The sequence below is a fragment of the Bidens hawaiensis genome, unplaced genomic scaffold (assembly GCF_021521415.1).
Source record: "Bidens hawaiensis isolate Kalapana, Puna unplaced genomic scaffold, B.hawaiensis_p1.1 tig00018600_1, whole genome shotgun sequence".
In the NCBI taxonomy this organism is placed as follows: domain Eukaryota; kingdom Viridiplantae; phylum Streptophyta; class Magnoliopsida; order Asterales; family Asteraceae; genus Bidens; species Bidens hawaiensis.
The window spans coordinates 62,091-134,179 of record NW_027492818.1 but is presented as its reverse complement, the minus strand read 5'-3'; the positions used below and the strand labels follow the sequence as shown (position 1 = coordinate 134,179).

General features: G+C 37.5%; 2 protein-coding genes and 2 pseudogenes across 3 annotated transcripts; 3 read left to right on the top strand and 1 right to left on the bottom strand.

The window, feature by feature from the left end:
• Window positions 1-5,638: 5,638 nt before the first annotated feature.
• LOC143556510 (plasma membrane ATPase 1-like) lies at window positions 5,639-13,660 on the top strand. The gene is made up of 21 exons (XM_077045807.1): window positions 5,639-5,823; window positions 5,919-6,038; window positions 6,117-6,215; window positions 6,297-6,434; window positions 6,519-6,647; window positions 6,722-6,901; window positions 7,103-7,309; window positions 7,512-7,631; window positions 7,721-7,840; window positions 8,585-8,707; window positions 8,797-8,901; window positions 8,985-9,129; window positions 10,041-10,205; window positions 10,287-10,525; window positions 11,478-11,510; window positions 11,603-11,684; window positions 11,780-11,940; window positions 12,581-12,766; window positions 12,854-13,036; window positions 13,111-13,289; window positions 13,364-13,660. The coding sequence occupies exons 1-21, from the start codon at window positions 5,767-5,769 to the stop codon at window positions 13,458-13,460; spliced, it is 2,868 nt and encodes a 955-aa protein (XP_076901922.1). The 5' UTR covers window positions 5,639-5,766; the 3' UTR covers window positions 13,461-13,660.
• Window positions 13,661-19,527: 5,867 nt separating this feature from the next.
• On the bottom strand, window positions 19,528-21,424 carry LOC143556516 (sucrose transport protein SUC8 pseudogene; annotated as a pseudogene).
• A 17,593-nt stretch (window positions 21,425-39,017) lies between these two features.
• Window positions 39,018-53,793, top strand: LOC143556509 (hypersensitive-induced reaction 1 protein-like). The gene is made up of 6 exons (XM_077045806.1): window positions 39,018-39,077; window positions 39,280-39,483; window positions 52,321-52,441; window positions 52,536-52,627; window positions 52,719-52,815; window positions 53,208-53,793. The coding sequence occupies exons 2-6, from the start codon at window positions 39,295-39,297 to the stop codon at window positions 53,270-53,272; spliced, it is 564 nt and encodes a 187-aa protein (XP_076901921.1). The 5' UTR covers window positions 39,018-39,077; window positions 39,280-39,294; the 3' UTR covers window positions 53,273-53,793.
• An 11,649-nt stretch (window positions 53,794-65,442) lies between these two features.
• Window positions 65,443-68,072, top strand: LOC143556515 (hypersensitive-induced reaction 1 protein-like; annotated as a pseudogene). The gene is made up of 7 exons (XR_013139383.1): window positions 65,443-65,563; window positions 66,441-66,590; window positions 66,712-66,833; window positions 66,912-67,003; window positions 67,097-67,193; window positions 67,625-67,978; window positions 68,061-68,072. The product of XR_013139383.1 is annotated as a hypersensitive-induced reaction 1 protein-like (transcript).
• The last annotated feature ends 4,017 nt before the right edge of the window (window positions 68,073-72,089 follow it).

Below are 72,089 nucleotides of genomic sequence, written 5' to 3'. Positions count from 1 at the left end.
ATCCATGTCATTATCCAATATCAACATAAAAATAAGGATAAAAATATTTTCTTTTATTGAAACAAAAGAAAAACAAGCTAATTAAACATGTTAAAACTTCTTATATATAAACTAAGTGTTAAGTTATTCTACTAAGGGGAATAAAAATGATAAGGATAAGAAAGATTTGTAGGCATAAAAAAAAGCTCCTAAAAAAATTTAAAAAATCATAACTCAAAATTTAATAAGAAAACAAAAAAAGTAAAAACACAAAAATGTTTCCACCGTCTTTTTTCTCGTTCTCATAAAACAAAAACACAATGGTAAGTGAAAAAAGTCGTTGTGTCTTTTTGTTTATCATTGTGTTTATTTTCGTCATTAATTGTGTCTTTTGTTTTCTTTATGTTGCGTTATATTTTGCGATCTATTATGTCTTTTGTTCATTTTCGTCATTGTGTCTTTGATCTTGGCATTGTGTCTTTTCGTCAATTTTTTTTATTTTTTTGTATTTTGTTTTTATTTTTTTTAACGGGAATGATGGCGGAAACATTTTAATTTTTTAATTTTTTTTCATTTTTTATTTATATTTTGAGTTATGATTTTTTTTTATTATTTTTTTTTGAATTTATTTTTAATGGGGTTTTATGTGGTCACAAATCCTTCTCACAATTCTCATTTTTGTCTCCCTTTGTATTTTAATTTTATCTTATAAATTAAAGAGATTTTTACATATATCCCTTACTAACACCTATAAATTACATATTTCCCTGGTTAAAAAAATTAATTACATATTTTCCCCTTTTATATCAAATTACTCAATTACCCTTATTTAATTAAAAAAGAAAACAAAGTTAAATCCACATCACCATATCATCTTCTTCGGCCTACTTCCAGCAAGCTCGAATCTCCGACAAGTTTCTGGTCACCTCAATAATTATAGAATTAAATGCACGGCATTCACCTCCAAACAAAAAAAACGATTTGTATATTCAAAAAGTTGTTTGATGGGTGTCACACCCCAACTTAAGGCCTAGGCGTGTGACCAATAGTTGGTACATGTTTTGTGAATATATCAGAGTTTGCGGGTTATTTAGCGGAAGTCTTTATTTTATAATAAAATATTAGTATATTTTAATTTATTTATAATATAATATTAATTTATTTGAAAGGCTTCTCGGATAATAAATACCCGAGTTTTTTATTTTATAAACCTTGTTTGATTTTACAAATCATAATTAAATATTGTTTACAATATTTTAATGATTTAAAACTGAGCCATCTCTAACCGTCTATCTTCATGAATGGCTTTGATTCCTTGCTACCTCTACTAATATGTTTCCCTGAAATAATTTTTTTTTTGGGGGGGGGGTTACGTCAGCGATATGCTGGTGAATCGTTGACTCTAAAAATATTTAATAAATATTTTTTTGACCGACAATATAGTTTTCTTGAACAATCTTAGCAGAAACGCCTCTATTTCTGGGATTTGTACTAGGGGTGTTCTTTGGGTTATTTATTCGGATTTCGGGTTATTCGGGCCGGGTTGTTCGGGTTTAAGCTCAAAAAAATTAACCCAAGAACCAACCCAAATAAGTTTGGTATGTTCGGGTTTCGGGTTAAACAGGTCGGGTAATTTCAGGTCAGGTTTAACAAATAAAAAAATGTATCCACCCTTAACAATATCATGAATTAAAAAAAAAACTATATTCCAAGCCGTTATAAAACCATAATGTATAGCCATATTCAACAATAACATATATTATTTAGCAAAACATGAAATTTATCATACAAGCATGCATTAGACGGGGTGGAGTGTTGTAGTCTGTGAATCAATACTTGTGTAGATTGAAGAATATGCTCAATACATATTGGTTTAAATATTATATTATTTAAATTTTTTGAATTGAAGATACATTCTCAATATTCTTTATGGTAATTAATACATTGGCATCCAATGTGATAGATCCAATATTAATTGGAGTCTTGAGAACAACCGAAGAAGAATACATAAGGTCACTATGTTACTTCACCGCTAAACTACCATATAAAAATTAGGGATACAAGCATCGATGTATTATACTTCGGGTTATTCGGGTCAACCCGAATTTGGGTATTTCAACCCAAATACTGACCGAATATTTTATCTCAGGGGATCGGGTTAGGAGTTTAATCTATTCGGGTGAGTTTGGGTCGGGTTATTCGGGTCTCGGGTCGCTTCGGTTCGGGTGAGTTATTCAGGTACGGATAAAGAAAACACCCCTAATTTGTACCACCGCCGTTACTTATTTTTAAGAATAATTTTGATCCTTCAACTTTAATAAGTTGTCAAATCTGGATCGAAATTTTAGGGATGTTACAATGGGGTTTCACTTCAGATCAAAAATCCATGACGGTGGAGGTGCTCGCCGGAGTTGTGATAGAGCAACCCAGTAAAACAAGCTGGTGGTGGTTGGGGGGGCTGTGTGTGGTGGTTCGGCTTGCGACTGAGAATTTTGAGATCGAAAATTTGACTAGCCGAAAGTTGTACAGGTTATTGGCCAGACAAAAGATTACTATGTGCTGTTTGTTTTTGAAGACAGAAAATGCCTGTGATCTGATTTCATGTCTGTAGCTGAAGATGTGGTCTGAAGGTCTGCAATATGAAAATATAATATTGTTTGTCTTATAAACTGGATATTGTCTGCATAAGCTGAAAAATAGTTACCTATCTTACATATCACAGTAGATAAAAGTCATTTAACGTATGTAGACCGCTAAAATAATTGGTGGTGGTGTATGAACTATAGAAGTGGGTGGTGGTTGACGATTGGTGGTAGATGATTGTGGTATGCGGTGAATGGTGGCGGTGTTGATGGACGGTTATGGTGGGTGGCGGACGGTGGGTGGTGATGGTGATGGACGGTGGGTGGTGGTGGTGGACGATGGTTGTGGCCGACGGTGGGTGGTGGTGGTGATGAACGGTGGAGGTAGTGGTGGCGGCGGATGGTTGGTGGTGATGGTGGATGGTGGTGTCGGGTGGTGGTGGTGGCGGACGGTGGGTGGTGCATGGTGGTGGTGGCAGACAGTGGATGGTGGGTGGTGGTAGTGGTCGACAATGGGCGGGTGGGTGGTGGTGGAAGGTGGTTGTGGCCGACGATGGGTGGTGGTGGTGATGGACGATGGTGGTTGACGGTGGTGGCGGCAGGCGGTGGGTGATGGTGGTGTTGGACATCGGGTGTTGGTAGAATGTTAAGAAGTGTGAAGATAGTGGATATTAACTTATTTTTGAAGACTATAAAAGCAGTTTTAAAATCTTTTTATTTTTTAAGATAAACTGTCTTCAGAGGCTTATGTCTGAGCCCCCAACAAAAACCTTTTGTAGACATTTGAAGCAAAAACAAACACAACCTTAGTAATAGTCTATAAATTTGATGTTTATAGGTATATTAATAGCTACAATTTAAAGCTTTATTGGTATGAAGTTACATAAACTGAGAATTTTGAGTTGTGAGAAACAAAACGATGAGTTTAAAAGAAAAGGAGGAAGAAGAAGAAGAAACATTGGTTAAAAACATTGTATGCAACAATTATATGTCTATATTTTTATTGTTTTTTAAATAAGGGGTAAAATAGTCAATTAATTAGTTAGTTTTAATAAAAAGGATATATATGTTTTAGGAATGGGAAATATGTAATAAACTTTTATGGGTTGAGGAAATATGTAATTAAAGATCCTAGGGAAGAGAAATATGTAAATGACCTTAAATTAAAATATGAAAGTTAATAACTTGATTGAAACACTTTTTAAACTAAAATGGCTTAATTGAGATACTTTTAAAACTTGATTACTATTCTAAATAAAATGAAAAAGTCAAGTGAGCAAAAATATAACAATAATTGTGAAAATTATGAGTTCTTGAGTTGCAAGTTATTTACTAAGTTTTAATTAAAATAATAATAATATTTGAAGAGTAAAAATCGTTCTACACCATATCTAATATGTTGAGTTGCATATATTTAAAGATTTAGTCGTGATCTTATAGTTGAATAACTTTTATACCGATGATAGTGTTTCTAATCAAATGACAAATCCAATCTTTATAGTTGAGCAATCCAACATTAATTTAATGGTCAATGAGTTTTTTAACAACGAAATCAAACAAACATGTAACGTGATGAGAGTTACAACCCTATGGACTTTGGACTTGTAACAAAATTTATCATTTAGCCATCTCTTTATTTTAATTATTTATTTACTTTTAACTTTCTTTATAAAAAGTTATTTCAATGAATATAGATTTTTATTATTATATTAAAACAATTAGGTTTCACACTTTTATTCATATTTTCCCAACAATTTTTTATGGAAGACAGATTATTGAAAAGCTATGTAAAATAAACTCCACTATTCACAAGAAGATAAAATCCCACATATTGTGCATTTTTATGCCATCGAGTTCGGGACCACACTCCATAGGTACAACTTCCTATTTATAATGTACAACTTTTAACTGACAATACTATTTTTATATATTGCAAAGTTAAATTACACAAGAATAAATAACAATAATACATTTTCAAAAAGTAGATATTTAGAGTATATTCTGTCTGGCAAATAAAATACCTGAACACTTGCTATAAACATTTTATATAATTTTGTTTATATACAAAAAAAAAAAAAGAAATTATAAACCATATATAAGGGTGTGTTTGATTACTTACTAAAACTATTAATTTATTCATTATTTATTTTGTTTGATCAATTGTAATAAAAAAAAGCCAAACACTCCAAATTTTCTGACATATAAACTTAAAACTTAGATTAAATAGTTAACTGAAGGAGTTGTCTTTTGGACCTAACCTAAGAAAAAACTTATAAACCTCAATGCATTATAACCTAACATTTTTACATAACTTATGGACTAAAAAACTTCTTTAGTTATAAGATTTCAGTTTTATTTATTTACTTATTCATTTTGCTTTTCATAAATGGTTATAGGGATCTATCCTAGTGTTAGACAACATTCTTGTGACTTAAAATTTTTTTCATGATTAATCTGTATTTAACATTTAAAAACTTGTGATCTAACTCAAGCTAGTTATCTTATATATGCTTTCAGCTAAAAAGTAGACCAATTGAATAACTTTTTATCCTTATTATATTTACAGTTTGAATAAAAACAACAGAATTTGAAAAAAGTAAGCCAATTATCAAACTATTAGTTATCTAAAGTAAAAATACGAACTCAATTTTCAACTTAATAAAAGATTACAAAGCACAACCTTGAAAATAAAAAAGAAAAGAAAAGGAAGAATCACCTCCTACATGAATTTTACTTGTAATTTAGCTCGAGCTAATTATTTCAAACTCATTTTCAACCTCGATTTTCTTGCATATTAATAGTTTATAATACTATAAATATGAGATTATAATATAGCTTCATACTTTTAACTTGTTATTATAAATCATATATTTATTTACAACAAGTAAAAACCTCAACAAATATACAAAACTAACAACCTTTGTCCCTCTCACCTCTGATCAATATATATGCTAAAACCACAACTATTATTCAATTATTACAAAAAGGATTAATTTTGTGTTTTTTTAGGGGAGTGTAACTGTTCATGGGTACTTGTACTTCTCTTATCATCGGTTCCACTACTCCTTCCTTGTAGATTTGGTATAGGTGGGAACCCTCTTTCTGTTTCTATTTTCCAAACCACAAATCTTTAATAATAAATATTCTCATTTCATAATCTTCTTGTTGTTGATCTGCCATTAGTTTTCAAGAAACTTAAAACAAAATGGGTGATGAGAAGCCTGAAGTTCTTGAAGCTGTCTTGAAGGAAACTGTAGATTTGGTAACATATTATGGATCTATGCTTCCAACCCATTATTATTTTTATAATTTTTTTTTACTGTTTTAACTTTTTCTTGATTTTTTTCTTTTTTGCAGGAAAGTATTCCCATTGAAGAGGTTTTTGAGAATCTGAGATGTAGCAAAGAGGGTCTCACAACTTTTGCTGCTGAAGAAAGATTGACCATTTTTGGTCATAATAAGCTTGAAGAAAAAAAGGTTCTTTTTTGTTTTTGTTTACAAATCTTGTAAAAATTTTGAATCTTTTTTTATAAAATGTGATGTGGGTATTTTCAGGAAAGCAAATTCTTGAAGTTTTTAGGTTTTATGTGGAACCCATTGTCATGGGTTATGGAAGCTGCTGCTATCATGGCTATTGCCCTTGCTAATGGAGGAGTAATAAAAATCCTATTTTTACTAATATTTTCTTGAAATTATGTTTAAAAATAAACTCTAATTGGATTCAAAACTTTGCAGGGAAAGCCTCCGGATTGGCAAGATTTTGTGGGAATTATCACTTTGCTCATAATTAATTCCACCATTAGTTTCATTGAAGAAAATAATGCTGGTAATGCTGCAGCTGCTCTTATGGCAAGACTTGCCCCAAAAGCAAAGGTATGATTCATTCTTCTTATTATTTTTAAATAATTCGACGGTTTGAATCTTGATTGATTATTTATTGATTTAAATTATTAAAAGATTCTACGGAAATGGAACGAGGAAGATGCTTCCATGTTAGTCCCCGGGGATATAATTAGTATAAAGTTAGGTGATATTATTCCGGCCGATGCGCGTTTGCTCGATGGTGATCCGTTAAAGATTGACCAGGTGAGCGGTCAAACGTTTATCTTGATCATGTGTTAGTATATCTTGTACTGAACCGGTGTACCCTTTATTTGTAGTCGGCTCTAACCGGTGAGTCCCTCCCGGTCACAAAAGGTCCTGGTGACGGTGTATATTCTGGCTCGACTTGCAAACAAGGTGAAATTGAGGCGGTTGTAATTGCCACCGGGGTTCACACGTTCTTTGGGAAAGCCGCTCATCTTGTTGATAGCACAACTCAAGTTGGTCATTTTCAAAAAGTAAGCATGAAAAATATTCGAACTTTACATCTGGGCACGAAAAATATTTAATCTTTGTATCCATGCACGAAAAAGATTCAAATTTTACCGTGAAAAATATTTAATCTTTGTATCTGAGCACAAAAAGGATTCAAACTTTACATCTGGGCTAGTGTGTTAATTCAAGAGTTTGATTATTTTTGTGATCTTTTAACCTTTTAGGTTTTGACTGCAATTGGGAATTTTTGTATTTGTTCGATTGCGGTTGGAATGGTGATTGAGATAATTGTAATGTTCCCCATTCAAGACAGACAATACAGGCCCGGGGTTGATAATCTTCTCGTTCTTTTAATCGGAGGAATCCCGATTGCTATGCCGACTGTTCTTTCCGTAACTATGGCTATCGGGTCCCACCGATTGGCGCAACAGGTTTCTTTTATAAAGTATATATTTTTATGACTCAACAAATTTTTTGAATTCTTACATCATCTTTCTTAAATAAAGTTTATGTTTTTATATGGTTCAACAGCTGTCTTAAATTCTTACATCATCTTTCTTTGATAAAGTTTTTATTTTTATATCAAAATTTTGAATTTAATGGTGTATTTGACAGTCTTTATGATTAATATAGGGCGCAATTACAAAAAGAATGACTGCTATAGAAGAAATGGCGGGAATGGATGTTCTTTGCAGTGACAAAACCGGAACTTTGACTTTGAACAAGCTTACGGTTGACAAGAATCTTATCGAGGTCGGTATTGTAGATGGTTTTTCTTTATATTACAAATTCAGGATTTTTTACATTTAGTTTGAGTTTTTTGAGTTGACTTAATTTGTTAGGTGTTTGCGAAAGGAGTAGACCCGGATACCGTTGTTTTGATGGCGGCTCGGGCCTCAAGAACTGAAAATCAAGATGCCATTGATGCTGCAATAGTCGGTATGCTGGCGGATCCAAAAGAGGTAATATTTGATTATTACTTAAGAAAAAGCATATGTTAGTTCTACCGAACTTTTTGAGGAAAGAAAATGCAAAAGATTGGTTTGTTAATGTTTCTTTACAAGTTGAAAAATACCCAAAAAAATATCAGGTTTTAGGACAGCCATAAAAACTTATTTGATTTGGAAGGTAATTGACCTTTTGTTTTCCTTTTTTCATAAACTAATTTCTAGAGATGGCAATCTTGACCCCTTTACTTATTCATGGGTCAATTTTGTTTCTGGTGGCGTATACGAGCCAAGCCAAGGCCGGGCTTGGCTCGTGAGTAGTTTTCAAGCTCGAGCTTGGCTCGTTTTATTTATCAAGTAATTTATATACATTTATAGTTCTATCATGATTTTGTATTTAACACAGAGTAAATAAAAATTATATAAATAATAGTCTTGCGAGCCAGCTCTAGCTCAATAAGTGAAGCTCAGGATCGTTTATTAAAAACGCTTATTTTTAGGCTTGATGTCGTTTAAGCTCGACCCGATTTGAACTTTTAGCGACGAATGGCTCACGAGCAGCTTGGCTCGTTTACACCTTTTGGTTTATCCCTTAGCACTCTAGTCAAAATATTTAGCAAAAATGAAAACGAGCCATATGGGTCAAACAGACTGAAAACGGGTCAAGCGGCCTTTTTATGTTATATATGATACCTTTATTATATTTGTAATCTTGTTGCTATTTTCTTATATAAGTTCACTTATTTTGTACCTTAATAGGCACGTGCTGATATTCAAGAGCTTCACTTTCTGCCATTTAATCCTACTGATAAACGCACAGCATTAACGTATTTGGACAATCAGGGTAAGATGCATAGAGTCAGCAAAGGTGCCCCTGAGCAGGTACATACGCGTGAAAATAAATTATAAATATATAAATAAGTTTCCATGCACTTTCTGTTTTACATGGGCTTTTTTTTATATGATCTTAGATTTTGAATCTTGCACACAACAAATCAGACATTGAACGTAGAGTTCACGCTGTCATCGACAAATTTGCGGACCGTGGGTTAAGATCACTTGCGGTTGCATACCAGGTGATTCATGATATTATATATAACCTAAAAATATATTATTATTATTTTAGGATTTTGTTTATATACCCATTTATATAAAAGAGGAAGTTCCTGAGGGACGGAAAGAGAGTCCAGGTGGCCCGTGGCAGTTTATCGGTCTAATGCCGCTTTTTGACCCGCCACGCCATGATAGTGCCGAAACGATACGAAGGGCTTTAAATCTTGGCGTGAATGTTAAAATGATTACAGGTTGGTTTTGACTTTTTGAGGTCAAATCTATTACTTTGAATAAAATGCAAGTCCTTGAGTTTTTTTTTGAAAAATATGACAAGAGCAAGGGTACATACAAAATTGCTTTTGCTTGAAAATTGGTTTTCAATCGTACTAGGTTTGACTTCAAATTCTATTTTTTATAAGAGAGCTAGAAACGGTTCTTTCTTTTCATTTATGTTGTTTAAAATTTTAAATTTTTATCTATTAATGGGTTGATTTGGGTTATTTTTATCTAACATGCCAATAAAAAATCAACTAAAAGTCAAACGGACCAATCAGGTTGAAGATGCCCAAAACGAGCTTTTTATGTGTATAATCTAACTATTACTATTATTATTATTATTATTATTATTATTATTATTATATAGTTTTGTAATCACGGTTGACAAGTGAGCTGTCCCAAGGTTGACAAGTGAGCTGTCCCAAAAGGATATTAAAAAAGTGATTTGGGTCGATTTATTATTTTTATCTCAAACAGGTCAAATAAAAGTCAACTTAAAGTCAATCGGGTCAACGTTGTCGAACACGACTCTTTATGTTTACAAACTCCTGATAATAATAATAATAATAATAATAATATAGTTTTGTTATCATAGTTGACAGGTGACTTGTCTATAAAAGAATTAAAAAAGTGTTTTGGGTTCTTTTAGGTTATTTTTATCTCAAAACGGGTCAAAGAACAGTAAACTAAAAGTCAAACGGGTCAAATAAAAGTCAACTAACAATCAAACGGGTCAAAGCTGCCCAAATCTATCTTTTTGTGTGTACCACATGCTAACTATTATTGTTATTACAATAATATGGTTTTGTAGTCATAGTTGACATGTAAATTATCTATAGACGATTTAAAATAAGTGCTTCGGATTGACCTGACCCGTTTCAAACAGGTGATCAACTGGCAATCGGGAAAGAAACCGGAAGACGTCTCGGAATGGGAACCAACATGTATCCGTCCTCCGCTTTACTTGGTCAAAACAAAGATGAGTCAATCGCTGCGTTACCCATTGATGAACTTATAGAAAAAGCCGATGGTTTTGCGGGTGTTTTCCCGGGTACGTTTATCCCCATCTAAACTGACCCGAACCGTACCTACATTAGTAAATCTAATTCTCTACACACCTTTTTAATTTCAGAACACAAATATGAAATTGTAAAACGGTTACAAGCCCTAAAACACATATGTGGAATGACTGGAGATGGAGTAAATGACGCTCCTGCCCTCAAAAAAGCAGATATTGGGATTGCAGTGGCGGATGCAACCGATGCAGCCCGTAGTGCGTCTGATATTGTTCTCACCGAGCCTGGGCTCAGCGTTATTATAAGTGCGGTTTTGACCAGCCGGGCCATCTTCCAACGGATGAAAAATTACACCGTAATTTCCCATTATTTTTTTTATATGCGTTTTGTTGAGCCGCCGGTTTGTTTTTTTTAATACACGTTTTGCATGAAACTGAAATTTTCAAAATGAAACGATAACCAACGGTTTGGTTTAATGTTTTTGTAAAAGTTGAATCTTCAATTCGGTTTTGGTCTAGCATGTAATTAAAACTAAAAAAAGCGGAATCGACTTTATGGATTTGCGTGCTTATTTTTGAATGTTATGTAATTTATAAGAATATTGTGACCCAAATATTTTATAGCTCAAATGTATAATTATAATATAATAATTAACTAAAAAGATTTGGGCTGAAAGTCGTTATTTTGGGCCAAAAATGTTTTCAGCCCAAAGGCTCAAGCCCCAATGGTAAAAACCAAAAAAAAAAAAAACTGAAACTGAACTGTTTTCAGTTAAAGCATAAGGATTGGTTATTTCAACAAAAGTTAGTGTTAGACCGCATACCTGTTTATTGATAGCCATAGATAACAAACCTGAAACATGTTAGAGCATTCTTAATGGGTTCTTCATCCCCATCTTTAAAATTTAACCAAAAACCCCAATTTCTCAAATTTATACACATTTTTTAAAAACCTCCCCAACCCATTCTCCATTTATATCTTCATATTCTTTTTTTTTTATTATTTATTTCTCTTTCTTCCATTTATATCTTAACTACTAAGGAGGGAGTTGAAAATGGAGTGCTTTGACATTGCTCTAAATTTGGAGATAGAGTTTGGAGATGGGGAATGGACTGGAGCCATTTTTTTTTAGATGTTTTCTTTAAATTTTAGAGATGGAGATAGAAATAGGGAACCTAATGGGAATGCTCTTACTTTTCAAAATCTTGTTATTTTTGCCAAACCACAGGGACCATTTTTGTAATAAACTCTTTTTATACTCTTTTAGATACATTTTGTTGAGCCTAATTGTATTCGGTCCTTTACAGATTTACGCGGTTTCAATCACCATTCGTATTGTGGTAAGTTACTCATGTCCATCTTCAATACGTATTTTGGCCCGTCTCGACTCTCGCCTTGTAATCTTTTTTAATATTATTTGCTTTCTGGCCAGCTCGGTTTTATGCTGCTGGCTTTGATATGGAGGTTTGACTTCCCGCCTTTTATGGTGCTTATTATCGCAATACTTAATGATGGTTCGGACCTTTTTCTCTCTTTGTTAGAACAAATTTATTATTATTAATATTATAACGTATAATAAAATAATTTTGGCTATTAAATTTAATTTCAGGAACCATTATGACCATATCAAAGGACAGAGTGAAGCCGTCTCCTCTTCCCGATAGCTGGAAACTAGCCGAGATTTTCACCACGGGTGTCATTCTCTGTAGTTACTTAGCCATGATGACAGTTATATTTTTCTGGGCAGCTTATAAAACAGACTTCTTTCCGGTACGTGCACATTTGAATTATTAGGGCTGCCGGGTTGGGCCAGTTCGCTAACAATCAAATGAGTCGAGACGATTGGGTATAGTCATATCGGGTTGGACCGGTTGGGTAAAAGTCAAAACAGGACGGCCTGGTTGGGTAAAAAGCACTAATGAGTTGGGTAACAGTCAAAACGGGTTGAGCCGGTTGGGTAAAAAGCAAAATGGGTTGGAAAAAGGTCAAAACTGTTTGAGCGGGTTGGGTTGGGTAAAATGAAAAACGAGTTGTGGGCTCGGTTGGGTAAATGGGGCCGGTTGGGTACAGGTTAAAAGGGGTCGGGCCAGTTGGGTACAGGTTAAAATGGGTTGGACCGGCTGTCTAACGGTCAAAATGGGTCGGACTGGTCGGGTAACGATAAAAACAGGTCCTGATTGAATAAAAATGTAAACGGGTCGGGCCGGTTGGGTAAAAATCAAAATGGGTCGAACCGGTTTGGTCGAAAAATGGGTCTGGCTGGTTGTGTAAAAAGCAAAACAAGCTGGGTAACGATCAAAGCGGGTCGGGCTGTTTGGCTCAAATCACTTCTAATAACTTGTGTTTCTAGCAACCTTAGACCTACATACACGATATTTTTTATTTAAGTTTTTTACAAACAAACCCGCAGCGTACATTTGGCGTTCCGACCCTTGAGAAAACAGCTCACGATGATTTCCGGAAGCTGGCTTCCGCAATCTACCTCCAAGTCAGCACAATCAGTCAAGCCCTTATTTTTGTAACAAGATCCCGCAGCTGGTCATTTGTTGAACGCCCCGGTTGGCTCCTTGTTATTGCCTTTGCAATTGCCCAATTGGTATGCTGCTAGCCTGCTATATGTAATAGTAAATTAATTATTATAATAAAAATGATATTAATAATAACTGTTTCCGGTTTATGCCAGATTGCGACATTAATTGCGGTTTATGCGAATTGGAGTTTTGCTGCGGTCGAAGGAATCGGGTGGGGATGGGCGGGTGTTATCTGGCTTTACAATATCGTGTTCTATTTCCCGCTTGATCTTATTAAGTTCTTTATTCGATATGCACTTAGCGGGCGGGCCTGGGACCTCGTTATCGAGAGGAGGGTACGTGCTGACTTTTTTATGGTCTAAATTTGGGCGGGAATGACGTTTTATTGATATTTCTTTTGTTTTTTTAGATTGCATTCACACGACAAAAGGATTTTGGGAAGGAGCAACGTGAGCTACAATGGGCCCACGCGCAACGAACCCTTCATGGGCTTGAAGTTCCCGACACCAAAATGTTTGGTGACCGAAATAATGTCACGGAACTTAACCAGATGGCGGAAGAAGCCAAACGGAGAGCTGAAATCGCAAGGTATGTAACACACGTTATGTAACATAATTACATGTATAATAATATTATTATGTTTGTGTTGGGGTTTATTATAGGTTGAGAGAATTGCACACGTTGAAGGGTCATGTTGAATCGGTGGTTAGACTCAAGGGGCTCGACATAGAGACGATTCAACAATCATATACCGTGTGAGACAAATGACGGGTAGTTTGTGTTTGGAACAACTGTCTTTTTGTAAGGTTAATTTCTCCTTTTTATTTTTTTTGTTTTATCTTGGATGGTTGCCCCAAGTATACTAGTGAACTGGGAATAGAGAGAGAACCTTTTATGATGTAATTTGTTGTGTATATGATGAAAAGCTTTTGGTTACATAGTTTTTGGACTTTGTCACTGGGTGCAGTTCGAGTTTGTACTTACGTGTCGTTCTAATGATCCCCAAAGCGTTGAACGTAACATGTCAAAAGGGTTGAAATCTTTGGTGTTTTATTAGTGACGGTTTTTAAACACGAGTGATATTGTATTAACGCTGTCAACTATAACTAAGATGCTCGATAATGCAACTAGTGCCACGTTGTATAAAGGTGGTGTTACTAACAATATAATGAAAATGGTAAACTAGAGAGCTTATTTTAATACATTATTATATAGAGGCGTTGATAGGGAAGGAAGGCTATATATGATAGACTGATACAAACACGTATTAAAGTACTACCGGTCATCTTCTACCAGCATCTATTTCTTTAGATAAAATATGCATTTCATGCTACCAAGATTGTATTATTTTGGTAAACCATACATTATTTTAGTAAAGATTAAACAACTTGTAAACGTTATCAAGTTGATAAAACTAGAATAGTTGACCGTATTCATGTACATAAAACTAGAATATTTAACTTTCACTAGTTGTACTCCATTTTTTTAGCAAAAATACGTCATTTGATACAAGACATACGTCATTTGGTAACTAGTCAGGTACCCGCGTGATGCAGCAGAATACGCACGACCGTGATCGGTGCCAGTACGTTCCTCGCCACAGTACGTACATATCCCGATGATGGTATGTGCTTAATGATACATCAGTCGCGTAACGGGGTCGGTGAATGCGTCACATAACGCCTACACACGAGTAATCTGGCACGCATAAATAAGGTCATCCACGTAACTAATGTCTGAACGCGCGTAACTTGTGACGAAAATCAAGAAGCAAAGATGAAATCTACAATAATTTCAAAACCACTTTTTAAACCAACCCGTTTTGACGCGAAACCCATTCTAACCCAACATCGTTTTAACCCAAGCTCGTTCTGACCTGACCTCTTTCAACCTGAACCCATTGAGAACCGAACCAAATTAACCATTTTTTTGTATCGACATGTTCTGACCTTAATTTGTTATGACCCATGAGCCGAACATGTCTGACCTTTTTCCGGTACTAATTGATAATAACGTAACCTGTTAATTTTTTTTAAAATTAATAAACTATAGCAATATGTACTTAAATTAAAGATAATAAAATGCTCATTTTTATGGTGTAATGTTTTTAAAAAAAATATCAACGTTTGAAAAATGTATGACAGTTTAAAAGTCATGGGGTAGTTTGTTTAGAATAAGGGCATATGTGTAAGTATTATACAAATTAACAAAAACTCATTGAAGTTGAAGGACTAAAATTGTAATTTATTTTTATTAAATTTAAAGTTAACCGATGTGCACGGTTCTGTTCGGTTATTAGCATTAACCCAACCTAACCGATCGATTATTGGTTCAGTTTTCGGTTAATAACCAATAACAAACTTAGGCTAAAATTTTGCTTAAATAATACATGAAATGAATGTTTAAATACATGAAATGAATGCATAACTATATGAAATGAAGGTTTAAATATATGAAATTGAGAGATTAATACATGAAATGGAGATATAAATACATAAAAATGATAGTATTAAACTATTAATGCATATAATACATGAAATAGAAGGAAAAATGCTTGAAAATATTAAAAAATGAAGAGTTCGGTTCGGTTAATTTTGGTTAATTCGGTTTTCGGTTATATCGTTCGGTTTCAGTTAACGATTCAGTTATTGCTCACCCCTATCGATCATTGATATGGTTAAAGAAAAAAGTGTCTTTAAAATCTTATAATTTGATGCATTATATGTTGTATTTAAGAGGTCATTTAGATACAACTTTTTCTTTATTTATTAAAGTAAATTAATAAACAAAAACTATAATACTAGTTAGAGAATACGTCTTTTTACAATGTTTTTGTTATTTGATTAAAAGAAGTGCTCATTTTAATTTTTTTTATATTATTTTTCTTAAAAGTAGCATCGCGTCGTATTTTTTTGTCTGTTTACCTTTGGTCTTGATGTAAACATTAGATTTCATTAAAATAATAATGAACTACTATATTTTGAAAAAAAATATAAAAGATCAAAATAACATTATATATTTTAGATTTAACATAATAAAACCATTATCATTAAAACATAGTAAGACTAGTGTGTGATGCTCGCGCTACATAAAGAGTATGTATTTGTTACATGATATATCGATAAGTTAATATAGATTGTATAGACTTTAACCTAAACGAGGGTAGAAGTAAACCATACGACTAGATAAACATGTGCAAATTTTAGAGTTAGCTTCAATTATCACAACTTAACTAAAAAAAATTACATTTTAATAAAGATTACAAAAATATATTTTAAGAAACAAGTTATAACTTTAGGGGGTGTTTGGGATTCCTTATTTTACCTCTTAATAATTTTTCATTAAGTTAATAAGTTGTAATATTGTAACTTATAAAACTTTTCCTCTCACAATATAATTAATCACAAACACCATATTACTTTTCAAAAAGTTAATAAGTTATAAGTTGATAAAAATAAGTAATCTCAGACACCCCTAAAAAGTTAAAACTGACATTAAGGGAGTATTAACAACAAATTAGAACGTTGATGGACTATCAATGAAAAGACAGCAGGAAAGTGGAGTGAGAGAATGAGGCAAAAAACACCTGGCTGGCAATTCCTTTAACCAGATCAACCATTACTAGATCCAGGGGAATGACGCTAAAAAACTTGTACATTGTGCGTTATAAGATATACACGAGTGATACTTTAGCTTTAACTCTGTTAAAATTGTTCGATGATAAGTTATGGAATAGAGAGAGATTCATTTAACTCGTAGAGATTGAATTTTGAGTGTCAAATCTTCACACTCGTAGATCTAATCTAAGAGAATGGAGAAGGCATTGACTAAGGCTGGAAGCATCAAAGCAGGCAGTTTCTGGGTCTCCAACAAGGCCAAAAGTTAAAAAGACAAAAGTAGCATTTAAAAAGAAATCTCTTCATCCACGACAGAGTATTATTATTATTATTATCGATCGGTACGGTCCAACCCGTCTAGAGTTTACTTCATTCATTCATCCACCCACCCATCCTTTACGGGAAAGTAACTTTTTATTGTTGTCGCAATCAAAATAAAATACTTCACCATGTGAACTAACATCAACTCAATAATTGTAGTAATATCAATTTGTTTTGAATCAAGTTCAAGCTATCTCAACCAACTTTTCACCATGGGAACAACCCTTCAGTTCAGGTATAGGTATGACTCTGTTTTTGTATAAAGTTTGAATCTTTGAGTGTTTCAATGGTTAGTTTGTAATGTTGTTAATCTGGTTAGAGGGGTTTTGGGTACTCAATTTGTTGAATTCTTTTATGTTTGTTTCGCTGAATTAGGGTTCATATTTTGGTCCACTTTATTTTAATTATAAAAACTACAGGAGATATTTACATCCTATAAAATTACGAGTGAGAAGAGAATAACGAGGTTTTCAAATATCACCTAATTTAATAAATAATTTTAAAATCATCCATTTTGATAAATAGTTTTTTCTTGCAATCCATTTTAAGAAAAAACTCTCATATTTGGTTTTGATGTAATTTGTTAGGATTGTTATAAACAGGTTTTGTATAGTCTAAAACTCGTTATCTAAACAAGAATTGGAAACATTTGATTTAGTTGATATACATGGACTAATCTTTAATTTTTGTATGTTTATATATATATATATATACATACATATATATATACTAACAAAAGAAAAGGAGAAAGGTAACGTACAAATAAAATTAACGTGCTAAACGTGAGAATCAAGTAGAGTAATTACATATACAGGTAGAGTAATTATGTAATTACACCATAGAGTAATTACATAATTACTCTATGGTGTAATTACATAATTACTCTACCTGTATATGTAATTACTCTACTTGATTCTCACGTTTAGCATGTTAATTTCAATTGTATTTGATCCAAACCCTATATATATATATATATATATATATATATATATATATCTACCTATACTAATAAAAGAAAATAATTCTGACACATGGCATTTTGAGATTAACTCTCACTATCAAATTCCCGTCAAATCACTTCTCTTCTATTGATGGAAAAGAAAAAAAATCTTGGTTTTAAATATATTTTATTGATTATAAATTCAACATACCGTATTAATTGGTCAATCTCCATTGATTGAATTATTAATGCCATAAATTATATTCTAAACATACTTAATATAAAAAAAAGTATTAATATAATAATTACGTGTCTAAATATATTTTCATTAAAATTGAAATGTATATATAAAAGAGTTCATGTTTAAAGAGTACACTAACATTCAATTTTTTGAGACAACTTCATATTAAAGAAAACTATAATAAATTTTTTTAACAAATATTTAGTCTTAAATATCATAGACAAATTTTCCATTATTTATATTTATTATAATACTATTTTGATAATGTGATAGTTGAATAATAGTGTGTTTATAAGAACAACATGAAATTGGTTAAAAAAACCTATTGTCGTTTTTGTCTATGACCGGATATGAAATGTATAATAGTTTTGTGAAAAACTTTAGCTACATCTTTCATATCGAAAGGTCTTATTATTTTAATTGTTGCTTCTAGTGGCATTACTTCATTATTGTATACCGATGGTAGAACAAACCATTTACAATTAATATTCAAATATATTCGATGATATAAAACGACTATATTTGTAATACATTTTTTTTACATAATATAAAGAGACTTATTATCTTTTTTTATTTGTATTAAATTATTCATTATAATTTATATATTAATTTATCCCGTGTAATACACGGGTTTCTAAAGCTTGTATATATATATGTTTAAGTTCAAGAAAGAAATCGAATTATTGCAAGAAATGAAAGAAATGAATATGGGCCGCTAGTTTTATTTTAGGTTTTAAATATTTAAAAATAATTAAAAAGATGTAAATGCAACAATAAATGCACACTCTCTCTCCAATAATACAACTAATATAATCATAATAAATCTCTCTTTAACTAATATATCTAACTAATTTAACTATAACAATTAAAAAGATAAAAACACTACTTTAGTTCTATTTTTTATTTACGCATTCTTCATTTTATTCAACATAAATACAATTTATTCATATAATAATACTCTTTATATTAAAAAAATAATTTCCACTCAATTTATTAGCATGTTTTTTAGCACTAAATATCAAAACATAATATATATTTTTTTCAATTGTAATGTCTATAAAAATTATTGTCATAAATAATAATAAAAAAATATCATACAAATGTATCCATTAAATGTAAACAATAAATATACAACCTACACAAAGTTATATAACATACACTTGTTTTGAGTGATAAAAACGTGCAACATACAAAAATCATACAACTTACATATGTAATTCGACATCAACAATTATATAAATTACACAAAGTACACATATCCTACACATGCGTAAGTTATATGTTTTTTGTATGTAGGTTATATGTTTTTTTATTCTTAGAACAAGTGTAAGTTATATGATTTTGTGTAGGTTGTATATTTTTTATTGACATTTAATGCAAACAAGTGTAAGATAGTTTTTTGTATTATTCATTACAATGTAACTACGTATTAATGGATATTGATATGTTGAGTTTGAAGAAATTGGTTTTGAATAAAAAGAAATTAATGTATGAATAAATTGTATTTGTGTAAGATAAAATTTTTCGTGTGCAGGTTATATGTTTTTCGTGTGTAGGTTATATGTTTTCGTGTACGTGTGTATTTCATTGATGATAAATTTTGTGTGTAGGTTATATGTATTTCGTGTGTAGGTTATATGTTGTCTTATTCTTAGAACAAGTGTAGATTATATGTTTTTATGTAGGTTGTATGTTTTTTGTTGATTTTTAATGCAAACACAAATGTTCTATCGGTAGTGACACAAATCCGGCAACTACCAAGTTAACGAGTAATCCTACAACGCCTATCTGCACCCCTCTGTTATACAACTCCACCATTCCATGATCACCCACCTATCCCCCGTATATATCACTCCCCATCCAGTCTGTGGTGTATAACAAAAAAGGGAACCATGCCAATGTGAAGAATGTCACCAACATCAACACCCAAATCGGCCGTTGTAATGCTGTGAACATACTGGGCTCGACCAGCGGCACAAACGGGACCTCAGGCACGGCCCAAAGGACCACTGCAGCTATCAACACCATGAGAAGTACGGCGATCAGAAAACATGTCTTCAGGTTGGCACAATAGTGTCATCACATGCCAATGTTTTGGTAAATGGGGATATGATGTGGAGGTGCTTGTACGACCCCAACACATTCCCTAACCCCATGAAGAAGTCAAAGAATGTGTTCCCGGTGCGGATCCGGTTGGAGTGTGAATTTGCAAGGTCCGCCAACAACGCTCTACAAGGTCCCTATTGAGTGTTGTTGGCAACGTCTAGGATCCAAAATCCTAAGACGAACACCCCTAGAACGCGATGTTTGATATGGCCACGTAAGCTATCACCCGCGATTACTCCTATATCGGTCGCGTAGCCGATGAGGAGCACCGTCACAAGTGCCACTGCCGGCGGCGGCGGCCAAACCACGATGTACATCGGTCGGAATAGTATCCAACGACCGGTTATACGATCATGCCGGAGACAGGGCCACAAAGCCATATAAAGGAGGAATAACGGTGAGGAACGCCAATGAGTTGAAGAGCCCAGCCGAACTGGACCCCGGTGGCGATCGCAACCACCATGATAGTTTGCCACAATGGTCGTTGTGGCGGTGGCTGGTGGTGTTGCGGCTGGTGCGATGGCTGTGTTTGTGTTTCCATTGATGCTAGTTTTAGTTAACTGGGTGGGTATGATGGCCGGAAGATGGTATACTTATTGAGTTATTGTAAATGGAGATGGTAATTGAGGAAGGTGGTATACTTTATGTAAATGGAGATATGATGATGTAATTTGTGTTTTACTTCTTACCATTTTTTGTGTTACGTTTTAAATTTATCTTGGTATCCACACTTAACACAAGAAGAAGGATTACTCCAATAATGCATTGTTTAAACTTACAAGTTACATGTTACAGCATGTTTTTTAAATATATTTAGAAATTTTATTGCGTATAAGCCATCTCCAGTAAAAATTTTCAAAAATCAGACTAATAAAATAATAAAACAAGTATTCCATCAACCTAAACAAAATAATAATAGACAACTTTCTAATTATGTTTTATCTATTGTACTCTTTGCTTTTTAGTATTATACAACCTTGTTATGTTTTACAAGACAATATTTTTGTGCTTTATTTATTGTTCTCTTAGCTTATTTTGCTGTACAACATTAGTACCATATGCATAAGAAGTTTTACTATACGCTTTCATTTACAAACTTTTCATTCAACGTTTCAGTCTAATTTTACAAGTTGCAACGCGCGCGTGTGGTTCAACGTTTTTACATCTATTTTTTCATGCTGACAACCCGTATCAACACAGGATATCTAAGTCGACTTAGTTTTATCTTTTATATTATTTACACGTTTCGTTTTAACATTTGCGCGTCAACAACTCCGCAATGGACGTGCGTGATTTAACATTTTACATTTGATTTTCGTTAGGTGTGACAGTCTTGATGCAAAGTGAGGTTTCGCCCCCTTCACCACATGACTTGAATAAAACGTTTCGCCATTAATTTTTTCATAGTTTTACGCCCCTCTCCGCAACCAGGGGAGAGGAGGCTTAATACTAGTTAAAGTTTAAGCACAAACTTAAAATTTATCGCGGATGGATTTACTCATAATACATATTCACCACATGACTTGAATAAAACGTTTCGCCATTAATTTTTTCATAGTTTTACGCCCCTCTCCGCAACCAGGGGAGAGGAGGCTTAATACTAGTTAAAGTTTAAGCACAAACTTAAAATTTATCGCGGATGGATTTACTCATAATACATACTTCATAAACTTAAAATTTCACTCAATGTAGCAGCAGAAAAGTACTTAATAACATTCTTGGCTGATGCCTGCGGATCTAAAGGTGTTAGTCAAGGAATATAATTGTTATGCTTTTTATATTTATAATCTTATTACCTATTATCATTTTTAATTTTGTATTACGTATACTACGTGCATATTGTTGGATCGTATTATGAATATCTTAGTTGCTTGACATTGTATAATCTCTGCCCGTAGGACTGTGGTATAAAAATACGTGCATATTGTTGGTCTCTGACCTAGTTACAACTAAATTAAATCAATGGCAATAGATTGGGTTTGGGTCAGGTTTAGGTATTCCAAAACTCAAATCCGGTTATTAAAGTGTAACATTACGGAAATTATGAGCCAAAAATGTCAAGTTTTTAAAGTCTAGGGATCAATTCTATCAAATTCCAAACTTCAAGGTTAAAAATGAAAATTCTGATTTTCTAACCTATCGCCCTACGCGATGGATCATCAGAGAAACCCATCGCGATATGCGATGAGGTGTCTGACACGTTTTGACACGTGTGCCACGTGGCACACGGTGGCATTATCTGCTGCCACGTGGCAACACCGCCGCCACGTGGCAGACCTACTTGGTGACTCATAGGCTAGTCCAAGGACCCATCGCGTATCGCGATGGGGTCCAAAATCTTGTCTATAAATAGCAAGGTCCGGGTCTTCATAATCCACACCAGATTTCACACACTTGTTTCTCTCTCTAACATCTCTCTACAATACCATATTCGTATATTCGATCCGCCTCGATAAACGTGTCCCGATCCTCGATTTCAGTGTCGACATTTCCTCAAAGTTCGTGCCACCCTCCACCCACATACAACCAAGAAGGTGTTTGTTTTCATGGCAATGAGTCTCGAAAAGCGTGCCAACAAGTATTGAAGAATTCGTGATATCATTTGGCGACAAGGAAATACGTTGTTCAAGACAACGAAGAAAAACGACATTGGAGTGTTGCTCGAGTTCCTAGGGTTTCTAAAACGCCAACAAGGTTAGGCGTAACGACAAATAAATATAATATAATATTATATTAAAGGCTTAAGCCTTAAGCCTTAAGTCGAGATTATACTCGATACCTCGATAAAAGAAAAATAAACATAACAAAGAAAAGAGTAAAAGATTGAATTGTATATATATATATACACGTATGTGTGTGTGTGTAAGTATATATATATATATATATACTATTTGTTATGAAAATATTATTTAAGTGATAATGAGTATTCTTAAATAATAAAAGAAAGAGAATACGTTTTTTAGAGAAGAAGAAACGTCGGGTTTTATATAAACTAAAGGTTTATAATTACTTTTAAACTAAAGGTTTTCAAGTAAATGAGATATATGAACTAAATGTTCATTGAGGTATAGAAAAGACTAAAGGTCTTAAGCCAGATTGTATATCCAACTAACAAATATTTATACTCGTACTATAGGTGCGAGATAAAAAGGGAAAGACCCTCGGACGGTGAGTGAAGCCGATCCCAAAGCGAAAAGGTGAATACGCCCTCAAACTTTTACAAACTTGTTTTCAAACGAGTCAAACATGTTATGTGAAAATTGTTTACAAGGAACTACGTGTTCCTAAAACCATTATAAATGAAAGTATAAACCTATCCCTCAGGCTGTGGTATACGTATGTCTGGATCATTACATAGGTGGTACTACGCGATGGGCACATCGCACCACCCTGATCGTAGGACGCTTTCCCGCGGGAAGTACGATCATTGTGTATATTTATGAGTACTTAACTAAGTCGAACGCTGCGGTGTTTGCTGAGGTGACCTAGTGTAGAGGCTCGAGCTTATAATATGTTATTTAACTTTGTTATTCCTAAGCCACGATGGGCCGAGGCAGGTGTAGCCTCGAGGGGTAATTAAGTAAAAGAAATTATTTTAGCGTCAGCGTGTTCACCAGCATTCTTTGCTGGCGTATTTCATTTATATTTTGCAGGTGAACAAAGTTAGCGCTTGGAATGACGAAGTGCTTTGAATATCCGATGGCTCGGATTTGTTTTGTATAAACTTAACATATTAAATGGTGGTTTGTAATTATAAACAAGTAATGTTTTGTTGACAACTTAAACGGGTATTTAATAATACCGTCTTTTGAATATATATATAAATGTTACATTTTGATCCTTAAAGTGTTATAAAGTCTTCCGCAAATTAACGCAACTCTGATTTATTTACAAATGTGGTACCAACTGTTGGCCGCACTCATAGGCCCTAAGATGAGGGTGTGACATAAAGCTCGTCCCAAACCCGCTAGGTATTTGTCGCGTAAATATCCATCAGGTATCGGGTATACTCGTTAGTTAATTTAAAATACTCATCAGGTGTAGCCGGCTAAAAACCCATCGGGTTACTATTTGGTTTCGACATATTATAATTAACTAATTATGAAAAATATATCATAAAACAAAAACTTAATTTAAAATATCCATCAGGTATCGGGTATACTCGTTAGTTAATTTAAAATACTCATCAGGTGTAGCCGGCTAAAAACCCATCGGGTTACTATTTGGTTTCGACATATTATAATTAACTAATTATGAAAAATATATCATAAAACAAAAACTTCTTTATTTGATAACCTTTTGACGTCTACGATTAACTTTTTTATAGATTACCGTTAATGATAGAAAGTATGAACTAGTTTGAATACAATTAAAAGAACACACTAACTTAATTGATATTAGATGAGTGTCCGCGCGATGCAGCGGGGTGCTCGCGCAACTTGACATTGAGCGCATATTCATTTTTGGTACATACGTCATTTGATGATTGTGCGCACGCAGACCGAAATTGGACACGTAGCTCATGCAAAGCCAGCGCGTGTAACCGAGGATTGAACACGCGTAACCGGACCATAATGCACGTTACTGACATTAAAACATGCTTAACCAACACAAGGCGTGTAATTCATGTCGATTACCGGTGCGGGGCGTTGGGTTTAGCTCTTACCAGGAATGGACTATGTGTGTTACGTGGTGCTGGGCACGCGTTTATATGCCCTGGTACATGTAAACTACGGCGTTTGCAAAACCAGTAACAAAAATCAAGAAGCAAAGCTAAAATATAAAATAATTTCAAATAAATAATTTTTTAAATCAACCTGTTTTGGCCCCATACCCATTCTGACTTGTCACCTTTCTACTCGAACTCATACCAACCCGAACCTAATTAATTTTATTTTTTGTATCAACTCATTTCGACCCTAATCTAGTTTTATAAATGACCCAAGCTCGCCCACTCGATATGTTGCCGGTTCTAAATGGTTATCACGTAACATGTTAATTTTTTTAAACTAAAAAACTATAGCAATATCATTCAAATTAAATCATTTTTTAAACCAACCCGTTTTGGCCCAAACCTGTCGTGACTCGACATCATTCGGACATGTCCCCTTTCTACTCGAACTTGTACCGACTCGAACCCAATTAACTATTTTTTTTTGTATCGACTCGTTTCGACCTAATCCAGTTTTACAGATGACCCGAGCTCGCATGTCTCGACATGTTGCCGGTTCTAAATGGTCATCACATACAATGATATTATTTAAAAACTAAAAAAACTATAGCAATATCATACTCAAATTAAAGAGAATAAAATGCTCGTTTTTATGGTGTAATGCATTCGAAAAAATATTAACGTATGAAAAAGCAATGAGCGTTAAAAATATGAGGGGGTAGTTGGTTTTGAATTAGGGGTATATGTGTAATTAATATTTAAATTGACAAAAAAAATAGTGAAGTTCAAGAACCAAAGTTGTAATTGTATTTTAAAAGAAAGGAAGTTACCTGTGATTAAATAATTAGCCCTACTAACCATATTTTGTATGCATTATATGTTGTAAATAAAACAATGAGTTTGATATCTCTTAAAATTTAAGAGGTCCTTAACTCATGCTTTATATATAGTATAAATATACTGTCATTATTTATTTTGACAAAAACTAAATATATTTGGTAACCTTTTGACGTCTATGATTAACTTTTGTATATCATGAAACAAAAACTTCTATATTTGGTAACCTTTTGACGTCTACGATTAATTTTTGTATAGATTACATTAATGATAGAAAATTATATGAACTAGTCTGAAATACAATTAAAAGAACACACTTAATTGAACTTTGTGCTAAAAGAAACCCCTTTTGTGAATTATGAATTACCTTAGCCAAACTTGTATAACTCCCAAAATCGTATACAATGAATTTAAATTAAATAACTCTTAATCTTTTACACTTCGAAAAAATATAACTTAAAAACTTATTACAAACTCGTCTAACCATAATCACAACTTTGATTAGGTTATATATACCATGATTCAATACAATTAGAGATATTAATTAACAACTTTGGTTCCCACACTGTTATATAATGCTTATAACTTCACAAAGATGCGAATGATAAATTTGATTTTCATTTTATTCATGAGTTCTATAAGCTTCATACATTTTATTGGAAACAATAAATATATACTTAAGAAAAATTTACAATTTTTGTCCTTTTGAATTAGCTATTTTATGGAATAAGTCCTTTTTAAAAATGAGTTTCACTCTTTATCCTTTATATGGATTTTTGGCTCGCTTTAGTCCTTTACACTAACGAATGTTAGATTTTCCAGTTAGATCACCTCATGTGTTGTGCACATGAGGGCATTTTAGTCTTTTTATCATTGAAGGGCCATTTATGCAAATAACTAATTTTAGAAATACTAGTTCATAGATCGGGTCAGGAACTCGGGTAAAAAACCGATTACCAATTTGTAAATATATTTAACAATTATAACCACTTTATCAGCTGCATTCTTATAATTCTAAAACCCATAATAAGCATATTAAAGTTTTAATGTACACAATTTGACAATCAAACTGGCAATGTAACTGAAAAAGATCAAAACTTTATAATATTAACAATCCAATAGCAATTAAAGCAAACCCATTTAACAATTTGAACTTTAATCAGATTTGAAACCCTAGTTTTTTCTTGATAACAATTGGAGCAGAAAAGATTTAATATTTTGTAACAAATGATTGATGTTTTACATTCCGCGAAAAGTTTTAATAAACTCTGATTTGCAGAACTGTGTTTATGAGTAAATCCGACGCTAAAGTAGGGCCACCGGGTTCGGGGCCTTACATTTCCATTTGGCGGTTTGGGCAGCAATACGATGCTCCTCAGCCTCCTTCTTGGCAACCTCAGTCGCCTGACGAGCCTCTCCCACCTTCCCGCTCAAAGTACGCCATTCGCTTAACACTTCCTGGCTACCAGCCAGAGCATTAGCTAAATGATAAGCCACATCGTGTGAAGATCATGGCGGGAAAGATCGCGTTGATATGCCATCTCAGCAGGTGGTGTATAAATCTCAACGAAATCCATACAAGTTCTAGCTTGGGAGAACCGGGATCCGTTAGTAATGCCCCATGGAGGAACAAACAACTCATGTTTGTCTCCCAAGCCTGTATCACCGTAATAACGGGAGCCTGAAGGTTTAAGGCGAGCTGGGAAAGAAAAAGGTTGTTGCGGAGGAGAAGACTCCACATTTCTAACATTTTCTTCGTTTACAGCAGGATTGTCCTGCTGATCACCAGTGCCACCCCCACCCTGAAACAAGTAATCAAAACAGGTATCACGACCAGGCTGATTGTCTGGACCTTCTGTTGAAACACCAGTTGGAGGAGATGGCATCCTCTCATCTACAGTAACGTCAACCAAAGGGGAGGTTGGCCGGTCCTCCATACTAGTAACATTAGGCGGAGTAGAAGGTCTATCCTCCGCCTCTCCCCTTGAATAAGGGGATGATGGCTTGTCAACATGTGGAGTTGGTGTGGATAGCTTCTCTGATATTTCCTCACTGAAGATTAACGGATCTACATAACTAAGTTACACTTAGCCAAACACATAAAAAAGAACACAATAAAAGATGACACACACCTTCAACAGTGTCAAGACGGTCAGCAAGGCTATACTGTGGCTTCTTGGGACGGTGAATTTTTCGTTTTTTCTTTGATGGTCCCGCCTCAGTATCCGCAGCTTCTACATTTGTATGACCCGTCTGAGAAGCTACAAAAGCTCTTTTTCTCTCCAATTCTACTAACAAAGACGAGATAGAGGAAAATTCAGAAGTACCCTCATCAGCGTCTTCTTCTTCTTCCGAAGTGGAAAGCTGAGAAACATCTCCATCATCATCGCTTGATGATAAGATGGAAATCGCTCCATCGGAAGTAACGACAGTAAGGGGAGGAGGGTCCAGAACATACGCACCTGTTTCGAAGGTGGTATTTGAAATTAGAGATGGTCAAAAAAACCGGTCCGGGAACCGGTTTGCCGGTTTAAACCGGAAACCGGTTTTTACGAAAACCGGTTTTTTAAAAACCGGTTTTACCGGTTTACAAACCGCCGGTTCGTATTTCGGTTACACGTTTTAGAGCCAAAACCGGTTAACGAACCGGTTATTAAAAAAACCGGTTTTTTTTAATAACCGGTTATGGAAAAACCGGTTAACCGGTTTTTTTATAAACCGGTTTTTGACCGTTGTGGAAAAACCGGTTAACCGGTTTTTCCATAACCGGTTAACCGGTTAAAAACCGGTTTTTTTCCGTTGTATAACGGCTATATAGCCGTTTTTTTTTTGACCGTTTTTTTTTTACCATTTTACCCCCACACACATATATATATAGTTTAGGTTGGGTATTGGTTAGATCACACTCGATTATACAACTCCAAACGCTCTAAACGTTTATTTCATACGCGATTATTTTGTTATCTCACGCTCAATTATACCACATTACCACTCCATACGCTCTTATTTCGTAGTCGATTATCATGGCCTCCCAAAGTGCTGCTTCATCCGTCAACATGGGTGCCTCGAACACGGGAGAAACGGTCGTTCGGGTCATCCCCACGAAACGAAACCAAGATGTTTGGCAACATTTCGACCTATGCGAAATGTCCAACGGTAGCCAAAAAGCTCGATGCAAACATTGTTTGAAGTTTTATGGCAAAGATGCAAACTCCACTTTAAAAGCGCATGTACAAAGGCCCTTTTGCAAGGCCTTGAAGGACGAATCGGGAAGTAGTTCGCAGCCGGAGATGACGAATCAAGGAACGGTGTTTACGTACGACCTTGAAGCGGTACGTCAAAAGTTTTCAAACTTTGTGATTCAACAAACACTTCCTTTCAACCACTTCGACAACCCTCAATTCACGGAGATGATGCAAAAGTATGTTCAACCACGCTACCAACACGTAAGTCGTTCGACCCTTAGAAGAGATTGTCTTAAAGCATGGAAAAACGCTAAATCCGAACTAATTTCATACTTTTCAAACTTACAAACTGGTGTAAACTTAACAACGGATGTGTGGTCGGTACCTAATGGTTCGCCCGACTCATACATTTGTGTGACGGCTCATTGGGTTGACCCCGAGTCGTGGCAAATGATGAAACGAACCGTTGCGTTTCAATTGTTTGATTACCCGCACACGGGTAGAAATATTTTTAAACTCTTGGATAAAGTCATTCGACAATACAAGATTGAACATAAAATCTTTTCAATTTCGTTTGATAACGCGTCCAACAATACGGCCGCGGTTGGCCATTTAAAATTAAAGTATAAACCTATTTGTGATGGAACGTTTTTTCATAGCCGATGCATTGCACATATTATCAACTTGGCCGTGCAAGATGGGTTAAACGTGATCGAAACGCAAAGAAACAATTTTAAAAGAATGTTACGAGATGTTTTCAGCAACAATAAAACATTTTCAAGATACAAAAAATTTTGTGTAGAAGCTAATTGTCAATGGTTGGGGCCAAATTGGGATTGTCCAACAAGATGGAACTCGACTTGTGATATGTTTGAGAAAGCCATCCAACAAAAAGAATCATTAATTGCGTTTCATCAAATTTTGTCAAGTAGGGGTAAATGTGCACCGTACGATCCTAGAAACTGGTTATTGATTGAGATCGTTACAGAGGTCCTTCAAATTTTTAAATCTTGCACAACTAGTTTATCCGGGGTTTACTATCCAACAAGCCCCATTGCTTTACCAAAAATTGCTGTCATGTGCACAAAGTTGAGTGAACTTCATTGTAGGGGTGCACCTTATTTTGATATGGGTGTAAAAATGAAAGAAAAATTTAGAAAATATTTTCAAGAACTACCCGCTGTTTTGACATGTGCTGCTGCGTTAAACCCTTGCATCAATGTTGGTGGTGTTGAAGCTTTAATAGAAAAAATTTGTGATGAGCTAGAGTTAAACGACGATCAAAACCCCTATTATAGCCAAACTTTAAAGAATGCTTTCAACACCACCTTGTCAAACATGTATGATGTTTACCTTACAAAATACGGGTCGTCTTCCCAAATTCATGACTCGTTAAGAGCTGTTGCCCAATCCCAATCCCAAACCGACCTTGAAATGGGGATGTACTACATGATTTGGGAAGACGCCGGTAAACGTCAAAAGGTAAACACCCCAAGCAGTGAACTTGGAAGGTATGGTGGTACCAACTTTGTGAAACACATGACTCCGGATGAATTTAGAAGTCTTGATTTGCTGGCTTGGTGGAGAGGTAAGGAGGATGAGTTTCCGATCCTCGCCGCCATGGCCAAAGATTTACTAACGGTCCAAGCTTCCACGGTAGCTTCGGAGTCTGCTTTTTCTGTTTCTGGCAGGGTTATATCGATTAGGAGGACTCGACTCACTCCACCAGCTGTAGAGATGTCGATTTGCTACAAGGATTACTTGGACTCTTTAGATAGGGCACAACATCAACGCTCACTCGAGGGGGAAATGGAGTATGAGGCGGGCTTGTATGAAGACGAGGTAAATCAAGGACACACTCAACCAATGACCGATGAAGAAGCCGCGTACGACGATTACCTAAGGAATAGCTCGGGATCGGGTAGCGAAGAAAATTAGTTAAAGAAACAGCAAACATGGAGGCAAATAATGAGTAAGAAACAGCAAGTTGTTCATGTAATCGTGTCTAAGCATTCTTTAATGTTTGTATTTTTGAGTTACGAATATGCGATAACGATTTAATGTTTGTATTTTTAATATAAAAACTATAAATGAAAGTTATGTGTTTTTAATCTTCCAAGCAAAGAACCCTAACAACGAAAGCAAAGAATGGCTTCGGTCTTCCAAACTAAACCCTAAACCCTAAACCAAAAAAAAAAAAAAAACAAAAAAAAAACCGGTTAACCTAAAAACCGGTTATTAAAAAACCGGTTAATAAAAAACCGGTTCTAACCGGTTTCTAAACCGGTCCTAACCGGTTAGACCGGTTAGGGTTTTGACATACAAAAACCGGTTATTAACCGGTCCGGTTATTAACCGAACCGGTTTTTTTCCGGGCAAAAAAAAAACCGGTCCGGTTAATAACCGAACCGGTTTTTTTAAAAAAACCGATTTGTGCACCTCTACTTGAAATTACAGGTTCAGCCCGAACCTTCTTCGGGAACAGAAAATGGAACTTAGTTTTGTCAAGTATGGGTTGGTCCTCCGCCTCGCGGATACTTTTTCGGACACACCCTCTGTCCTCAAAAAGAGCATTAATCATAGAACTCCGACCTGAAAAAGATAGGAGCTTAATCATAAAAATATTCAAGCAAGCAAAGAGACAGTAAAAGGAAACTTACGCTCATTCAAGTTGACGAAAATGGGCTCCATAAATTCTGTTGGCTACAAACGGCTCATGCCCGCCCACACTAGATCTTTTTCCGGCAAGGCTCGCATGGGTGTCAGTTCCATTGTGAGTACACGATACCATTCTTGGCCCTCATGAGCAGCGGTAACAACGTCAGGAAGGGCGGAATTTACTGGGCAGCGAACCATATCTAACGGTACCACGTTCTCAGAAATCCAAAAAAACTTGTTCCGCCAGTCCTTGGACCCTTTTTCAACTTCATATCCGATACTCCGATCGGAAAACTCTTGACACGTGTACCAACCATTACGAATAGCAAGACGATAAAACACTGGAAATCGGTCAATGTGTGGCACCATGTCACGTGCTATGCATACAAATTCATAGTGACGAATCCACATCATAGCACTAGGATGCAATTGGGATAAGTGGATCTCATACGCAGTTATCAATCTCTGCAAAAATTTTGTTATAGGAAGACGAAAATTTCCATAAACAAAGTAATCGGCATACAAAGCCATTTTCCCATGCGGTGGGAAACTGGCTATAGAACCAATAAAAGGGAACTCTGGTTCCTACTCGGGTGGAATACCATAAGTTTTCAACAATTTTTCATACTCTGCATAGTCCCAGACGACTTCTGTCTCGTCAATCTCAGTTTGAACATTCGACATTATAGAAAGATCTGATGAGAGAATATAAGAAAGTTCAATGCTTTATCAGAGAGAAAATTAAGAAGATAATCAGAAGAAAAGAGCGATAAAACCTCAAAATGATGGAGTTTCTCCTTATTTATACCCATCGCAATCAATGCGATGGGATACGAACAGTGGAGAGAGAAGTTCATCACCCAATTAGTGATTGCCACGTCACGCGGGAAATTCGAAAAAGAGAAAAAGTTGTACAGTCGGGTACAGTGACAGCTGTAAAAAACGTTTCATCACCTATTCACGCGCCTGCGAGTGGTCAACTTGTCCTTTTTCATGATTATCTATACCAACAGAAGATATTTTCTACCTAACTTCCGAACAACAAAAATCCCCAGCACACATTAAGTCCAGAATTTCACCGGCATAAAGACTTCACACGGAAGAAACACTGGACTGGGGGAACTTATAGAGGTAAGGTACCAAAAAGACCCAAATACCCTTAAGTACCACCCGCGGATCACAGAGAATCCTCTTATAAGCCACCCACGGGACACATGGGTCACCCGCATATCACGATAGAGGAGGAACGTCCTCGCGCGGAAGCATCCGGGCGTTCTCAGAAGTCGTCCGCAGGACAAGACATCTGTCAGCATAGAAACTGGAGGACAGTGCCTGCGGGCCAGCTGTCACCATTCAAGTACTCTCTAGAAGAAGACTCATGATTCTTACTTAGGGAATACGTGCACTAACCAATGAACAAAGGACACCTAGCCAGGTTGTTATAACCGTGCACATGGTCAAAGTGCGATCCATCCTATCAGCTGGTGACACGTGTCCAGGTTGTTATACCCATGCACATGGGACGTATAACCCAACCTATCACAAGAAGACACGTGTCCAGGCGGTTATCAAAGATCTTCTAGAAGAGGACAGCTGTCTCAATCATCTTCCATCATCCTTCGGCTATAAACACCTTGTCAAACGGTATGAGGTATTCATTCACTCACCCACATTCTGACTACACTTAGTCTTTACATTTCAGTACTTTCTCCATTTACGAACGTTACTGATTCTCACTCCGGATGGTGGTTACAGGAAGACCCCCCCTCTTGTCCTTCCTGTAACAAGACTCACAGTGTCTGTTTTGCAGGTTCCGGTCATTGGACTTTAGGAAGCCTTACTGATATCGTAGTAGTAGTTATTGTATTGTACCCTGTGGACTCATTGGATCCAGGACCCATACCCGAGGAGTGGATCCGTGTTTCTTCAAAGGTACAAGTGGTCCTTGGTTTATCCAATAACAAAAGTGGGTGCAATGTGAAATTGTGACGAACTGGCACAAGAAATTGCCACGGAAAACGACATTGTTGATTCAATCTTATTTGTGACATAATTATCTATTAAAGTCAACATTCGTATCCATATATTTACTATAGTTTATTGCTACATGATATGACTGAAAATAATACTCTTTTTAAACACAAATTTTATCCAATAAAACACCGAAACTTAAACGAAGCTTACAATTTTTAAGCAGAATATTAGTATATGAACAATTGTTCTTTTTACATATATAAATGTTTTAGTTGACCGAATACCCCACATAATTGTGGTACATAATTCATTGATAAAAATTGAAATTCTTTAATAGCTTTACGAGTTCTTTTCTAGGTCGTCTTTTCTTTAAAATGGGTAGATGAGTGCTGAGAAAAAAAAGTTTTGTTTGAGGTTATGTGCGTCTTTTAAGAGGATTTGTCTGTTTTTTCTTTTTATTATGTTGATACGTTTTTTAAAAAATCCGTGTTGATTAATGGTCCATATTTTGGCTACTAGCTATTGCCGGTTTATCATCTTATTGATTTTTGGAGGGTTTTTGTGTGATTTGACAAATATAATTAGTAAGAATATTCTTAATATGACTTGATAAAAATATCTTATCTATATAAAGTCTAAATCTTATAAGATTACGTCACATTTGAATTATTCTATTAATATTTATGAAATAGGAGCTATCGACCAAGATATTATCGCTCCTCCGCATGGGCTCTTGTTTGAATTGATCTTAACAATGTTTGATGACGATTGAAACACCTAATAATCTAATTTATATTTATTCATTATAAGAAATTAAGCATCACTATCAAAGAATATCTTAATTTTAGAATGATAAAAAGGTAAAATTATTTTAACTTCTTTTAAATACGTAAGATGCTCGAGGAAGATATCAGACCTAAGATGAAAAATTCTTAGTCGTTTATGTGGATGTGCGGCCATTACTGACATATCACGTCAACCTTTCCCTCTCATTGGTTAAAAGTTTTTTTTTACTTATATATCACTTCAACACTTGACATATACTGACGAATAATCTACATGATAAGTGTATCGGTTCATATTTTTATAGGTGTTTGGATACACAAGGTTGCAATTCCAAAGTTAACCCAACTACTAAACTAGTACGTGCAAACATTATATCAACATAATACCTCTTGTAAAACTCAATTGTTAAGATTTAAAAAAAAAAACTAGATCAATGTAAAATCAACAAAGATCTCTCAGTTTTAAATTCATGTTAAGAAAGGTGAAAATATCATCAAACCCCCTCCGTGTGATGCCTCCTTAATCTAATCAAAGATAAATACGGGGATATCAAACGTGGAAAGTAGAACCAGCAAAGAAAGATTTAGAGTACATGTGAAGTTAAAGACAAAGATGAAGAATCTACAGATAAATGTATTTGCTTAAGTTCATATTTGTAATCACATATGTAAATGCTTGTATGATTATATTTGCTCTAAGTTAGGAAATAATGATTTGGCAAATGCAAACAAGTTTAATAACCTTTTCTTCTTGAATGGTGATTTTGTTTACATATTTTTACATTCACTAATTTGAACCATTGCTCTTTTATAAACATAAAAAATCCATCTAACTCTTTGATACTATTAGACTAAAAAGTTTGGTAAACAACATTAATAACTAAGGTGTTATTTGGTAACGTATGAACCAATAAGTGCTTAGTACACCAATATAGTGGTGTGTATGATTCAGTAAGATATATGTATGATAAAGAGACCCTGAGTTTGTAATTGCTGAATACACCAATACAATGGTAATTGGTGGTGGTGTGTTAAGGAGGTTGTGCGTGAATGGCATAATGAGGGTTATGAACACATGTGAATGGAGGAATGAGTAAAATTTTCATTCAACATCATTTTGAAGCTTATTGTGTAAAATATTTTCCGATTGATTCAGAAGTGTTATATTATGGTGAACCAAATAGCCGTTGATGATTATGTTGCTTTTGAATTATTTATAACTCAATATAATAATAAATAAATATAAAGTAAACTGATCAGCAAAATAAGGTAAACAAGTTTTAGAAGATGATATAAATAAAAAAATTAAGAGAATAAAAAAAAGAGAAATGAATAAAACTTGTGATTGGGGGATAGAGGAGTGACCCCCTAAAATTACTTGGGACCGTCCATCCTCTACTAATCTTCACATGTTGCCAATCCTCCCCAAAATGGAGTGTTCCTACCTAGTGAAGGGTTTATAAAATAAGCTTCCGTATTGTTTCATGTCATGTCGTTGTGCAAAGAACCTTATCCAACAAAGACATCAAATTTTGGTGGAGCATAATTTGTTTTTTTTTGTCTATTCAATAGTATTTATTTAAATGTTTATTTATTTTAGAACGCCGTTAACCCTCTTCATTACATCATAGTTAAGCTATAGTTTAACTGGATACCAATTAATTATGTAATTACTAATTTTTTTAAGGCATACTTCTTTTATTTTTCGAAATTCAAACACAAAAACTTTAGGTGTCCTTTTAATCCCAATACTATTGTGCATTTGTGCACAACTTACACATAGATTTAAGTTTTTTTTTTCTTTTTCTCTTTTGAATGGCTTTCTGAGCACAAGTGTTTACAAATAAGCTCCCGTACTACCTGATGTCGTTATCCAACAAAGACATCAAAATTTGGTGGAGCATAATTTCTTTTTTGTTTTTTTAATAGTATATTTTTATATATTTGTTTATTTTTGCAAGCCTTTAACCCTATTTATTACACCAAACTTAAGCTCTAGTTTAATAGGATACCGATTAATTTGTGTAATTGTTATTTTTTTTTGAAAAACAAACTTCTTTTGCTTTTTGGGACTCAAATCAATAACATTTCGGTGTTTAAGAAAATGTCTTTGTCACCGGGCCACTAACCACATGACATGTTTTCTTTAACAACCATTTAGATAAGTGACTTGACCCACTAATATTCATTTCCATTTCGATTTAAAACCCCCTATTTTCTTTTATTAACTTGAAACCAAGACCTTTCACTTCTTATATTTTTTTTCTAAGCTTCTCATATCCATCATTTAAATTAGAGATTATTGAGAACCACAGGACATCTAATTCATAAATGCTTAACCTAAAATGAGAAACTATTTAAAAGAAACACAAATGGTATTACAACTATATGTAATGATAAGTAAAAAAAAAATAGCATGAACGCAAAAGTTTGAAGTGAATTATATTTTATGCTAAGTATTTAACTAAATATAGTTATTTGTTCAAAATGTTTTTAACATTTTATTAAATGACCAATTTGCATTACTGATGGGGTTATTGATCCTCTCGATCATCTTCATTTCGCCCTCTAAAGAACCCAACAATAGGTGAGAAAACCTCATGACTCAACTTGAGCTTCCTATTTTTTGTCTCAACTCTTAAATGGGACTTGAACAAAGACTAATTACTTTGCTAAACAGATTTACGACACATAAACACCAAAAATTTGGCTTTGTAATAATTGTTTTATTTATAATCTTACTTGATTTATCTTTTTAAGCAATACTTTTCATTAAAATATTTGATATTTTGGTTTCCATATAAAATAATTTGATGTTCTTCATACCTAATTTACAAAAAGGTTTATATTACATACAATAATTAAAAACCGTAAGTCTAATTCTAGGGGAATTTCCGGGAAATAGCTAACAGTTACACGTCTCTATCTCGAATAAATATTCGCACGTCTCTGTCACTAATATACACAAAATATGAAACAAACAAAATAAGCAAATTCACTATAAGAGGCAATTTTTTCTATTCCTCTGAAAAATGGTTTTTCATATAATTTTAAATAATTAAAAATATCATATTGGGTTTCTCAAAACATCAAACGTATCATTACCAGAGCAAAATAGATATAAGAAAAGAATATGTCAATACCTATTAAATTAAAGTTAGTAATAATATATATGATCCGTGTAGTAGTGTAATTAGATTAGGTTTTTGTTTTAAAGTTTTCAAACATTACACTTAATGACTTAAAGCTTAGTTTACTTCTTAATTATGTAGTAGTTTTTAATTAAACTTACGTATATAACAAAAAAAAACCCAATATATAACATAAAATCAATTAATCAAAGATTCAAAGGAAACAAGAAAATAATCAGTTTTAAATATATTCTTACGTCACTTAACCATTTTTTGGTACTTAACGTAATTACAGTTTGGATGTATATTCACTACCTATTAATATTTTACTGATCTACGTTTTCTCATGTCTGCTTTTTAATTCTTTTTTGTTAAACCGCATTTGGAACTACTTTAAATGTCTAAGCGAGTTTTGAGGCGGAACGCGAACCATCCATACTAATTTTGAAGCTCCATGGTCTAACTTACCCATGAACACTATCAATGATGAAACTCAATACTAACCCCTTTGACTCAGATTTTAGACCTGAGACATCAAGAATATCAAGCCTTAACCATAATTTGCATGCCCAATTTTTTTTTTTTGGAACGACCAACTAAGTAACGCCGGGTACTCTCCATTGGCTAAAGGTGGCCTGAGCAGGCCACAAGTCCGGACGGACGGAGCCCCTAGCAGTCCACCTATTGAGGGATTCCCCGGATAAAACCCGACCCCCACGCCCGCCAAACGGCACGACAACGAGAAACCAGTAAAACCGAGTGAGATCAGGACTCGAACCCTGGCAAACCAGGGTCATCCCTCATATCTCCAATATAAATTGATTATAGTGAGGTTTGAACTCGTAACCTCTCACTAGTAAAGTAAATGCTTTACCATTGAGCTGCATCGCATGCGCAATTACATTGGACCAGAAAACCAATTTAATTCTTTTATTATATTTTAAAAGGTTTTTGACAATGGACGGAAATAGCACACACGCAGGATAACTTTTCAATAAATTTCTACAACATAAATCCTTATTATAAACTTGATTGTAAACAAATAAATCTTTTGTTTATTTACAAAGTTCAATGAAGAACCTGATTGTAAACAGAGAAGCACAACAAAGTTAAAACGTGAATGGAATATATGATTTAATAATTTGACGTAAAAAAAAAGCTAATGACATAAAGTAAGAGAAACGTAAGAAAGAGAAATATCAATAACCTATTAAAATAATAGAATGAATGGCTCGTTGCCATCGATATGGTAAAGTTAGACGTGGGTCTTGATTCTTAGTTTTTAAATGTTACTTTACCATTTAGTGTTCATTTAGTCGTAAATTGTAACATTTTTTTTCATCGAATTTGTACCGTAGTTTTTTTCAAAACTTAACATATATAACATAAAATCAAAGGAAAACAAGAACATATTAAATTATTTTAAAATATACTTTTACATCTAGTAAATTTTCGTTCTTACCTTCAATCTAATTATGTTTTGAGTGTCTCCTTATTTCACTTATTTTCTTTTCTCATATCCAACTTTTATCATCATGTATTCATTTAATCTTAAAAATATGACATGTGTATACTTTAAATCCTTTTTTGTTAACTTTAAATTTTTATAAACAAAGCAACCGAAACAACGGAACCCTCTTCACAATGTAAACAAAGCATGTACGAAAATTAAATTAAACACAGATAAAATCTTGTAAGATACAAAAGTAATAAATATGGACCCACATGATAGCAACTACTAAAATATATTTCTACAAAATAAATGGTGAAATGTCCCCATAATTACGAAGGACAACTTTACCAATGATAATTATGATATTGATATTATGCACCTCCTATATAGATAATATCTTCTACACCAAGCTATTGCTACTCTGTTCTGCTGCACCATCCATCCACCCTTCATTCGGTAAACCATCTTTCTCTCAATTTCAATTTGGGTTTTAGGGTTTTCATGATTACAAATTACAACACTGTAAACTTCAATTATATGCTTTGAAATTAAGTTTTCTTTTCAAGAATGTTAATTTGGTCAATTTTATACTCAAATCATGTAGACAAGGTGTTTGATGAAATGCCTCTGTGAACTAACTGATGTTTTTGATTTAAAGGTTTCAGTTAACATCATGGGAAACCTACTCTGTTTGGAACAGGTTGATCAATCCACTGTTGCTATTAAGGAAACTTTTGGCAAGTTTGATGATGTTCTTGAGCCTGGTTGTCACTGTGTGCCTTGGATTTTCGGAAGCCGCCTTGTCGGACATCTTACGCTCCGGGTTCAGCAGCTGGATGTCAAGTTTGAGACCAAAACTAAGGTCATTTCTTTCCCTTCTGAAGAGGTATGTACCCGCCTTAACATCGAGCGGGGCGGGTCAACCCACAAGATATAGACAAGAGGCTTGAAATCAAGATATCATGAAGGCACAAAGCCAAAACCTATGCGCACGGCGCATATCACATATGCTCACGCATCACATATGCTCACGCATATCATATATGCTCACGCATCACATATGCTCACGCGTATCACATGCTCGCGCACCATATATGCTCACGCATATCACATCTGCGCGTGGCGCATCTGCGCGTGGCGCATATCGCATGCTCACGCATCATATATGCTCACGCATCACATCTGCGCGTGGCGCATATTACATATGCTTGCGCATATCACATCTGCGCATGAAACATCTGCGCGTGAGAATAAAGAGAAGACTTCGCGCATCCTCGGGATAGGCGCATATCACACGTGCACATAATCAACCTCGTCCTTATTCAAATCAGGATAAGGACAACCTTGATTGTGCTCGTCAGACAACCTTCCAGAAGGTATCCTTTAAGGAATAAGAATATGCTGATGTTGACAGCTGCCAATGAACGGTGGACAACTCAGCAAAACCCATGTGCTACCACGTGATTGCACATGGGTCAGGTAAAATGCCTGGGTCAGAGAATAATCAATGAAAAAGCACCAGGTGTCCTAAGGACACGTGGCGCAAAGCAATAGGAGGAGGCCAAAAAGGCCCTAATGGGATCTGAGCCCAATCATTGGAAACCCTAACTCTATAAATACCACACCACCTCCACAAGGGGAGGTAAGCAAGAAAATACATTCCAATTCCTTACTCACTCTCAGATTATTATTATCTTCTCCTACAATCTCTTATTCTCACACCGGAGGGTTACCCCAAAGAGGACCCCTCTGTCCCTTTCTGAGGGGTAAGTTCACGGTGCTGCTCGTTTTGTAGGTGGAAGAACTCATACTCCGGAGAACCATCGGTGAAATAGCATACTCATACCCGAGGAAAGTTGATCGTCTACCAGTGAGCCGATCCACGTTTCTTCATTGGCGCCATCACCTGTTACAACGGCAACAAAATCTCATCAGTTCTCTCTGAAAAACTTCACCATGGTTTCTGGTGTTCGAAACAGCGATCAAGTTCTGGAGGATATTGAGCGTGAGGATGTTAATGAGGGACAGTAGTTTCTGAGGGTGCCGCGTGATTCTGCGCGCACCACCAGTAACCATCCCTTTATCACAACTCCTCATAGCCAGACTGAAACTCCTCCAGACGATCTCACCTTCCAAAATTTGACCGGCGCGAAACAAAAAGGACCAATGGGTCCAGAAGATGAAACAAATGACCCTAAAGAATGGCTCATAAACGAACAACGGCGTTTAATGGACAAATACAATGAGCTGGTCAAACACAAAAAGTTAGCCGACCTAACACAAAGGCTCGCGTTTGATAGGCAAACCAAATGGTCACTCTGTTCACACTAAACACGCTGATTTTAGTGATGAAGTGCACAGCAGGAGGAAGACGCGAGATACTCATGCAGGAGGCTCACAGCTCCGCGCGCACATGAACATGGCGCCTGGAGCCAAAGCCGATCTGGATCTGTACACACCGTACAACCCACCAGCGAGAGGGCAAGTGGACGTAACCACACCGTACAGGCCAGCCATCTTGGTGAAGCATTCAAAATTCACTGAGCGCATCGCGAAGGCTCCCATTCAACACAAAACCAAGATGCCAAGTGGGTTGGGCAAGTACGATGGCACAACAGATCCAGACGATTTCTTACTAGGTTTTTATAACACTGGAAACCTAGAAAGCTGGACGATGCCAACATGGTGTCACATGTTTGCTCGCTGCCTCACGGGCGCGGCGCGTGTCTGGTTCGAAAGCTTGCCGACTGGGCAAATCGATGGGTTCGAAGAGCTATTGGAGAAGTTCCAAGCTCATTTCGTACAGCAGCGCAGACACACGCGCGACCCTGATGACATCATGCACTGCGTGCGCAGGAATGATGAAACGATTGAAGACTACATAACTCGTTTCAATCAGGAATCTCTTGCAATTGGAGGTATCACTGAGCAACTCTTGCGCGTGGCCTTTATACAAGGTGCGCGCAGTGATCAACTCCGCAGAGCTCTCGTGAGCAGAGATGGCATGCCAACCACTTGGGCCAAGCTAATGGAAGCATCGCGAGTCTTCGCGCGAAATGAAAAACAAATTGCCCAAGATAGAGCAAGAGAAAGAGGGCACCAAGCAGAAGCACCGCGCAACAACGAAAGGAGGGGCAAACAAAACTCTGTATGGTCCAGGTTGCAACAAACCAGTTTTTCTCCCGCAGAAAAGCAGGCGCAACCAAGCTCACCCCAGCCCCAAAAAGACAGTCCTAATCGCGGAGAGGGTGACAAGAGGGAGGGGGCAGAGAGCCTAACAGACCTCTACCAAGAATATGGACTCCCCTCACTAAAACGCCTTCACAAGTGTTAAGCACAGAGAATGTCCAGTTTAAAAGCCCCAAGCCACTACACTATAAGGAACCACCAAACAGTGGCAAGTATTGTGAGTTTCACAAGTCCACAGGGTACAACACCGATGCATGCCACCATTTGAAGGATGCGATTGAAAGAGATGTGAAATCAGGCAAGTTGGCTCACCTGGTGAAAAACCCAAGACCAGAGAATGAACAACCAGATGGAGCCTCAGCCAGCAAAAAGTTCAAAAGAATCTGTGTAGCCGAGGGAGGAAGGCAAGGGCAAAGATCGAGAAAGAGAAGCGCGCAAGTCCAAGGAGATTGGCGCGAACAACAAGTAATCTTCCCAAGAATCAGGGGAGGCCCTTCTATCAGCAGTCCTCTAGTCATCACTACACACATTGCTCATTATGAAGTGTCAAAAGTCCTGGTGGACACTGGCAGTGAATCAGACATCATGTATGAGCAATGTTTCAGGAAGTTGGATTCAGCAGACCAAGCAAGGCTCGAAATTGTGAATGCACCAATCTCGGGTGTTTCAAATGAAATCATTCACCCCTTAGGTCAGATACAATTTGAACTAACTATGGGGGATGAGAAACACAAGCGAGCTGAAATTGTCAACTTCTTGGTCTTGCCCACCACTTCATGCCACAATATGATCTTGGGTAGAGGAACGATTGCCCAATTCAACGCCATACCGTCGCCAGCGCACGGCGCGTTGGGGTTCCCAACACCAATAGGTGTAACATTTGTATACCGAGATCATTTGTGCGCAGTGACAAGTATTCCGCGGGAAGGGAGAATGAAACTTCCAATGGCAAACAACGCGCTAGAGGAATGGATTCTCAACCCAAAATTCCCAGAGCAAACAATCACAATTGGAGCTACGATATCAGACGACACAAGGTTGAGAATGAAAAGATTGCTCACAACGTATATGTCGGTCTTCGCGTGGCAACATTCTGATATGACTGGGGTTCCGCGAGACCTGGCGCAACATTCTCTCAACACGTTCAAGTCCGTAGAGCCAATTGCTCAAAAGAAGAGAATCATGGGGGATGAGAAGGCAAAGGCCATGAATGAGCAAGTAGAGGATCTACTGCGCGCAAACATCAACCGCCCAATACGATACCAGACATGGGTAGCCAATCCTGTGATGGTAAAGAAGAGCAACGGGTCATGGAGGATGTGCATTGACTTCAAAGACCTCAACAAAGCATGTCCAAAAGATTGTTACCCCCTCCCAAACATTGACGCGAAGGTGGACTCCGTGGCGCCATTTAAGCTCAAATGTTTTCTGGATGCCTATAAGGGCTATCACCAAATTCAAATGGCACCACAAGACGAGGACAAGACTGCCTTCAGAACCGTCAAGGATGTTTTTTGTTACACAAAAATGCCCTTTGGTTTGAAGAATGCGGGAGCCACCTACCAAAGACTCATGGACGTGGTTTTCAACGAGCAAATTGGAAGAAACCTAGAAGTCTACGTGGATGATTTGGTGATCAAAAGCAGGGAGGAAAAACCAATGCTCAAAGACATCGAAGAAACCCTTTGGCGCCTAAATGAAGTAAACATGAAGCTCAACCCGAGCAAATGCACATTTGGCGTAGAAGAAGGGAAATTTCTCGGTGTAATGGTCACCAAGGATGGTTTCAAGGTGAACCCAGAGAAGGTGGAGGCTATCCTTGACATGCCCTCACCATCCACCATAAAAGAAGTTCAAAAGTTGAATGGTAGATTGGTATCAATCAACAGGTTCCTAGTGAACCATGCAAGCAAATCTACCCCATTCGTTAACACATTGAGAAATTGCCTAAAGAAAAGCCAATTCAAGTGGACGCCTGAGGCCGAGCAAGCTTTCAGTGAGATAAAAGAATGTCTGATAAATCTGCCTGCGCTCACAACTCCACTTCCTGGCGAAACTCTAACATTGTACCTGTCAGCAGGAGAGCGCGCCATCGGCGCAGTGTTGTTGGTGGATCGCAAGGGAATCCAAACACCAATCTATTATGTGAGTCGGGTGCTGACAGATCCTGAGACGCGCTACTCCATCATGGAAAAGTTAGTTTTGTCACTAACACACGCGTCGCGCAAGCTTCATAGATATTTCAATGGTCATCCTATTGAAGTTCTGACTGGTTACAACATCCAGCAAGTCTTGCGGCGTCCCGCGCTCTCAGGAAGACTGACAAAATGGGCGCTGGAATTAGGAGAGCACACGATCGCCTATAAGCCCCGTCCAGCAATAAAGGGACAAGTCTTAGCTGATTTCATCGCAGAAATCCCTGAAGGAAAAATTGAAGAGGCTCAGCGCGAGGTAGACCCTCCGCGAGCCAATAATGAAGAAAATGTTTGGAGATTATTCACTGATGGAGCTTCAAACAATGAAGGGTCCGGCGCAGGCCTCAAGCTGGTGGATCCAGAAAGTCATGAGTATACTTACGCAATCAGGTTGGATTTCAAGAGCACCAACAATGAAGCTGAGTATGAAGCCCTGCTGGCTGGTCTGCGCATCGCGCACAAGTTCGGAGTTAAAAAGCTAGAGGCCCATGTTGATTCATACTTGGTAGCAGCACAGGTCAATGGCCTTTATGATGCCAAGGAGAACACCATGCCTCTGTATCTAGGGCAGGCGAAAAAGCTCATCGAGCAATTTGACTTCTTCAGAATCATACATATTCCGCGCAGTGAAAACAAGTCTGCTGACGCGCTGAGTAAGATGGCATCAACCAGCTTCGATCACTTTGGCAAAGATGTCAGGGTAGAAGTAATGAGCAACCCGTCGGTGGGAGCGAAGTCTGTCCTTGTAATTCATACAACCCCTTCATCATGGATAACTCCAATAATGGAATTCTTGAAGGAGGGAAAGGTACCGGACGATCGCGCACAGGCGAGGAAGATAAGACACAAGTCGCAGAACTATGAACTGCTTGATGGTACATTATATCGACGCTCTTATCTTGGACCGCTCATGAAATGCCTAGATGCTGAGGAAGCAAGCTATGTGATCAGAGAGATACACGAAGGAATCTGTGGAATACATGTTGGCCCGCGCATGGTGGTTGCCAAGGCAATGAGCGCAGGTTACTATTGGCCAGGCATGTACTTGGACGCGTTAAAAGAGATCCAAAAATGCAAAGCGTGTCAGAGCTATGCGCCAAACACCATGCGGCCAAAGAACAATTTGATTCCGGTGACCTCCGCATGGCCTTTCCACAAATGGGCAATCGATATTGTGGGTCCCCTACCGCAAGCGCAAGGGCGAGTAAAATTTTTGGTAGTGGCAGTAGACTATTTCACAAAATGGGTTGAAGCCAAGCCACTAGCAAAAATCACAGCCGAGGCGATGAAGCAATTTATCTGGAGCCACATCATATGCCGTTTTGGCCTGCCCATGGAAATCGTGAGCGACAATGGCAAACAATTCACCGACAGGAAGATATCCAGCTGGCTCAAGGAATTGCGCATCAACCAAATCTTCACTTCAGTATACCACCCTCAGGGGAATGGCCAAGTGGAGCGCGCGAACCAAAGCTTGCTAAATGGGCTGAAGAAAAGGTTGGAGGGAGAATCCCCATTCATGGGTCGAGGAGCTACCTAATGTCCTGTGGGCGCACAGGACATTAAGCAAAACCAGCAATGGCGAATCCCCGTTCAGCCTAACCTATGGAACGGAGGCTATGATTCCAGCAGAAATTAGATGCCCATCCCATAGAGTGCTCATGATGAGTAAGATTGATAACGAGAGCGAAAGAAGGTTGGATCTCAACTTACTTGAAGGGCGCAGAGAAGCGGCTATCATCTGTGAAGCCAAATACAAGAAAAAACTAGAAAAGTATTACAATCAGCGCGTGAAAGAATGCCACTTCAAGAAGAATGATTTTGTCCTTCGAAACAATGAAGTTAGCCGCGCGATACTCCCGGGAAAGATGTCCCCCAATTGGGAAGGACCTTATCAAGTCTCGGAAGAATTGGGAAAAGGCGCATACGCTTTAAAAGATTTGAATGGAAAGAAGATCCCGCGCGCATGGAACGCAGCACAGCTTAGAAAATGTTTCATGTAAAAATTGTCAAGTTTGTAATCAAGGCTTTTTAAGCCATTATGAATAATGATACGCGCTATCTTCTCTTAATGTGTGTTCTATTACCTTTTGCATACATGTTTCACACTTCCCTTTATTAATTTTGAGCAATATGACAACATTGTATTGACATCAAAACAAAAATAAAACGAAATAAAACATACATGCGCGAGCTTCAAGCTCAAACGCGTTAACGAGTTTTAACTCTAAAACGTCAGGGCCTTAGCCCAATAATATGAGCCTTAGCTCAGGGTCTTAGCCCAATAATACGAGCCTTAGCTCAAATCACTCACAAGATCCATCCTACATGCTGCGCAGCTAGACCATAAAAATACCTAAGCACAACTAAGGCAAAGCACATGCCAAAACATAGTTGTTAAGGTCTCAGGTCGAGGTCGCGCATGGAATTGTAATGGATATCAGAGTAACACATACTGACACGTAAAGGCTAAAAAACTCATAATTCCCTATAATAAATGCGCGATAACGTCGCGCAAAAGAGGAATAATGAAACGCCAAGGCACGTGTCAATATAGTGAGGATATTGCAAAATCACTTAAAATATGACAAGGATTAAGTAAAATAATTTCCTTACAACCTTGTTCTTATTTCAACGTGCAAGCATATCTTATATTCAACAAGCAAACATGCAATATAAAGAGATGAATGGGGAATGCGCAAGATGCGAATAAGGGAAAAACAAAATTTCATTCCAAAACATAGAAGGTTACAAATTTACAAAATGATGAGATACAAACTGCAAATAAAAAAAAAAACGTGAAGGGCTTCTCAAGTCTCTATGTCGACGTCAGCCTCTTCATCGCCCTCATCATTACCTCCCTCAGCATCTGGTGCAGCCCGCTCCTCGTCATCTCCAAACTTGCCATAGTCAAGCTGTTCGTCTTGAATGGAGTCGTCTTCTATCACAATAGTGTCAGGAGCGGGTCCTTTGGCCACGCCAGAGCCGCTAGCAGAGGCAGCATTGCCCGCGCCATCGTCGCCGCCACCAGCCCCTTCACACTCGTCAAGTAATTTCTTTAGAGCGCCGAGATCGGGCTGATCAGCAAGCAAGGCTATCTGCAAAGCATAAGGAAAAGTGTGAGTACAAAAAGACTAGGAAAATAAGTCAAGGTAAACTCATTAAGGTTAAAATACCTGCTCAAGGATGGGAATGGGAGTATTCAAATACTTCTCCCCCACCTCGGCCATGTCCGCGCAGACAACGTCGAGCTGATAAGGGTAGTCGGATGGGTTCTTCTTCAGCATGCTATATTCACAGCCATCCTTTAACCCTTCAGCTCGACCCACCAAGCGCGAGGCAGCGTTGCAATCCATCACAAGGGTCTGAAACTCGTCTGAGTATTTCATCGCATAAGCGCAACGAGTCATACCCTGTGAAACTAGCCATTGGCAATCCTGCGCGAGGGAAGAAACAGACGTCTCAAGAGCAGGAATCTGAGAGTTTAACAACTCAACAGTTTCCTTGGTCTGTTTCAGCTCCTCTATGTCGGACGTTGCTGCCGCCAAGGCCTCTTTCCTTTCCGCTCGCGCAGCATCGAGCGCTTCTTGGCTAGACGCTGCCGTCGCCAGGGCTTCATCCTTCTCTGCCCGCGCGGCCTCAAGCTCCTTCTTCAGGCGCGCAACCTCACTCTCTAATGAAGATTTGTCAGTGATAGACTGCACAAGCGCTTGGTCACGCGCCTCTGCATCCAGCTCCAAGTCGCGCACTAGCCGCGCATACTTGGCCGCGTCCGCCTCTGCTGCCTGCAGCTTCTCCCGCGCAGCCTGCAGCTCATGCCCGCGCTTCACGAAGGCAGCGTTGGCACTTGCTCGGTTCTCGCTGAGTTCTGCTTGGAGTTTTTCAGCTCTCTCTCGAGCGTCAGAAAGATTCCAAGCAGATACCTTAGCCTCTTGCTTGGCCTCCGCAAGAGCATCACGCACCTTTACATAATCATAGCGAAGCTCTTGGAAGGCAGCAAAGAACGCTGACCCAGCGAAAAGATGGTCGTTGAGCAAGTCCACGCGGGCGCGCTCCTCCTGAAACCTCCTTTCAGCTGGAGGCACGGAGTGAGCCCAGAAGTTTTCACACACCCCCATGGACTGAAATGAGCTATCCTCAGTAATATTCCGTCTCGGGCGGTATATGTGATCGGCTTCCTGCAAACACAAAGCAACGTTCTAGTCATCTAAACACTAATATGGAAGTCCGCGCAGCGGAGCAAAACGAACTTATACCTGTGGGGAGCAAGCAGAAAAGTCAGCGCCAGCCCCATGAGAAGACTGCGCCACGAAATCTCGTGGCGCTACAGGGCTTGCGCGGCCGCCATCGGAGTCTTCAAAATGGGCCTCCTCATCTTCCTCTGTAACAGGCCTTTTCTCATGCGACCTGGAAAAATCAAAACCAGTCTCGCGAGGAGGGCTGCGCGCAGGAGGAGGTGAGGGAGGTCTCGACGCCGCGAGATCAGCGCGTAAGACAGCCTCCTGCTCCTTAGTAATCCCAATGAGGGGAGATTCAGTGCTTGCAGGAGCAGGAGCAGAACCAACGACGCTGGCGCCGGCGCCAGCAGTGCCGCCAGCAGCTTGTGTGCCAGCTATAATGCCTATGAAAAAACCAACAAAGAGAAATGATTCAAGACTTGATCTAAAAAGAAAAAAGTCAGAAAATAAAAGCGCAATACATACCTTGGCGCACTGCCGTTCGCGAGTTAAACATCGCCATGAAGTCCATTTTCCCCCTTTTTGAGGGCAAAACAGGGGACTTCAAAGCAACCTTCGGCGCAGCCTCGGTACCTTGTTGCGCCTGAGGTTGATCCACCAAGGTCGCCGGCTCTACAAACATTTGAGTGAGCAAAGATTCATTAATAACTCTATCGGAATAACGCTCATAAAACCATAAAGTATAAACAAAGTAGACCTGTTGAAGAGGAAACAGCAGGCGCAGCGCCGCTTCCCTTTTCCGCCGCGCGAAGAGAGGAGGTGGCGGCACCATACCTCGTGTGGACAGGAGGACTGCCCACACCTTGAGGCAAAGAAGACAAGGAAACCTTGGAGGTAAACCCCTTGGTTTTCTTAAGTCCCTTCGCCTGAGTAGGAGGATCCTGAGCAACAGGGGCATCATTTTTTTTCTGTTTTTTACTGGCCCCTGCGCCAGTTTTCCCTTTAGCCTTACGCTTGAGTTGTGGCACCTCAGCTTCCTCCTCCACCTTTTCTTCCGCGAGCTCCAGCTCATAGTTCTCAAGCGCATCTACAATACGTGCAACAGAAATGTTAACAAAATTTGGTATTCTAAAGGCATAAGCATAAGTACAAAGGCCTACCAGGCGCATCGCTGTCAAAGCAAAATCCCAAATCAACAGGGATGAACATATCAGCGAAGCGATCGGGGAAGCCAACTTCCCCAGCGCCCAGCGCGACAGAGCCACCCTCCATATGCTCATCATAGGCGGCGTGGACGTACTCCTTGCTTACTGCATAAAACAAGACAAATGATATCAGCAAAACGAATTATATTCGCGCAGAAATATTGCAACGAGCTAATAACTCACATAATCCATCAACTTGGATAACAGGCTCAGTCGCGCTGTCGGCCCACCTCCTGCTCATGCCAACCCCCACCAGCGCCTCCTCGCAAATATTCTTGGCGGGGGATGGTTCAGCAGTCAACTTATTAACCCATGCGCCAGTTGGGTTCTTAAGAACATTCACATCCGCGGGCGCAGAAGTGATCGCGCGCATGGTCATGCGGATGGGAATCACACCAGCCTTAATATAGAAAAATTTCTCAGACCAGTCATGAAGGCTCTTGAAGGAAACAGTGCAGCACTTGACCTTCTGACTGCGAGGAACGAATGAGAACCAAGAATCTTGGATTTTTGGCTTATAAAAAAATTGAAAGCACCGAGGGGTTGGCTCCTCGCGCTGAGCTTTGCACATGAACTCAAAATGAGTCATGCGCACAAGTCCAAAAGGATGGACTTGGGATATGTGAATCCCATGAAATTGAAGCAGCGCACCCATAAACCTTGTCATCGGGAGACGAATGTTGCAGTGAGTGAAAAAATGGCAATATAAGGAGATATAGCCGGTGGGTGGATCTGCAGCCGTTTGCCCGGCCGCCGGAAGCATACAGCCATACTCAGAGAGAAAACCCTGAGAGGCGATGAGACTGTCAAAATCAGACTGTCTCAATTTACAGGGAATCTCATCCCACCTCTTTACTGTCTTGCCCTTCCCCACCTCCTCCGACGAGGCCTCGGCAGCCCGTTTTCCCTTGCCGGTCTTCTTCAAAGTGGACATGACTAATGATTTTACACGGCGTTTGCTTGGGGAGATTGTGGTGTCTGGGTTATCAGACATACAACTGTGAAATCAAACAGAGGTTATTTCAAGAACGGAAATCGGAATAAAAATGGAAGGAAAGGAAAGCTCTGAAATAACAATGAAGATGAAGAATAATAACTCAAAAGGCTTGCTTTTATAGGCCCAGGAGAGAGAGAAACAGGTACTGATCAGAGTTCACGCGCCCCCACTCGCAGGTGCAGGCCAACGCGAGCGCTACACGTGTTCCTGACTGTGTGAGGGGACATGAAAGGGAACGAAACAGGTACTGATCAGGGTTCACACGACCCCACTCGCAGGTGCAGGCCAACACGAGCGCGGCACGTGTTCCTGGCACTGTGTGAGGGGACATGAAAGGCAACTATAGCACCTCGATCACACGAAAAGTCTGACACGTCTCCATCTTTGACGCATGTCAGCACCAACCAACCGCGTACATGGACGATTCATTTCAACCACAAGGATAGAATTTCGCGCAACGATGAGAAATAAAAAAGGAAAAGACAAAACCCTATTAAAAGAGAACTATTAAGTCTAATATCTATCTTACCTCGCTCGCGCGAGACAAGACACACATTAGACTGGGGGGGCTTGAAGAGGTATGTACCCGCCTTAACATCGAGCGGGGCGGGTCAACCCACAAGATATAGACAAGAGGCTTGAAATCAAGATATCATGAAGGCACAAAGCCAAAACCTATGCGCACGGCGCATATCACATATGCTCACGCATCACATATGCTCACGCATATCATATATGCTCACGCATCATATATGCTCACGCGTATCACATGCTTGCGCACCATATATGCTCACGCATATCACATCTGCGCGTGGCGCATATCGCATGCTCACGCATCACATCTGCGCGTGGCGCATATTACATATGCTTGCGCATATCACATCTGCGCATGAAACATCTGCGCGTGAGAATAAAGAGAAGACTTCGCGCATCCTCAGGATAGGCGCATATCACACGTGCACATAATCAACCTCGTCCTTATCCAAATCAGGATAAGGACAACCTTGATTGTGCTCGTCAGACAACCTTCCAGAAGGTATCCTTTAAGGAATAAGAATATGCTGATGTTGACAGCTGCCAATGAAAGGTGGACAACTCAGCAAAACCCATGTGCTACCACGTGATTGCACATGGGTCAGGTAAAATGCCTGGGTCAGAGAATAATCAATGAAAAAGCACCAGGTGTCCTAAGGACACGTGGCGCAAAGCAATAGGAGGAGGCCAAAAAGGCCCTAATGGGATCTGAGCCCAATCATTGGAAACCCTAACACTATAAATGCCACACCACCTCCACAAGGGGAGGTAAGCAAGAAAATACATTCCAATTCCTTACTCACTCTCAGATTATTATTATCTTCTCCTACAATCTCTTATTCTCACACCGGAGGGTTACCCCAAAGAGGACCCCTCTGTCCCTTTCTGAGGGGTAAGTTCACGGTGCTGCTCGTTTTGTAGGTGGAAGAACTCATACTCCGGAGAACCATCGGTGAAATAGCATACTCATACCCGAGGAAAGTTGATCGTCTACCAGTGAGCCGATCCATGTTTCTTCACCTTCATATAATTAATAATGTTGTGTATAGATTTATATGTGATCATCTGTTACTAGAAAAGTTAGGGAAAAAATGAAAAATCTTGAAATTTACCTAATCCAGTGTCGAGTAATAGTGATTTTTTGTGGGGCTAAATTTGTGACTTAAAGAATAAGGTTGTTTGTATATCATTACAAGCTGTTAACACAAATTTGAGTATATAAGTGTTGAATGATTTCGAGTTCTTGATGTTTGAATACATGTATGAATGAATGTTTACAGAAACATGCATTTTTTGGATCAACAAGTGACAAATAAACAACCCTTACTTACATGTTATTATTGGTTTTCAAGCTTTAAAACATAACTGGTTGTAATGAAAACATGTTATATTGTGTTTCAGGACAACGTTTTTGTGAATGTTGTGGCATCGGTGCAGTATCATGCTCTGTCTGATAAGGCTAGTGATGCCTACTACAAACTCAGCAACACAAAGGCTCAGATCCAGGCCTATGTTTTTGATGGTAAAAACTTTTATAATTAATCATTTTTCTTTTATTTCCTGTTCTTAAATCTTATATTGTACCCTAACATGAACATTTTATGCTCAACTTTTAGTTATAAGAGCTAGTGTTCCAAAGCTTAATCTTGATGATACGTTTGAGCAAAAGAATGATATTGCTAAGGCGGTTGAAGAGGAACTTGAAAAGGTAAATTATCAAATCAGTTGAGTTATTCGTTTTATGTATATGATAATATGAAAACAGAATCTTGAGTTGGTTGTTTGAACTTTAATTATAGGCAATGTCTGCTTATGGTTTTGAGATTGTCCAAACACTGATTGTTGATATAGAACCAGATGAGCGCGTGAAGAAAGCTATGAATGAGATCAACGCAGGTAAAGTTTTCATATTTACACATTCGTTTTAACACAAAAGGAAATTGGTCAAACGGGTCAAAAGTCACCTAATATGCATTTTTAACAAAGCTCTTACGCCATATTTTATCAAAGAAAAATTGTTACTGAAATAAATCAATAATATAACTTTTCTTTGTAATAAATCAAGTTTAGGACAATATTTTTTTTGGGTCAAACAGGTCAATAGTGACCCAAAATGTATTTTCAAAACAAAACCTCCTATGTCATATATTATTAAAATAAATCAATAATATAGCTTTTGTTTTTAAGAAACCTAACTTTTGGACAAAGTTGTTTCTGGTCAACCAAAGTTTGAACCGAACCAAACCTACTTATTTGATGGAAACCTATCTGACCTGCCTGTTTTACAGCTGCAAGGCTAAGGATGGCAGCTACTGAAAAAGCCGAGGCGGAAAAAATTCTACAAATCAAGTGAGCCGAGGGTGAGGCTGAGTCAAAATACCTTTCGGGTTTGGGTATTGCACGCCAACGCCAAGCCATTGTGGATGGGTTACGAGACAGTGTGTTGGGTTTCTCAGTGAATGTGCCCGGGACCACGGCTAAGGACGTGATGGACATGGTTCTGGTGACTCAGTATTTTGACACCATGAAGGAAATTGGGGCTGCATCCAAATCATCTGCTGTGTTCATTCCTCATGGTCCGGGTGCAGTTCGTGATGTGGCAACTCAGATACGCGATGGTTTGCTTCAGGGTAGTGCGGCTACTTGATCGTTGGAGTTTGAGGGTTCGATGGGTTTGACGTGACCGTGAAGAGTATAGTTTCGTGTTTATTTAGTAAGTGTGGTTTATGTTTTTAAGTTCGTGACAGTTTATATAAGTATGTGTCTTAAGTATGTGTATATAGGGTTATGACATGATGTCGTCGTGGATGTTTTCTCGTTTGAATTTGGTATTTTGAACTCGATTATGAAATGATGGTATTATATTATAAGTAATTAGTGTATATAACATATGATATAAAAAATCAAATGCAACAAAGATCAGGAAAGCAAATGAATGGTGTACTAATATTAAATGGGATAAAATCTTATGTAAACAAGTCAGATAAAGCCAATGGTAGTTACATTTAACTTAGTAGAACATGGATTCTTTTATTAGTAGCTTTATACAACGAGTGAATCTTACATAATCATTGATTCATTGGTAAGCAATTGCTGAATTATAAAGAATTGATAACTGGCAATTAGATCTTACATAACCATACAAAATTAGGCATCTACGGATGCTTACAAAATCACTAAAAATCATACCAAATTAGGTAACTAGCGATGCTTACTAAATCGTACAAAATTAGTTAATGATGCGTATTGTGGTATGAGAAATTGAGTCCTACCGAATCATGACTGATCGTTGATGCACTAAGAGATCAGTTTCTTCGCAAGTGCAAGTTTTATAGAAATTGAAGAGGGATGGGATATATATGTAAATCATGTACGGGTCACTTTTGCAAATATTATGATTTTACAGATCAAAAGTGCAATCGGATAATTCAATGACAATGACAAAGAACGGATATGAAAATTTGTTTGAGAACAATGTACCGAATCCTTATACAGGGCGCAAACCATCACAATTAGTGTTTTAACTAGCAATTAAAAGTCGATAGTTATAGTAGTCTAAAATTTTTGTTTTTTTATATGTATGGATTTGATCTTGTAAATCGAGTCCTAAGCCGACAACACATTAAGCCTACTCACTAGTCAATATGGCATTACGATGTATTGTTGTTGTGACTTATTCTAATTAGCTAGCCACATTCAGTGTGTTTACGCCAAATTCAAATCACAAAAAAAATGTGTCGACAGCTACACTCGATTTTCTGTAGCCTAATGAAATGTATATATAAAGTATGTCGTTTATATTATTGTAGATGCTTGAATGTTCATAAGACACGAATCTCCTAACTTCGTCATGACTTATGTGTATGTATTCCATCATCAACATGATTCCATGAGAGTAAGTATATCATTAATTCATTTTGAACGATGTAGAGATTATAAATGAGATATTGGACGAGTTGATCCATAAATTAAGTAGTTGAGTCATATTGACCTTAAGCGATTTATTAAGGGGGCATTTAGAATTAGTATTGTACCAAGTAGGCAAATATAGATTTTTTTTTAAATTTTTATTATATATATATATATATATATATTTATATATAGAAAAGGGTTCAAATAAGAATAAGGAGTTTCCTAGGAATGGTAAGAACCAATCAATTTTTGACATTTGGCATTACAAATGATGATGAAAGAATAATTCTAGGAAACTATGTCGGTTATAATGATTAAAGAGTAATTCTAGGAAACTATGTCGGTTATTGGTGATTTTAAATCTCAACCATTGATTAACATGATCCAATGGCTATGATTTATTCTTAGTCTTCCTATAAAACTATCTCTTTTTATTTTAACCTACCCCTATATATATATATATATATATATATATATATATATATATGTTAGTGCACGGAAATTTGACACTGTGGATATGTTATCCTGACATATAATATGGATCAATTATCCTTAGAATATGTTGCAGATCCTGTCAGGATCAATGATCCTCAGTACTTATCATTTATTAACGATTTTCCTTTGTTATCTTGGTATTTTTGGCAGGTATAACGGCTAGTTACCAAGTCCAACCTATAATCTCGCAATCAAGTTAATAAAACGCGTGGATAATGAAGGAAAGAGTTACAATGAAGGAAATGCTTGATTGTAGGCTAAAAATTAGGAGAATTAGTTATTCTACTTCATGTATATATAGAAGCATGATCAGCTAGGTTTAGGGGGAAGATCACAACACATCATACACGACTTTTCTCTGTAATTCTAGAATAGACACACACACTTGTATTCGCTGATCATAGCTTCCAACCCTTGTAACCACCCTTTTTGATTAATACAAATGGTGATAGACGATTTGTCATCACCCGGGGTTTTTGTGCCGGCGATCCGACCAAGATCAAGGGCTTTTCCTTGTAACAAATCACAGTGTTCATCATTATTTCGTTTACATATTCGCTGTTATCATTTTAGCACTAAACCTCACATAACAGATTTGGATACATTATCCTTAGCTGATTTTTATCCAAAACAATGTGGCGGCTACCGTGGGGCAATTGGTGCTATAATCCAGAAAATACCTTATCAATATTCAACCTCTCTTACCCATATTACTATCAATGGCATCTCAATCAACCTCCGCTTCATCAATCATGACATCTTCGGTTTCTCTCTCATCAAGGACTTTGCCGCCGATGCTTCCTCCAATCACGGGAGCACCACGGGCTGCTGCTGCTGGAAACAAGACACCAATTCCAGTCTTCCAGAGCTCAAAGACCACTACTGCCACATCGGTGGTTAACTCTAACATACATGGAGCAGCAGAACAAAACCAACCAGAAGATCCTACGTGAAATTGAAGATCTCAAGAAGAATAAGAGGCCACTGGAGGATCAGACTCCTTTAATGCCAAGGATTCTGGATTTCACTACTCTAGGATCTGTGGCTCAACAGACTCAAGGATCCTCCATCTTCCAGCAAGGATCATCTATCTTTCAACAAGGATCCGTGGGTCAGCAAACTCAAGGATCCTCGTTCCTTCAGCCAGGATCCTCTGGGATTTATCACTAAGGATCCTTCAACTCCCAACTTCAAGGATCCTTCTTCCAGAATCAAGGATCCTCAGGACTTCAACATCAGAGGTCTTTGGAGGTCCATGAAGGAGACATCATCCCCATGCAAACCATTGCCTCTGGTGGACCAGCTACCATGGCAGATGCTTCTTATCTTGGCTACACTTATGGGATACCAACGTTCAATCAGCCGAGAGGTAACATGTATAATCATATATCCTTAGACACTAACCTTGGCTCTATGCAGGATACATGCATCAACCAAGCTATGGCTAAGGAACTTCAGAAGCTTAAGGATATGATATCCAGCGTGCCAGGAGTGGTCCGTCCAATCCCTGAAATACTAGAAGGAAACCACAAGTTGTCCAGATTTGCTCCACCTATTTGTGATGCTGAAATCCCAAAACGATTCCAGACCCCCAACATGAAGGTGTATGATGGGACAACTGATCCCGAAGAGCACGTGGCTCAATATAGGGAGAGGATGGAGATCAATCCAATTCCTGAAAGACTCAAGGAAACATGTCTATGCAAGGGTTTCGGATCCACACTAACAGGATCTGCACTTAAATGGCTGCTAACTCTTCCTCCCTATTCTGTTACTTCTTTTTCGCATTTAGTTAACTTGTTCAACAACCAATTTTCTTGTAGTAGGAAATTTGAGAAGTTAACTAGTGATTTGTATAGAGTTGTCCAACCTTATAACGAGTCCCTAAGGGATTTTGTTACAAGGTTTGGCAGGAAGGCCCTAGAGATCCCTAGTCTTGATATGGCTACGGCTGTTGAAGCATTCAAGATGAGACTTCAAAGGGGCTCCCCATTTTATGACGATCTTGTGATGACTCCATGCAGGACTTTAGATGAAGTCAGAAACAGGGCACTCAGATTTATAAGACTAGAAGATGACAAGAAGATCCAAGAACGGTTAGGAGCTCCAACAAAACAAGAGTCACCTAACCAAAAACAAGGATCCTCATACAGGAACAACGACTCAAAGCCGAACTCAAAATTCAACAATCAAAATGTCCGGGCATTTGAAGAAGGAGAAGATGATGAGGACTACCCAAGTATTTCCGAGCATTGCTTCTCTGTTGATACCCATGGTTTGATTTGTGCCATGAAGGATCTTGAAGAAGGCAAGGTGGCCTCGAAAAAAATGAGAAAACAACATCCTTCAAAGACAAGTCCAAATGGTGTGCATTCCATGAAGACTTTGGCCATCAGATAGAAGGCTGTATTGGTTTAAGGAGGGAAATTGGATACCTCCTGAGCAAGGGTCATTTCAAAGAGCTCTTGGGAAGAAAAAAGTCTAGGATCCAGGATCCTGAAGATGTACCACAGAAAGCAACTCCTCCCCCACCAAACGCACAAGTAATCAACTTTATCTCCGGTGGCTCAGATATATGCGGTACTTCTTTCTCCTCAGCAAAAAGACACGCCAAAGAAACAAAGTTGGAGAACGGAGACCAACCAGTCATATCCACTACTTGGACGACTGACAAAAGAATCTTCTTTGACGAAGAAGATAAGACAAGCATCCAGGATCCTCACCACGACGGTTTGATTATAACTTTATTTATTGCTAACCATTATGTGCGCAGAATCCTAGTCGATGGTGGAAGCTTGGTCAACATCATCCTACATGACGTACTACAGAAAATGAACATCCTGGACTCGGAAATCATCCCGAGAACGTCGGTGCTAGTGGGTTTCAGTGGTGAAACTAAGAAAACATTGGGGGACATCAAACTCCCAATATACATCGAAGGGTTAAACTCTTACCAAAATTTTTGTGTTATTGACAATCTTTCTTATTGCAACGTTATTCTTGGCAGGTCTTGGATACATGGAATGAAGGTTGTAGCCTCTACTTACCATCAGTGCATCAAACTACCAACTCCTTGGGGAGTAGTAAGGATAGATGGTGACCAAGTGGAAGCCAAGAATTATTATTCTTCATCAATGAAGCCGACAGCTAAACAAACGATAGCATAGCAATTACAGCAAAATCCTAGGGACGTGCTGGAAGCTCGGGAGCGAGACGTAAAAGAAGTATATTTAGATCCTGAAGATCTAGACACGAAGGTGTTCCTAGGATCCTGTATCCCTGATGAGATCGAGGAGGATATAATATCCTTCCTAAAACGACGAAAATCCACATTTGCCTTCAGACATTCAGACATGACAGGTATTTCTAAGGAGGTAATTACTCATAAGTTGGGCCTTGATTATTCTATTAAACCTGTCCATCAGAAGCAAAGGAAATTCGCTCCTGAGAGGAACGCGATCATACAAGAAGAAGTTGAAAAACTTCTTAAGGCCGGTATGATCAGAGAGGTTAAATATCCTCGATGGTTGGCTAATGTGGTTGTTGTTTCAAAAAAGAATGGAAAGTGGAGGGTGTGTGTCGATTTCACCGATTTAAACAAGGCATGCCCCAAGGATTCCTTTCCTGTTGCCACATATAGACTCCATGGTGGATGCAACGGCAGGGCATGAGATGCTTACCTTTATGGATGCTTCCTCTGGATTTCAACAAATTCAGATGGAACTATCTGATCAATAGGATACAGCATTCATGACTCCTACCGGCATATATTGTTATATCGCTATGCCGTTCGGACTAAGAAATGCAGGGGCAACATATCAAAGATTGGTCAATATGATGTTCAAGGATCAGTTAGGCAAAACCATGGAAGTCTACATAGATGACATGGTAGTGAAGTCGAAGAGGGCTGAGGATCACCTCAGAGATCTTGAAGAAGCATTCAATATCCTTGACTTATATAACATGAAACTAAACCTGTCAAAATGCCATTTTGGTGTTAAGGCTGGAAAGTTTCTAGGATACATGGTGACCAAAAGGGGAATAGAAGCGAGCCCCAAGCAGATATAAGCCATCATTAATTTAAAGTCTCCTGTAAATGCTAAAGATGTCCAGAGACTGACGGGAAGAATAGCTGCTCTCAACAGATTCATTTCCAGATCCTCAGAGAAGTGCAGAGACTTTTATGATATCTTGAGGAAAAATAAAAAGTTTGAATGGACTCTAAGGCATGAAGATGCACTAAAGGCTCTTAAGGATTATCTATCCTCAGCGCCTGCTTTGATGAAGCCAATAGATGGTGAGCCGCTGTCTCTATACTTAGCTGTGTCAGGTAATGCAATCAGTGCTGTTCTGGCCAAGGATCATGAAGGACAACAACACCCGGTATATTATGTAAGTAAAAGCCTGTTAGATGCAGAGTTCACGTATTCTCACATTGAAAAATTAATTCTTGCTTTGATTATGGCCTTAACCAAGTTGAGACACTATTTTGAAACACATACTATTATTTTAAGAACTAATTATCATGTTAAGAATGTGCTTAGAAAACCGGAATTGTCAGGAAGGATGGCCAAATGGGCTGTGAAATTGAGTGCATATGATATTCAGTATGAGCCCAGAACAGCCATTAAGTCACAAGCACTTGCAGACTTTGTGGCTGATTTCAGTAGTGACATACAAGAGGAGGCTGATTTGGAGGTTCAACAACTGTAAGAAACCAAGGATCCTTGGATCCTCTTTACTGATGGAGCATCCAACGTAAGAGGAACAGGATTGGGTATCCTACTGAAATCGCCACAGGGGGACATAATACTCTAGTCCATTGTGTGTGCATTCCAAGCCACCAATAATGAAGCGGAATGCGAAGCTCTGATCGCAGGTTTGGAATTAGTTAAACACATGAGGATTAGGTATCTTCAAGTATATGTAGATTCGTTATTGATGACTAACCACTTTAATGGCTCATATGCTGTTAAAGGTGAAAAACTAATCAAATATCTAGATGTTGTGAAGGAACTATCAAAGTTCTTCGATTCTTTTAGTATTATACAGGTACCAAGAGAAGAGAATGCTGGGGCAGATGCTTTAGCAAATTTAGCTTCATTATTGAAGATTCCAGAAGATACGAAGATCCCAATCATCCATATACTCTCACTAGCAATAGGAGAACAAGATGTTGGGGAGATAACAACTGAAAAAGAGATTGCGCCTTGGGATCCATTATCCTCAAATAATCAAGGATCTTGGATCCTCCCGATCAAGAAGTTCATTCAAAATGGAGAGATTCCAGCCACAGAGAAACCTAAGTCCTTCAAACTTAAGGTATCACAATACATTTTATTAAACAATATTCTGTATAGGAAATCTCTTGCAGGTCCATACTTGAGATGTATCGAAGATCCTGAAATTCAAGAGGTGCTCAAAGACTTTCATGAAGGAGATTGAGGTAATCATACTGGAGGTAGAGCCCTATTCTCAAGGATTTTGAGAACAGGATACTTCTGGCCTACCATGAAGAGAGACGCCATGGAGTACTCAAAAAAGTGTGACTCATGTTAAAGACATGGCAATATTTTGCATCAGCCAGCAGAGCCTATGTATCCTATATCCTCATCATGGTCTTTCATGAAGTGGGGCATGGATATTGTGGGTAAGCTACCTAAAGCTCCAGGAGGAAAAGTATTCATGCTTGCGATGACTGATTACTTTTCAAAGTGGATAGAAGCAGAAGCTTTCGTTCAAGTCCGCGAAAAAGAGGTGATATTCTTCATTAAAAGAAATATTATTACTAAATTTGGTATCCATTCAGAAATTATTTGTGACAATGGTTCCCAGTTTATTGGGAAAAGAGCCACTAACTTTTTTGACAGTTGGGGCATTAAGATGATTACCTCCACACCAATTCATCCTCAAGCTAATGGTCAAGCTGAATCAAGTAACAAGATTATTATCAACAACTTGAAGAAGAAACTAGGATCCAAGAAAGGCAAGTGGGCCAGAGAGCTACCATATGTTCTTTGGGCTGATAGAACAACACCAAAGAATGCAACAGGTCAAACACCCTTCTCATTGGTGTTTGGCTCAGAAGCTGTAATCCCTACGGAGATGGTGGTTCCTACTGCCAGAACAAGCATCCGTGATTCTCAAGCCAACAACGAAATCCTTCTCCAAGATCTGGATATTGTTAATGAGCTCAGAGACCTAGCTAAGATCAGAATGGCAGCATATCAACAAAGGGTAGCTGAGGCATACAACAAGAATATCAGGATTCGAAGATTTCAAGAAGGAGATCTAGTTTTGAGGAAAGCCTTCCAAAATACAGCCAATCTAGCGGATGGAAAGCTAGCACCTAAGTGGGAAGGCCCCTACTTGATCGAGTCAGAAGCCGGAAAGGGGGCATATCACCTGCTGACTATGGAAGGCAACATGTTACCTAGAGCATGAAATGCTATTCATCTCAAGAAATACTTTTTCTAATTAGGATCAAGTATCCTCAGAAGGATAAAGGATCCTAAAATTGGTAATATCTATCCGATCACTTATTCATTTCAGATTCTTATTAATTTAGGATAATATATTTTTAACGTTTCTCTTTTTCCAAGTTTTAAATAACAATGCAGATTTCAATAAGAAGTTCAATGTCTAAGAGGTTGGCCACATCTCCTTTACATTTAAGGTACTTTACTATTTCCCTTGGCCTAGCCCACGATTGGATATGACCCCCGATGGTCATATCCCATAAGGTTTAAAGGTTTTCACCTTTCTTATAAATTAGAGTTTCTACACTCTCGCCTGGAGCGCACGCTATCCAACATATAGTCCGGGGCAGCGGGACCAGTACACGTTTAGTGGCTGACAATTTCGTTGTTTCGGCTATATGAAGGATCCTACGATTTATGGTAGACGTATCATACCACCGGTTTATAACGTTTTCACGTTATCTCACGTTTGGGCTAAATCCCGGTTTGGGCGAGTCCCCAGTTTACATCCGCATCTTTGGGCCAGTCCCCATTTTGGGCTTGTCCCTAGTTTAACACCAGTTTGGGCTTGTCCCCAGTTGCACGGGCTTGTCCCCAGTTACACGGGCTTGTCCCCCCAGTTACACGGGCTTATCCCCAGTTTATTTGGGCCTGGCCCCAGTTTGTTGGGTTTAATCCCAGTTAATATTACAAGTTATTTTCATCAGGTATCCTAAGTTCAATTACAAGGATCACAGAAGGATCAACACTTATGGTAACTAAATGGTGTTGGATATACAGCCGGAAAGGAAGTTGCCAAGGAAACTCCATTGATATATGACAATTATACCCAGCTTCTCAAATCTCATCTGTTTTGCAGGAGGCTTGATTTCAAAGGCAAAATGACAGCTGTGATCTTATCACAACCGCCATTTTGGGGGCAATTGTTAGTGCACGGAAATTTGACACTGTGGATATGTTATCCTGACATATAATATGGATCAATTATTCTTAGAATATGTTGCAGATCCTGTCGGGATCAATGATCCTCAGTACTTATCATTTATTAACGATTTTCCTTTGTTATATTGGTATTTTTGGCAGGTATAACAGCTAGTTACCAAGTCCAACCTATAATCTCGCAATCAAGTTAATAAAACGCGTGGATAATGAAGGAAAGAGTTACAATGAAGGAAAGACTTGATTGAAGGCTAAAAATTAAGAGAATTAGTTATTCTACTTCATGTATATATAGAAGCATGATCAGCTAGGTTTAGGGGGAAGATCACAACACATCATACACGACTTTTCTCTGTAATTCTAGAATAGACACACACACTTGTATTCGCTGATCATAGCTTCCAACCCTTGTAACCACCATTTTTGATTAATAAAAGTGGTGATAGACGATTTGTCATCACACGGGGTTTTTGTGCCGGCGATCCGACCAAGATCAAGGGCTTTTCCTCGTAACAAATCACAGTGTTCATCATTATTTCGTTTACATATTCGTTGTTATCATTTTAGCACTAAACCTCACATAACAGATTTGGATACATTATCCTTAGCTGATTTTTAACCAAAACAATATTGTTTGTGTTTTGTATGTGTCAGTTTATATTTATTTAATGATATTTTTTTTCTAAAACTTTCTTCTAGACAGTCATTTCAGATACAGAGTGAATTCTGTCTTAAAAATACTATTGATCCAGATGGAAGTTATTGTTTTTGGACCATCAATAACGCACATTATTTACCCGGGGGTACGCTCTCATGTCCCCTTAGTCTGGTATGACATGAAATGATCCATTTGTTTTGTGATAGCATTTTGTTTTACATTTTATGAACCAAAGGTATTACTTTTTTTTTTTTTGCAATGTGACATACACCAACATGAAAGATTCACATAAAAAATTACGCAAAATATTATTCAAGAAATAAAGTTTAACCAACTTACATGTTATCTTGCAAATAAACAATTATCTTCAACTTCTTCAATAAATTTCCTAAAGATCAAAATAATTCTGAATAGTTTATTACTCCATTTTCATGCAGTAACCGGTCCTTAAATTTTTAGAACTACATTAAACTAAAAAAGAAAATATTATCAAAATATACATCAAACGAAATGGTCGACATCACTTTTAAGTAGCCAAACGTTTGTCCAAGAACTCCTTCTGTGTGAAGCGGATGACGATAATGCTTAAAGGTATGTAGCACAACTCTCAAATACCTCTTAATACTATCATTTCATAACTAACTTTATTGCTGTTTTGTAACTAGGTCACTAGTCTCAAATCTAAGCTAATACATTTCTTTACATTTAAGGCAGCTCACTAAATATATTCTTCTGAAAAATAATTTCTTAATATTTGCACGTCTCTATTAATAATTAATAAACAAATCAATAATACACAGGAATAAATAAAATTAAAAAAACAAAATAGACAAAATTAGTACACGAGGCAATTTTACATATTTTTTTGAAAAAATATTTTTGAGGTATTAACTTAAAAAATTAGAAAATATCTTATTAAATTTCCAAAAACATCATCTGCATCATTGTTATAAAATTTTTCCTAAACAAAATGAAATCCTTCAATAATTTTTACTTTATTTACATACAAGTTCAATCAAGAACCAAATTTTAAACATAGAAATATGAACGTCGTTAAGAAACTACATGCAATTTAATTTTAATTGTCCGGCAGGTAAGAAATATGATTCTTAAAGAGACGTAAGAAAAGAAAGTGAAAGAGACGTAAGGAAAGAAGATGCCAATAAACTAATAATGACATGATGATCTATATGATGCATTATGTTAGACTAGAGTTATGGTGTAAATTTTTAGACGTTACATTTACCTTTTAGTTCACTTTTTTGTAACGGTACCTTTTGCTCCTTAGTTTTTCTTTTTCTTTTTCTTTTATTATGTAATATTTTTTAGACCCAATTACAAATTTTGTCCTTTAAAATAAGACGAATTACGGTTCGTGTCCTTTTTTTAGTTTCCGTGCAGGCGGTTTACTTTAAACTTTTTTTTCCTACAAGTTTTGTCCTTTACGCTAACTGGGTTAGAAAAAGTCAGTTAAATACCCTCACGTGAGACGCATGTGAGGGCATTTTTGTCTTTTCGTCTATACATAATAAAAAAAATATAAAACTCTTTCTTTCTCTCGTATCAAACTCTACTCTCTCCTTGCTTCTCTTTCTTTCTTAATCACTTACCACCACCACCAACTCACCACCAGCAGCCACCCCCACACCTGCCCCCATCCAACCTCCGGCAACCACTGCCATTTTTGCAACCAGCCACCACCACCGTTCACCGCCATATCCACCTCCCCTTTCACCAAATCCGCTACCACCACCGTTCACCGCTAAATCGAACACAAGTCAGATGTTAATTTTATGATTTTCGCCATATCCACCTCCCCTTTAACCCAGATCCAGTTTACCCATCCAATAACAATAAATTCTTTCTTTTTCAACTTTTACCCTTAAAAATCTCAAACCCAGATCCACAAACCCAAATCCAGTTAACCCCGCTGCCGCCACCCGAACCCGACCCATCCAGATGTAGCGAGATGTAGCGAACAAGAAGGATAGTTGCAGTTAATTAGGGTTTCGTCTTCCTCGCCGGAGAAGGTGACCGGAGATGGTGCCAGATTTAAGAAGAAAGGGAGTTGATGATGAATTACAAATCCGGTCAAAATCCAAACTTCCGGTATTATCTTCGGTCATCAAAACAGCTCTCAAGAAATCGATGAAGTTGGGAGGTACAAATAAGATGAACAGGGCAACAGTTTTAAGTGTTTGATGGTGTTGGTGGCGAAGCTATGGTGGCGGTGGTGATGGTGTTTGAGGAGTGGTTGTGATATGGTGATGGTGTGGAAGAACATTGAGAGAGAAGGATGAGAGAAGGAAGTGGTTGTGGTATGTGGTATGTGGTATGATGATGGTGTGGTGATGGTGGTGGCTTAGAGAGAAAAAGAAGAGAGAAAGGAGGAGAAGGTGTTATCAATTTGAAGGTACAAACGAAAAGACAAAAATACCCTCACATGCGCCTCACGTGAGGGTATTTAACTGAGTTTTTCTAACCCAGTTAGCGTAAAGGACATAACGTGTAGGAAAAAAATGTTTAAAGGATACCGCCTGCAAGGAAACTTAAAAAAGGACACGAACCATAATTTGACTTTTTTTAAAGGACAAAATTTGTAATTCTGTCTATTTTGTATTTAACCTACCAATATATATGACAAAAAATAATAAAAAACAAGAAAGTAACCAATTTTAAATATATGTTTACGTGGAGTAACTGTTTTTTTTTTATTTTTTACTTTTACGTTGCAGTTATTAATATTCTACCGATCTACGTTTATTTTCCTGTATGTATTATATTTAAAAAAAAACAATACGTATGCTTATTTTATTAATATTTTTTTTAACCGACAAAAATATACTTAGAATTTATTCTGTTTCTTTGAAGTATGTGGATAAAATGTTGTACATAAATAATAACTTAGACACCACCTCTCTTGTTAGCTAATTTTGGGTTTTCATGATCTGAACTAAGGCACTGCTAACAAGTTAATTTTCTTGAATTGATTTCGGTATAAATAATAACGGAAAACTTATTCTGATTGGCTCAAGTAGATCAATCCACTATTGCTATTAAGGAGACTTTTGGGAAGTTTGATGATGTTCTTGAGCCAGGGTGTGCCCTGGATATTTGGAAGTCAGCTTGCTGGACATCTTACACTCAGGGTTCAATAGTAAAATGTTAGATATGAGACCAAAACTAAGGTACTCTTTTATTTCCCTTCACATATAGTATTTTAGCCCTTATATAACTAAAGAAGTATTCTTTAACATGCTTTAAAACGATTCTTATTGTAACATAAAACATGTTACATATTTTTTTCAGGACAATGTCTTTTGTGAATGTTGTAGCTTTGGTTCAGTATCGTGCTATGTCTGATAAGGCGAGTGATGCGTTCCACAAACTCAGCAATACAATGGCTCAGCTCGAGTCCTTTGTTTTTTATGGTAAAAACCTTTTAAGCAGACTATAAATCTTCATATGTTGTCAGTATCCTAAAACGACCATTTATGCTCAACTTCTAGTCATAAGAGCCAGTGTTCCAAAGCTTACTCTTAATGATGCGTTTAAGCAAAAGAATAAAGTTGCTAAGGCGTTTGAAGAAGAGCTTGAAAAGGTAAATTATCAAATTAATTTAGTCATTAAATGTATATGAAGTTATGATCCTGAATTGGTTGTGACATGTTTGTGGTTGAACATACTTGTATAGGCAATGTCTGCTTATGGTTTTGAGATCGTTCAAACATTAATTGTTGATATAGAACCACATGAGCGTGTGAAGAGCGCAATGAATGAGATTAATGCAGGTAAAGTTTTCTTATTATCATCGTATCTTAATTGACACATTGGTTTCAAGTTCAAAAAACTCAAACAAATCAATAATTTAACTTTTTCTAATAACTTGGTTTTGGATGAAATTGTAGACCAAACGGGTCAAAACTCACCTAAAATGTTCTTTAACATAAAACCTCCTTTGTTATGTTATTGTAAATAAACTTGTTGAAATTAATAACTAATATAACTTCTATATATAAACAATCTAAGTTTTGAACCATATTGTTTTAAGTCAAATGGGCCAAAAGTCACCTAAAAATGTATTTTCAAAGAGAACCTTCTATGTCGTTTTTTCCAGTGATAAAAAAAAGTTTTTGACAATATTGTTTTGGGTTAACTCAACTTTGACACGAACCAAAGCGACCCATTTGATGGAAACTTATCTGACCTGCTCATTTTGCAGCTGCAAAGCTAAGGTTGGCGGCTACTAAAAAAGCAGAGGCCGAAAAAAATTCTACAAATCAAGCGAGCCGAGGGCGAGGCAGAGTCAATATACCTCTTGGGTTTGGGTATTGCACGCCAACAACAAGCCATTCTAGACGGGTAAAAAGACAACGTGTTGGGTTTTTCGGTCAACGTGCCCGGGATAACGGCTAAAGATGTGATGGACATGGTTCTAGTGACTCAGTATTTTGACACCATGAAGGAAATTGGGGCTGCATCCAAATCATGATTTGTTCATTCCTCATGGACCGAGTGCGGTTCAATGGTTAATGATGTGGCTACTCAGATACGCGATGGTCTACTTCAGGCCAGGGTAATACGACTACTTGATTATTGGAGATTGAGGGTTTGATGCGTTTGATGTGACCGTAAAGAGTATAGTTTGGTGTTTGCAGGGCCGTCTTTGAGGCATGGCAGGGTAGTTGACGGCCACAGGCCCGACACCCCGCTAGGCCTGATATTTTTTTTTTCAAAAAAAAATTATATGTATTTTTATCAAAAACATGTGCATAATCAATGTTTCAACACAATTACATAACCACTAGCTTGGTCTAATGGTAAAGGGGTATGACATCTAACCAAAAGGTTGTGGCTTCTAGTCTTATTTGAGACAATTTTAAGCTTATTTTTATATAAAAGTTTTTTAACAATCGATTTAACAATCGTGATTCGATTTGATTACTATTGATTCGAATAGACTGTATTCGATTCGATTAGGACTGTACTTGTGGAAAGTACGGATAGTACTTTTTGTCACATTTTTCAAGATTTCCCTTTTAAGGTTGTCATCTCAATCAACTTGACCTTTTAACGGATTTAAGAAATATCCATATTTTAACACTTTTCAAACATCAAAACTTGAATTTTTGAAGTTTTTAACCTATGAATCTTCACAAATTAACACTCAAACTTTAACTCGAAGCTCGAACACATGAACTTTTGAACACTTTTTGTGGCTTTTGAAGAACCCGTAATCCACAAAACTTCTTGAAAATCCGTCTTCAACACAGACAAGACCAATATCCAAGGTTGTGACCCAAGATTTACAACTAGTAGAGCCTGAAAGCTCCAATACCAATTGTAGGTCCCTTGGCCGGATCTAACAACACTAATACTAGTTTACTTGGATCAACCTCTACACTAGCTAGCGGAAATCACTAGTGACTTGGATCAACCTCTACACTAGCTAGCGGAAATCAATAGTGAGGACTGAGATCTCGGTCCTCACTAGTGATTTCGCTAGTTTGTGTAGAGGTTGATCCAAGTAAACTAGTATTAGTGTTGTTAGATCCGGCCAAGGGACCTACAACGTCACATTAATTTTTTTATTTGATTTGTTTTTCCTAATATCGTAACGAATGTAACTTAACTGACCAGATTCGCGTCGATTTATCGCCGCAACACCCGAGGGTCAACTCACCACCGCAATGCCCGGAACCAAAAACACTCAGGTTTTACTAACGCCCGAGTTTTACCAACCCTTTTGTTTAAGTTACGATACTGTAACGAACGTCACCGAAATCGAACAAATTCGTGTGGACTCATTGCCACAATGCTCGGGTTTCACCAACATTCGTTTTACCGACTCACCACTGCAAAGCCGGCAATTGGCAACACTCGATTTTTACCAACAACCAGGTTTTAATGACCGAAAAACTTTGTTTTAATTATTTAATTCTTTTATCTGTTGATTTGTCGAAATTATTTTGGGGTTTCAACTCTTGGGTTTTACCAACATTGTTTATAATATAACGAATGTAGTCGGACAACCGAGTTCGTGTCGACTCTTCGTTGGAATACTCCGTTTCACCACAAGGTCGCGTCGACTCTCCGATGCAACACTCGGGTTTTACCAACGCATGGGTTTTGCCGGTCGAATAAATATTGTTTTAAATATGTTAATTTGTTTACATAATGCGTTATAGACATAAAACAAAAATGCATAATTAAATATAAATATTATAGTTTTTAAGTGATGATCGGGTATTTTGTATATATATTAGTGTATTAATTATATAGTTTTATTTAGTATACTGTTAGAACTTTGGTACTTCATACGTGCTTTTGTATTTCAGGTCATTGATCGTTAAAGATGCTAAATGAGAGACTTGTACGAGCATGGAATGATATCTCTAGAAGACCGAAGCATGATTTGATGTCTGTTACAAGGATTCGGGAAGAGTATGGATAAGAACTCAAAAGCCGATGCTAAAACTGAACAAGATAGGTTGTCAAAATGCGACCCTGAAGTAAAACGAGCATATCCTGGGCTAGAAAATGAGTTACGAGAGCCATAATATATGAATTTTGGGTTTCTCGACGAGAGGAATCTGAATATGAGGTTTTCTTAGGTCGCGATACGCGATGAGATGGTCATATGGCCATCGAGTATCGCGACGGACATAAAAAACGGGAAAATTAGGTTTATAACATCTTTTTCATCATAAAGAACCCTAACTCCATTTTGAAGACCAAGAGGCGATTCCAGCAGTCCATAGAAGCGATTTCTACCACCATAGCTTGTGCCAAGACACTACATATGATTCCTATAATCCATTACGAAGATTCAATGATGTCAAGGCTCAGCAAATCTCCTAGAATCGCACCCGGGATGTATAGTTTGTAACCTTTACAGTTTTTCTCATGTGATTAAGAACACTTGTGTATTATTATTTATGATTGATATATGATTACGATGTTTGGTATTTCTGTGTGTTCGGTCGGTTTAGGTTTATGTTGGTCTGAACGATCTGTTACCAGTTGCTAGATAATTAGTCATATAACTGTTTGGTTAGATTGAATACGATAAAACATACAATTGCCCTTAACTGAGTCACACTGGCAGGGACTGTTTGATAACCAGTACCGTGTGTAAAGTAATTGTTGATGTCTAAGGTTTTGTCTGATTGTTCAGTTTTCAGTTAATCATTAATAATTAATCTGTTAGGTTGCATGAGATAACTGTTGGTTGCTTACTTGAATTCCCGGGTGTGATTTGTTTGTTAACTGCTTAATACTCGTTTACTTGTTCGTTGCTTAGTTCTCTTAATTCAAACTATTGCTTGTGTGATCAGCACTAAAAATCATTCACTTCATAATTAGAAATCTGTTACACGAATACATTAACCACATACTCCTTGTGATACGATACCCTACTTGCTCTAACTATTTAGAATAATTAGGTTTTTGATTGACTCAAACGACGGTCATCAAAACCAAAACCAAAACCAAAACCAAAACCAAAACCAAAACCGAAACCTTGATCAGACTGAACCAGCAGTTCCACACAACACCCTTAACCATAGAGTTCGGCTTAACCTGGATGATGCTATTCCTAGTATTCCGAGAGATGATGAAGAAGAGGGGGAAGATAATAATGGAAACGAGGGTTTTGAGGTCGAAAACGAGGTAAACCGGTTGGTTAGAAGGAATCGGGAAGTTGAGCACGAGAATGAGGGTTTTGAGATGGAAAATGAGGGAAATCAGAATTGGGATGAAGAGGTGGAAGAGCCAGTGAATCGAAGACGGGTTGAAGCGGTTAACAGAAATGGTTTGGGTCAAAACAGAGTGAATTGGGTGGAAAGGCCCGAAAGAGTTCGTCGTATTCAGGTTAACCGGGGCGGTTTGGTGAACCCCGGGTGGCTAAGAAGAAACTTTGTGGCCCCGGTTCAGACCGGCTATCTCAGATGGAACATCCCCGTTGGTCCCACAGGTACGAGTGCCGGGACAACAAACTTTTAAGTCTCGGCTATCTTACATTAGCATCGTACCACATTTTCACATGATGGCTTCCGAGGACCCTTATTCTCATTTGTCCTATTTTTCGGCTATTTGCGGGTTGATTGGTGGTGGTACTTATGATCAAGATGAGGTTCGGTTGCGGTTATTCCAGTTTTCATTAAAAGATAAAGCTAAGCACCGGTTTAACTCGCTACCGATGCACAGTATTGGGAACTGGGCCGAGATGCAGCAAGTGTTTCTAAACGAGTACTATTCGCAGTCAAAGACGAGTGAGGCCCGAATGGAAATTCGCCATTTTTCACAGTTATCAGGCGAATTATTTCACGAAGCATTCATCAGGTTTAAGGAGATGATCAGAAAATGCCCACACCACCAGATTGAATTGTGGGAATTGGTGAAGTGTTTTGTGGATGGGTTGACTTACGAGGACAGAAAACATCTGAAAGCCTCGTGTAACGGTCAGCTGCTGAATCAACCCGAAGAGGATGAATGGGATTTTTTGGAGTGTATGTGTGAAGATTCAAAGGCAGAAGCAGCAGCTGAAAGACGAAGACATGGTACTTCTTCCAGGTCAGTAAAGTCAGTCACGAGTGAGTCTGAAAGAATTGCTGAGTTAGAACGTGAGCTGGCTGGGTACAGAAAGGGTAAGAAGAAATAAGTCAGGAAAGTTGGAGTGAAATTCC

What these genes read in the sequence shown, in the direction of transcription:
- LOC143556509 (XM_077045806.1), top strand. Translation starts at nt 39,295, where the DNA reads ATGGGAAACCTACTCTGTTTGGAACAGGTTGATCAATCCACTGTTGCT. An exon ending in AGTTTGAGACCAAAACTAAG is followed by an intron (nt 39,484 to 52,320) that starts GTCATTTCTTTC and finishes ATTGTGTTTCAG; the next exon opens with GACAACGTTTTTGTGAATGT. An exon ending in TATGAATGAGATCAACGCAG is followed by an intron (nt 52,816 to 53,207) that starts GTAAAGTTTTCA and finishes CCTGTTTTACAG; the next exon opens with CTGCAAGGCTAAGGATGGCA.
- LOC143556510 (XM_077045807.1), top strand. Translation starts at nt 5,767, where the DNA reads ATGGGTGATGAGAAGCCTGAAGTTCTTGAAGCTGTCTTGAAGGAAACT. An exon ending in ATAAGCTTGAAGAAAAAAAG is followed by an intron (nt 6,039 to 6,116) that starts GTTCTTTTTTGT and finishes GGGTATTTTCAG; the next exon opens with GAAAGCAAATTCTTGAAGTT. An exon ending in AACGGATGAAAAATTACACC is followed by an intron (nt 10,526 to 11,477) that starts GTAATTTCCCAT and finishes GGTCCTTTACAG; the next exon opens with ATTTACGCGGTTTCAATCAC.